General features: G+C 42.3%; 1 protein-coding gene across 1 annotated transcript; it reads right to left on the bottom strand.

Annotated features, from left to right (window-relative positions):
• Positions 1-12,535: 12,535 nt before the first annotated feature.
• Positions 12,536-46,384, bottom strand: EMILIN3 (elastin microfibril interfacer 3). The gene is made up of 4 exons (XM_042461448.1): positions 46,036-46,384; positions 32,204-32,326; positions 20,922-21,172; positions 12,536-17,379 (listed from the first exon to the last, which is right to left on the bottom strand). Exons 1-4 carry the CDS (start codon positions 46,236-46,238, stop codon positions 15,485-15,487), a joined length of 2,472 nt encoding a protein of 823 aa, XP_042317382.1. The 5' UTR covers positions 46,239-46,384; the 3' UTR covers positions 12,536-15,484.
• Between the last annotated feature and the right edge of the window lie 25,705 nt (positions 46,385-72,089).

Genomic DNA, 72,089 nt, shown 5'->3' with positions numbered 1-72,089 from the left:
TGAACTCAACACTCTTCTGGAGTGGCAAAGGTGACATAATCACTGGAATTTCAGAAATTCCTATAACTCAATTTACTTGGTGGTCTCACCTAGAGTTGTCCTACTGAATCAGTAGAACTTAGGTTGACTTACCAAATCCCTGCTGAGTCATTGGGTCACATCTAAGTGGCACTAATAATTAGCTGTGGATTCCTATACTGGAAAGGAGTTGGTCTAGCCTCATGGGGTCCCTTCCAACTCTCTGATTCTACTATCTGGATGTGGATTGGGACAGGAATCATGTGACCCTCCATATGTTGCATTGCAACCTCCAGCATTCTTCATCATTGACTATAAGTGCTAGGGCTGATTCCTCACTTTTGGTTATGACAGCAACAGCCAAAGGACAACCTGATTCTCACCCTTGGCTCAGACCTTACTTCTAGCTTGTTTTCTGCTGTTCCAGAGAACAGGACCTGGAACAATGGATGCCAGCTCCAGGAAAAGAGATTCCACCTCAACATTAGGAGGAACTTCCTGACAGTAAGGGCTATTAGACAGTGAAACACACTCCGTTGGAGTGTAGTGGAGTCTCCTTCCTTGGAGGTCTTTAAACAGAGGCTGGATGGCCATCTGTCAGGGATACTTTGATTGAGAGTTCCTGCATGGCATGGGGTTGGACTGGATGGCCCTTGTAGTCTCTTTCAACTCTATGATTCTATGGCCCGTTACAGACTGCCCAAAAGGGGCAGTCTCGGGCCGCTGCCGGTTGCAGCGCGGAGGAGTCGCAGCAGCCAAACCGCGCGACTCCTCCGCGCTGCAAAGAAGGAGTGTGAAAATCATGCTCCTTCTGGCAACCTGGAAGAGACGCCGCAAGTGCCAAAGCATGCACTCGCGGCGTCACTTCCGGGCCGTGACGTGCGGACGCAGAGCATTTGTTACAGACTCTGTCCGTAACAGGGTAAGGGCGTCTGGAAAAGATGCCCCTTTTTCAAAATGGGACGTGCTAAGGACGTCCCTTATGGCAGTGTGTAACCCGCCTACGATTCCCACATTGCTGTGCTAGCTTTTCTACATTTTTCTTCTGCAGGCTCAGCCTCCCTTGCTGCCAAAAATCAGGAGCCATCAGCTTTTAGAAAAGGCCAGCAAGAACCAGTGCTGGTTGTGAACACTACATTGATTGTTTGGTTCCCTCTTTTTCCAAGAGGAGATGTCAAGAGTTCAAAAAGCTTATCTGTAGAGGTGGCAGGAGATGCAGCCTGTTAATGGGCCTCCTTATTCCCTGAAGTGGAGTCTTAATTGAATGTTGGTGTCATGTAAAAAGCATGTGCTGATTTCCCTTCTCTCAAACTTAAAAGCCCAGCTCCTTAAATCATAATAAGCAGTCCCTCCTTATCCCGACTTCAAGAAGCACCTGAGCCTTTACTCACAGAATCTTAGCATCATTAGAATAAATGCACTAGGATGACAGTTCTTGCCTTCGTCCTAAGGATGGGACTGCATATTACGCATAGTTTCATGTGCCTTTTTCAGAATAAACAAAAACCAGGGAAGTCACTAACACTACCTTTTGAAGGAGGCTAATGAGGGAGTTGGAAGTTGGAGGTGCTTTCCTTGCAGAGTTTATACAGTGTAGCATTGTTGTTGCTGTGTGTCATCAACTTGACTCCAGTTTACATTGTACCTGCCTTAGGTTTTACATGGCAAGATTTATCTCTGAGCCTGAGAGCGTGACTTGCCCAAGGTCACCCAGTACATTTCAGTGGTTGAGTAAGGATATTAAATTTTGTGTAAGCATCATTTCCTAAGAGAGGTGTGGCATTACTTGATTTCAGCACATGCTTATTCTCTAATATATTTTCTCCTATACGTATTTGCTTCTTCTGTCACCTGGATAAATGAGAAATAAGTGTGTAGTTTGCTGAAGGCTAGTATACTGGTAAGTTTTGATTTGGGGTCCCTGGTGGTTCTCTTATAAAGTGGATAGTCACTCTGAGGTCTTTCAGTTGTATTGGGCCACAGCTCCCAGAACTCTCAAACAAGAAGGACAACAATTTGAAACATCTGTAGATTGTTTGCTTCGGTCATCACATTGTACATGATGGTGGAGATCAGGGATTGGTTTTCCCCAGATCATTTACTTTGCCTAAAATCTACAATAAAGGCCTCAATTTTGTATCAGGGCTATGGTGCTTATGGAGGGTTTTTCTTACTTTAACTCTTCTTTTTTCTACTGTCATAGCCCTGATTAGAATTATCCCACTCACCTCATGCCCCCCTCCCCAACACCTCTCACTTATATAGGGGGAAATAAAGGGGAAAACATGCAAGAGCCAAACATGTTACAAATTTGCCCCTATGCCTACCAGGGCTTATTAGGGGCATTAAATTCTATTGGGGGTGTTGGGAGGGGGTAGGGTTGCCATAAGTGAGGACCTCCAAACCGGGACAAATGAAGGACAAATACAGGATAACATTTTCAAATGTAGGACACATTTTTTAAAAATGGAGGACACGCAAAAAAAATTGAGGCTTTTTTAGAAATGTTAATATAAATGCATCTTTCTTAGGCATGATCAAAATGGAGGACATTTTGACATTATTCATAGACAGATCACGGAAATGTACTTCCCTTTCTGGCCACCTCCCTCTCCCCATTCCAAACAGCACATTTGAGCATTGAACATGGCTTTATTTTAACATTGCCTCTTGCATATTTCAGAGGCTTATTCCACAACCAAACCCTTTGGTCAAGGGACTTTGGTTTTTCTTCATTTTGACTTGTTTTGTCTGTATTCCTCCCCACTAAATAAAGGAGACATGAAATGGAGTTAATGGGTACAAGTTGTTAAACAAAAAAGTCTTGTGAGACTCTGTAGGCAAGAGGTGCACCATGTTAAGAACTGCATTAAGCACACTTAGGCTGCTGCCACACTTCTTTCACTCTCATCACTCCATCCTATGGAATCCTGGGATTTGTAGTTTGTTGTGGTGCCAAGGCTGGGCTTTGAAATCTCAGGCATAAGAGAGGCAAAAGGCTTGGGCTGCATCTACACTGGAGAAATAATCTGGTTTGAGACCACTTTAACTGTCTTGGCTGAATGCTATGGAATTCTGGGAATGGTGGTTTGTTCCAGCACCACAGCAGAATGGCAATTAACCCCTGGACAGCTCTCTGACCAAGGTGACCAATGCCCTCACCCCAAAATGTAGGGCACCCAAGCAAAAAAATGTAGGACATGGCCAAAAATAAAAGCTAAAAACACCCATGTAATTATAAATCCATGCTTCTTAGCCATGATCCAAATGGAGGACATTTTGAAATTTGACAGAAGAGGGCATGTCCTGGAAAAGGAGGAGGATGCCTGGTCACCTTGTCTCTGGTCCAAAATACACTGCAGAAATAAAACAATGCTGGACGGAAATGCCCAGAGTTCCTCACCAAAGCTGCATCCACACTGAGGAAATAATCCAGTTTGAGAGTGACTTAACTGTCCTGGGTTAGTGCTGGGGAATGCTGGGAATTGTAGTACATTGTGGCCCCAGAGATATCTCTGACAGGGAGTCCCATAACCCTCCAAACGTAGTTGAACTGCAATGCCCAGAATTCCTCCCCAGGTGCATCCACACTGAGGAAATGGTCCAGTTTGAGATTGCTCAGTGCTGGGGAATCCTGGGAATTGTAGTCTATTGTGGTCTCAGAGCCATCACTGGCAGAGAAGTCTCAATGTCTCCCAAACACTAGCATTCCCAGGATTCCCTAGCACTGAGTTAAAGCAGTCTCAAAGTGGGTTATTATTCCTGCAGTGTGTGTGAGAGATATAAAAGCTAGGGACTGGATTCATTTGGAGGATCTCTGTGTCCAAAACACATTGCTTGGACTGCCAGGGCTCAGTTCTATGGAATCCTGGGAATTGTAGTTTATTGTGGCACCAGAGCTCTCTGACAGAGAAGGCCAAATGCCTCACAGACACCAGAATTCCAGAGCATTGAGCTTTGGCAGTTAAAGGGGTCTCAAAGTGCGGGGGGGGGGAGAGAAAAGCCAGGGAGAGTGAATGAGAAGCTCATCTTGGCTGTGACTACTCTGGGAGGAGGAGGAGGAGGAGGAGGAGGAGGAGGAGGAGGAGGGAGGGAGCCAAGGGAAGTGGCCAGGACCATCAGCCTCCTCTCTTCCACCGAAGACTGCTGGCAAGAGGCTCTGCCCCAGGCAACGCCTCCTCTGTGGACCATTCAGCTTCCTTTTGTCAAAAGAGCTCTGGTGCCACAAGAAACTACAATTCCCAGAATCCCATAGCACTGAGCCATGGATGTTTAAGGGGGGGGGGTCAAACTATTTCTGCAGCCTTTTGCTACCCCAAAGCCTTCTATTATTTACCAGCCACTTGCAAGGCAAAATCTCTTCCTTCACCAAGCCATTGAAAACCAACCCAAATGGAGGGCTGATTGCTTCTTTCCCATTGGTCAGCTTCGGGAGAAATTTGCATATTACAAGTAAAGGTGTTTAGGGCCTCAAAAACGATCCTGTGATAAAGAATTACAACAATACTGAGTGGTATACATTTAAAAGATGAGGCATTTAGACTCCCAGTGAAACAGGAACCATTTATGGCCTTTTTTTCTTTTCTCACTGTAACCTAGAAAGTAAGGCCTCTTGCAGGGTATATATACCAAGTGGGCTGGCAATAGCTCTGAGTGGCAGATGTCTTGAAGACCTGCTCTCTAGGCTAAGCCAGGCAGGGAGGCGGGGAGGATGGCACACAGCCATGGGGAGGGGTGGAGCTGCCTCCAGGGCCTTGCTGGGGGGGGAGGTCCCGGGGGAGGGGCCAAACCGGGGTGGTACTGTGTGGCCCCGCCCCAAACTGGGGAAGTCCTGCCCCCAGGCGGGATATGGCAAGCCTAGGAGGGGGGCTACAAGATCTCTTGGAAGTGTAACCCTTGTATTTGTATTTAAATTATAGCAATCAATTTTAAATTTGCATGCATCAACACATGCTAGTTTTATACATAAGCAGCCTAAATACCCTAAAGGCACCATATCCCATTTGATCTTGGAAGCTAAGCAGGGTGATCCCTGCTTATGCTGTGTATTTCAGCGGAATGAACTGGCAAAACCACCTCTGAGTAATTTTTGCCTAAGAAGATCCTATGAAATCCAGGGAAATGCAGGGAGGCAATATGTTAATGGCCAATTTAAGCTAAATCTTTTTGTTACATAGTCCAAAACACAAGCTATCCTTTTATCAACATAGTCTCCTCCACCACTCCAACCCCTATCTTACAAGCTTTTACCTGCCAAGTGGAACTCTTCACTAAGTCTTCACTCTACAATATACTGTACTCTCTTTGTAAATTAGTCATTTCTCTGTTTCTCAGTAACTTAAGCCTTGCATTTTGTGTGAGATTTTGTGTTTTGTATGTTTAAAAGAAGATAAAGAAATACAATCTTGGAAACCTTGGCAAACATCTCTCTTTCTCCTCTATATAGCCTTTCAATTTTAACAACATGAAGAAATGTACACCATTTTTTTCTTTTTAAAAGAATATACCCTGGGCTGAATAGGATATGTTACTATCCTTGGCAAAAGTCCATCGGAATCAGCAAATGAACTTGTCTTCATTCTTTAAAAGTGACACAATGTCCTATTTGTTGAAAGTAACAAAGTGACTTAGCATTCAGATGTGACTATCCAAAAACAGATAACTTTTTTTTAAAAAATGGTCAATTTTTTTAAAGTTCCCGATTATGAAATATATGCAAATGTTAGCTTAGCTGTTGAGTGATGAGCATGTGACAGTAAGAGCTGTTCAACAGTGGAATAAGCTCCCTCAAAGTGTGCTGGAGTCTCCTCCTTTGGAGATCTTTAAACAGAAGCTGTATGGCCATCTGTTGGGGGGTGTTTTCAGAAATGACATGGCAGTGGATTGGACTTGATAGCCCTTGAGATCTCTTCCAACTCTATGATTCCCCAAACCTCCAACAAATTCTTGTTCTATTCTATTAGAAATTGACCATCACAGTTTCCATTTATTGTCACATAGTTCCAAAGAAGGGGATATAGTTTAACTATTTATGTGATTCAGTTGATCTTTATTGTCCCATTTCAAAGATTACAGAAGTGACCACAAGCAACTAGTCCAACACCTATAACACAGGAATAAACAACAAAAGCACTGCTGAAACATGCACATCCACCCTCTAGGCCTCCAAGTTTTAAACTGGTGTTGCATTTCAATGGTTTTCCCATTTGTACTGTCCCATATACCTATAGCAAGGATGATCTGATAGATGCGTGCAGAGATCCTGATTAAGGAGTAAAGACACCAATGGCCTGGAGAAAAAAAAAAGTAAAGACTTTATTATTGGTACTTCATTCTAAAATAGGAAAGTTGCTTTAATCTAATCTAGCTTAATTTTAGGGAAGTGCTGAGAGAGGACTGGAAGAGGAAAATAGTCACCCCTAAGAGTATTGGTTTCCACCACAGAGGGGTAAGGATAGATAGACAAGGAGGAAGGACATTTTAGGTCATCAAACTATGTAACCCTACTACTGCCTACTCTGAGGCATTCTTGACTCTTCAGTGGTAAGTTTTGCATTTCTAACACAATCAACGTGCAGCTTATGGGCCACATGCATGTACTTGTGGTACATGCAGCCTTTGCCATCTAATTTCAGTGGTGTAGCCAAAACTTAAACCACACTTCCATCCTAATACAAGATGTATTATGTAGACATATACCACTTAGATATCTAGAGGTTGCTGGAGGTTTTAAAAGAAGGGAAGAGAGCCATATTTTTGCAAAAATTTTAGTTATTCATTTATTTTAAGGCATTTCTGTACTGCCTCCCAGCCCGCAAGACTTGTCCATTGGTTTTACCCATGACAAGCGGGATAGCACCAAATATCCTTCAAGGTGCAAAATAAGATATAAATATTGGCCAATTCACTGTTACTGACTGAGGCTCTGTAACACAAGTGGAGCTCCAGTATCTGTATATTCCTGTCTGGACTATGCTCCATCTTACATAGAAACCCTTTTTAGGACTAGTAGTTATCACTTCTCTCTAAATCCTGATTTCTTGCTATCCAGCCTTTCATATCTTTCTTTTTGTTAGCTTTGTATGGTTTTTGAAGTTGTGTTGGTTTTGTGTATTTGCAAGCATCTTTGCTTAGGTCTAAATAAAACTCTTTTTTTACACCACTGAATCTCTCTGGTTACTACTGATATACAAAGCTGTAAAAGATCCCTTAAATTACCCAACATCTCACAGGCCTCCTGTTGAGCTAATAAAATTTCCCCAAATATCAAGGAAATGGAGTCACTGTTGTGGGGACTCCACGTCCCACCTTTTCGGTTAACATATTGACTCCTGATATCATGGCCTATGATCAGGGATGATGGTAGTTGTAATGCAGCAAGATCAAGAGATCCACAGCCCTCTTCTCATACAAGTCTGCATTACATAAAGGGAGCTAACTCAGGAATATAGTGAATTAGCAGCAAGACACTTCAGTGTGTGAATAGGATGAGTGCTTTTGTCAACAAGCTGAATGGAAAACAAGACCTAAACAGTCTCTCCAACACCTGAAGGGAGTAATTGGGGAACTGAGATGTGATATGCATTGCAGGGAGACCAGCAGTGATTTAGGACCAGTCTACACTTATGTGTGTTATGCGAATTGCTGTGGATTTCCACACATTTGCACTCTCCTGTGAAAATTTTCATATACTTACATCTATACACCCTCTGCCAAAAATATGCAGCCAATCAAATCCATGGGAAGCACATGGACAACCACACTAGCAATAATGCCCATTTCTATGGATTTCTGCCAACACTCTGATAAAAACCACAAAGCTTTTGATTGTAAAGTTTAAGGAATCTCCCCCTCTGCAAAAAGCCTAAACTCCTGCAGATCACATGTGGCTGGATCACTGGAATGCGGAGTATTTTAATTGTGTAGGCAACCCCATAGAGACTTTGCCCCCCAGGTCAATGTACGCCGCATGGCATGCCACATGGTGTGCAGCATCACAGCACTCCTCTGGTGCGGTGTCTACATGATGCAGCACCAAAGGAGCATGGAAAAGCTGTGTGCCAGTGGCTGTGGCATCCTTTCTGCAGCTTTTTTCACAGCAGAAAGGTGATGCCAAGGCCCCGATCTGACACAGAGAGGTGGCTGCAGGTTGCTCCTTAGGGGCAGTCTGTACAGCCCCTAAGACAACCAAGGAAGGGACTGTGCAAATAGATGCAGACTTGATTCTCGATGGCTGCACACCTCAGAAGCAGATTGAAGCTCTATTCATTGCTAAGGAGCATTCTGCTTTGAAGATAACATTGCAATTAGGGATACACAAATGTCTCATATTCACTGTAATGATTACGTTTTATAATTAGGAACAAGTTTATGCTGTCCTACTTTTAAAGTTTTTTTTTTTAAAGTCCACACATACAAAATAGGCATTTTCATGTCCATTTTCAAATGTGTGAAAATTTGCATATGCATATGTATCTTCTCTAATATACAATCTTTTGGAAGGTGGGCAAGCAATTTTCCTTGAAGTATCCTTTTTTTGTGCACAAATTCCTGTCCTGTGCATGTTTTTTGATTGGACAAGTGCAGGACAACATTCAGTGACAGAGGAAAGGTGAAGATAATGGCATTCAGGTTCATATGTCATCTCAAGAAGTGTGTATTAAATTCTTATAAAAATGTGAAGAAACAGATTTCTCCTCTTCCTTTAATTGCAATGCTGCATGTGTCTGTGCTACTAGGTGTCCTTACCTTTCATGGACAGTAATCCTACAGCACAAGTGTAGGTTGAAGGCTTCTGGAAGATGTAAACTAACACACTGGTCACAGGAATGAATCCTACAGGGCTTCTGTGCACAGCACCTGCAGATGTGTATAACTCATTTCTTCCATACTGAGGGGTTCTTTTAATACACACACTTACACTCTATCTTACATAATGGCAGGCACTTTGCTACTTCAGTAATAACACTATTAGCATTTATCTAGCTGGTTTTAAGTTTTCAGAACACTTTATGTACATTACCTCAGTCATCCTTACAGTAAACTGGTAGAATTATCATCTTGTTGCAGAATATTCCTGCCATACTCATCTCTTGAAAAAGGGGTGGGAAAATTGCCAGAACTGAGTGTATGCCTATACCTTTTCCGTATGCTCTGCATCATACTTTTTGTTGTTAACTGCTCTTGAGTTAACAGGGCAACCCTATGAGTGAGTCCCAGGGCAACCCTATGAGTGAGACACTTCCAAGTCCCTCTGTTCTCAACTGCTCTTTTCAGGTCCTGCAGGCTCAGGGCTGTGGTCTCCTCGATTGAACCTATCCATTTAATATGTGATCTTCCTCTCTCTCTCTGCTACCTTCCACCTTTCCTAGCATTATTGTCTTTTCCAGTGAGTCATGTTTTCTCATGATATGGCCAAAATAAAATAGCCTCAGTTTGATCATCTTAGCTTGCTCAGGCCTGATTTGCTCTAGTAATCATTTGGCGTACTTTCTGGCTTTCCATGGTATTTTCAGCACTCCTAGAATGGTTGCAAAACCAAATAAAACAGCTTTACTTTTGCATCCTTTTTTTAAAAAAATCACCTTGTATTATGCTATATGTCGTATCCTCCAACATTTCACAGAAGAGAACCAGGATGTGTGCGGCCAAGCAACATCACAGTGTAGTCAAGATGGAAACGGGTATTAATGAGGAAGAACATACAAGCTAGAAGAGATTACAGAAGTTTGGTTTTACCTGAGCCTATTGGGAAGGGCAAGATTCTGTCCACTCCTCTCTTTTTCTCCTGCTGAGTTAATGGAGTGCAAACTTTTGCACTTTGAAATCAGTTTGCAACAACTGGAGGAAGTTGAAGACAAAGGGAGAAAATTTGTGGGGGGGGGGGGATGAAGAGAAACTGAAAGCAGCTAAAAATTGCCTACTATTACATTAAAGATTAATCAGGACTATTCCTGCCAAATCAAACCAGTTGTTGAGTATAATATGTGGTGATAGGAGTGAGATTCAAGGCCAGAGGTACAGGTTTTCTAGTTGGCATTTGTGTGAACTGATGCCAAATATTATTTCTGCTCTGGGATAGTTCATATCATGACTTGATTCACTATGCGAGCAGTTGCTGCCCATTTTCACCACTGAATGCAGAAATATAAGTGTGACTGAGGTGCACATAGACTCATCCTTCAGTATTCACTTTGATGGTGGTTGCTGGAAACAGTGTTTTTGTGACTGTAAACCAGGAGTAGGGAAATTGTGTTCTTTGGGCTACATGTGATTCTCAACCCCTCTTTTGCATCCAGTAAACCCACTCCAGCATCTGCCACCAACTCCACAGACCACCCATGTATAAAACTGAAGGTTGATAAAAGCTCAAGAATGGCCCAAAACATGGCTGTAATACACCAAAATAGGATGGTGGTTGTTTTATACATCCCAATATTATTGCCTCCCCACCCCCCCCCCAAAAAAAAACCAACCAACCAACCAACCAACCAAACAAACAAAAAACCAGGCTGGAAATCAGCTGAAAATACAGAAAGTGCAATTGCAGTCACTTCCATGTTGAATTTTTGGCTGAAAAGTGTGATGCTGTGACCTGTGCTGCAGGGGCACAAGGGTGAAAACAGTCCCCTATATTGGTTCTTTGTCCCTAGTGTAAGCACTTGCTGGTGTATCTGTGCCAGCCCATTTCTGAACATTGTTTATTCATGAAATTCTCCAGAGTGTGGAAGAAAGTCTCTTTTGAGTATGGCAAAATATGACTCATAAACTGAGATCCTACATAGGGTTGCCAGATTGAAAACTGATGATTTCTCCTTTAATTTTAATGGTTGTGTGGAGTAAGAAATTTCAACAGGTGTTCTTTGATATCCTAGTTGTGTGACAAGCAACACATGCTGAAATTCCCTCTTCTACACAACATTTAGAGGTATTTATTTTTATTTTATTTTACTTTATTTAAATAGTGCATTTCCCCCAGAGTGGAACCCAAGGTAGCTCACACATAAAACTGGTTAAACACTTAATAATAATAATAATAATAATAATAATAATAATAATAATAATATAAAAACAAATAAAACCATCTCATTAAAACAGGATAAAATTACATTAAAATACAAAAGTTAAAAAAACATAAATAGAATACACACTCCATATAAAAGCCTCATCCAGAATGATTACATATTAAAAGCCTTCTTGAACAAAAAAATCTTTGCCTGCTGGGGAAAGGAAAGCAAGGAGGGGGCCAGACTACCTTCTCACAGAAATGAGTTCCAAAGAGTGGGAGCATCCATTGAGAAGGCTCTCTCTCGTGTCCTCACCAAGCAAGCTTGTGATGGTGGCAAGACCAACAGAAAGCCTTCCCCTGATGATATTAGAATTAATGCAGGTCTATATGGGAGATACAGTCTTTGAGATAGTCTGGATCAAAGCTGTATACGTATATCTCCACTTTTCAGTTTGGCAACCCTACATTGTGTAAGTCTCCTTCACCATACTTATAGGAGGTTATGGAAGAAGCTGAGACTGCTTCCTCTGGCTGCTCTTTTAGATGATGAGCAACCATAGTTGAGGGACTGCCAGACACAGCATGGTCTCCCCAACTTTGAGGGCCTAACAAGGTTTGCCCCAGCTGCTCTTGACCCTACAGAGGAGAACAAACAGCCTTCACCTCCAGAATAAGGCTGGATCTGCATGTGTTAGCCTTCCAGCTGTTGTTGCTCGTGAGAGTGAGAGTCTTGGGAAAGGAGGCACTGGATTCCTCATTCTGCAAGGTCCAACGAAGTATCTACATGGGTATGGGTATGAGCTCCAGTTCTGCTCATGTATGTTACCAACAGTATGCCAGCCCCTGAATCCCCCCTAGTGAGCATGGGAGTTGTAGTTGAAAAAGCAACCGTTTCCAAGGCTATGTGGATTGCTTCTATGTAAGAAAGATATTTTGTCTGTTCTATGTGAAAATGGACTCTTAAGACCTATGAAGGCCTAGTGATCAAGCCAGAGTAGAAATTTGAAGGTAGCTAGGTGTGGGTGGATCTGCTTTGCTTTCTTCCACATTTGGATTTTAAAAAAATAAATAAAAAAAATCTCACATTCTTTTCTATTCTGCTTATGAAGAAATGTACAAATTTTGATACTTGCTAACCAACAAAAAAACTGAATAAAATTCTCAGCCATCTGTGCACCAATGGCAGCTGCTAGTTCTCATGTTATTGGGCCAGTGGTTCTGCTCTGGGTTTTGGTTTGAATGTCACAGAATCCATCCAAAGTGCTGAACCCTATCCCCCAAATAGGTTCAACACTTTGGGTAGCGTTTTTGAAGTTTTGACTAAAACCTAGAGTGGAATCAGTGTCCCACTAACCTGGGGCCCTTCCACGCTACACAATAACAGTGCTGTATTCCACTTTCACTGCCATGGCAACATCCTATGCAATTCTGGGATTTGTAGTTTAGGGAGGGGCATTTTTAATTCTCAACCAGAGAATTCTAGTGTCTCACCAAACTACAAATCCCAGGATTCCACAGGTGATAGGCATGGCAGTTAAATTGCAAGATAGCTCTACAATTGTGTAGTGTAAATGAACCCCTAGAAGCCAGCCATGGTGACTTTGTACTGGTCAAATTCAAAAGGTACAGCTATTACTGCATCCAATTCCTGTTAAAGCTTGACAGTCTCTTGGGAAAAGAGAAGTGGGAACCTTAATTCAGACGCATGAACATGGATGAACACACATGGATTGCAACTTAGAATTTTAAGAGTTGAGCACTCAAAGCCATCTGCCCAGACTGAATAATCTGCCAGTTTCATTTTCTTTCATGTTCAATACTCCTCCCCCCCCCCCCTTTTAAATAATTTTGAGTTCTTGCCATCACATTTATAGTAGGGGGAAAAAGTGAATTTTGCAAAGCTCTTACCAAAAGAAAAAAGGAAATAATGGAGTTTTCGCATTCTCGTGTTGGTAGCTTCTACTAAATCCTGCTAAGGCTGTTCTATACCTCTTGGCTGCCAAATGGTGGCCAATTCATTTTGTTCAAAGAAATGGCTGTTAGTTAGCCATATAGGTCCTGTAGTTCACTATACAACTGGAGCATTTCTCCACACCTTGTGATAACAGCTTTCATACCCAAGAATTTAATATTGCTTTCACATGGTGAGTGTAATGTATTAGGAGAAACAGAGAAAAAATAGGAAGCAAGGAAGACACCAGTCATGGGACAAAAGAAGAAAGGAAACCTTTTCGTGCACATGAGAACATTTCAGTTGAACCCAATGTGTTTTGAGCTGAGTTTTTTCTTTCTTCGGGGCAATGGCAACTAGTGGCTTCCATGTCAGCAGAGTTGTGAATCCTCTCAGCCTAGTTCAGACTTTAAGAAAGTATCCATAGTGCTGCAATCTACTTCAAAATCAGATCAGAACCCTGGACAGCTCCTATAAACATTACAGAATGACTTTACTGGCCCACTCCCATGGGAACTGCTGGCTGCCATTGGCCTGGGGCACTCTTGAACAACCAGTGTTAGTCCTAGAGCACTTTCACACTACACAAATATGTTACTATGATTCCACTTTAGAAAATATGTCTCTATCCTATGGAATCCTGGGATTTGCTATTTAGAGAGAGGTATTTAGAATTTTTAGTCAGAGACCTCTTGTGCCTCAATAAACCCTAGGATTCACGGAATCATGGAGGGGACCTCTCCTCCACACGGGAACACACAACTACTACATTCCTCAAAGATGCCTATCCAACCTCTTTAAAAACCTTCAAACAATGTGAGTCCACCACCTTCCAAGGCAGTCTATTCCTAGGATACAGCTAGAACAGGTAAAATAATTGCTTAAGTGAAGGGGGCCTACTCTATTCACACAATAATTTGCACGCAGAGACAAATCTGGCAATTCTGATTTCTCTCAGTTTTACATATTCCAACTTCCAGTTTCACATTTTTCCAGTCACCAGTTAATTCAGTCTCATTTCTGCATAGGTTTGTACCTAATTTCTTAATCATTTTGTGTACATTTTCATACATACTGTACCTATAAGGACTTTTTGCAAGTATTTTCCCCTTATATATTGCTTCCTCTCCCCACAGCCTTGACACAATGCATTTAACAATATTACTAGTAATATGTTATTAATAGTAATAAAGGGGAGCAATAATAACACTATTTTTACTGAAGTAATATAATAATTTGTGATGTTCCTTTTAAAAGTATAATTTTTAATTTTCAAATTATAGATTTGGGATTATGGGGAGCTATTTTTCTGGTTTCTTTTTAAAAGAACATTTAGCCCTAGTAATACATTACTGAACTGCTACTCATAAAGTAAAGAGTATTGTGTTACTGTTAACAAAAGTAACAACTAGCACCCATAACACAACAAGCTCTAGGATATTGCTTGTTAGCTGTCTTGTGAATCATTCCAGTGCAGGGAAGGGTATATATCAAACTAAATACATTCCAAATAAATAGAACTGTCATTAGATGTTCAAGAGTGACCCTAAGAGCAATCCCATTTTGAAACATTTTGGGTTCAGTTGGAAAAAAAGACCTGGTAATCTCCTTCCATCCTCTTTTGTATAAGGACAGGAAGCAATAATGGAGTAGTGCTACAGCTAGCATGGAATTAGAAGTGCGTGCCTCCTCTTCCTCTGGTCCCTGGGGTTGCAGTAATCCATCTAAGATGCCAATGGATCCAAAACTACTCTCCTCACTTCATTCATGCAAACAACAGATGGCACACAGTGTTTGAGATTGCCAGGGGGTTGAAATTCAGCCTGAACTTTGCAACAAGAATTGCAGTCAGAAATATTATTGTGTGCTGTGCCATGTTCTCTTATTGAATGCAGACATACAATACCTGTTGAATCCTGCATAAATGTCCCATATCTTTGTACCAGTCAGTGCTGCCATGAAGAATTCCCCTCCCACTTTCGTACACTTGTACAAAAAGGAAGAGAAAATATGTCTTAGTTGAAAAATCAGAGTCTCCTCCTAGGTAACAGTATTGCTTTAAATGGTCCCTGGATCAGACCTTTACTTCCAGTACTTGGATATATTTGGCAGGAATTGGGTTTTTTTCTTCTGTCTTAGCTCTTAAATAGCAGATATTTAATTATTCCCAAAGCAAAGAATCCATTAGACACGTCTGTCTCCAATTTCTTCCTGAACTGTGCCATATATTGGAAATGTAACCCAAACATGACCCCATCTCTGGGAAGGCACTTTGCTACATAAGTACAGCTGCTAAATGTCCACAGAGATTACAGTAATGGCAAATGTACAGCTTAAGCTGTAGTAAAAAATGTCATTCATAGGAAAGAAATGAAAGAAGGGATTATAGCAGCTTTTAACGTTTAGTAGCCTCCCCATGCCCCTCCAAAAGAAAACTCAAACAAAATCCTGGTATCATCAGTTGGTGTCTGCATGGTATAAGTTATTTGCACTTTGGGTTTGTTATACTAGTGCTGGTTGCCTTGCAACTTGCTTTCTAAGAGGCTGACATCTTCAGCTAATTCTGTGACTTTAGCCTGGCAATCCAACAAGTTGTCCTTGAGTACAGTTAATTCCTGAGAGTGGGCAGATAAGGTTTCATTCATATGGTCCATGTAGCTCCACATACTTCCTGCATTATTCTCCAGCTCACTTTTGATGTGGTCCAGGCTTCCAGTCATAGTGCCTAGTCTGCCACACATGTCCTCCACCTGAGCCACTCGGTCATCAAACTGAAGCACTTCCTTCTGAAGGTTGAGAGCCGCACTTCTGCAGTTGCTCAAGTCACTGGTGATTCTGGACTTGAGCCTTTCAAGGTCTCCTTTTAGGTTGAGGACTCGCTTGTTACTGAACAAAAGCTGGGAGCCTTGGTCACTGATCTTGTCTTGGATGGAGTGTACCTCGTCTTCTATCTTGCGCTCACGCTCATCCAGAGATGAATTAACATGCAGCACTGTGTCAGAGTACTGGGAAACGGAATCCTTCAGCCCAGTTAGAGACTTACTCATGGTGTTCAGGTTGATTTTAAGCAAGGTGATCTCACCTTGCAAGGACGCTGTTGCTTCTTCCTCAATTCGCCTCTGAATCTCCAAGATAGTAGCATTGAGTTTCCGTAGTAGGTCAGAATTACTATCCATCCTGAGCTGTAAATCCTGGTTCTTGCTTTGGCAGTCTTCAATCTCTGTACGAAAGATCTCTACATCTTTGGAAGTGGATGTGCATCCCAGCAAGCATGTGCTCTCCAAGGTGGTCAGCCTGCTCTGTATTACTTCCATTTTCTCATCTGTTGCCTTTTTTATGGTAGCCAGCTCACCTTCTAAGAGGGGCAACACAGCTCCATCTATTCCCACTGTGGAACTGATGTTATTCACATCTCCTATTATGTTCATGAATCTCTCTTCCAAGATTCTCATTTTGTCCTCAAACAAGATCCTTGTGCCATCCAGCTCTGACCCCAGGAGACCTCTCATGCTATCCTCTACCATGGAACAACAACTTCCTGTTTCCCTTTCAGTGATATTCAGCCTGGCTTCAAAATCTTCAAAGCGTCCTTCAAAGAGGCTCCCCAAGGTTACAGTGGACAAGTCATTGTCCATCCTGGAGTGTAAGTTCTTCTGAGACTCAGAGATGCTGTGTAGGCCCTTCTCTAAAATATCCATCCGTTTGGTGAGGTAATTCAAATTGCTACAGCAGCTTTCTACAACTGTTAGCCCTTGGATCTGAGTTTCCAGCTGAGAGATCTCCTTTTTTATCTCGAGTTCTTTGCCATCTAATGTCTGCTGAAGACGGAGATTGGCTGCTTTTTCTTCCTCACACTGCAATTGCACTTCCTTGATTCGGAAATCACACGTGCTCTGGATGTTCAGTAGCTTCTTCTCAAAGCCATCCAGGAGCTCCACGCGCAGGTTGTTAAGCCTGCTGTCCACATATTCTTCTAGCAGATCAATGGAAGTAAGCGGTGAAGGTCGGGCTGACTCCAGCAGGTGTTTGATTTGCCCATCGTGATCCAGGACCATGCCATGCACCTCTTCTAGCAGGTCAGTCTTGATTTTCAATACATCACTCACCTCAGTCACTTTGCTTAAGATCTCACCCACAGGTGGATAGGGAGAGAGATCAGCTTTGTCTGCTGCATCCACAATCCCATCAGGAATAACTCCAAATCCCATGGTTGAATCAGGTACACTAGGGCTGTTCATCAGGGATCCAATCATCTTACTGGTGTCCTCCTGGATGGCAAGCCGCAAATGGTCCCCCAGGCCACTCACCATGTTATGCAAGCTGTCATAGGATTGTGAGAGACGCCTGACTTCCTCCTCTAGTCGGTCCAGTCTGTCACCAAACAAACTAGGTATTTTTCGACCTATGAACAGGGGGAAATAAACAAAAATCATAATCCATGTCACTGATTCCCTCTTGAGACAGAAGTTTCTTGAATATTTCACTTTATCATGAGTGAAGGTGATCTGTAAAATGTTTTTGCAGCCATTTAAACATCCTAGCCCCAAAATGTTACTATGGTTATTACAGAACAGACAAAGGGAACACACCTGAAATTATAGGATATATATATTACTTAATAGGTATATAAGAATCCACAATCACAGCGCTGTGTAAATCTACAGCACTATATAAATAAAGCATCATCATCATCATCATCATCATTGATGCTATCAGCTATAACTGACGTGCAGATGAAACAATCCTTATTGAAGTTAGTTGCTCAACTTGGGCTTTGTTGTGCCTTTGATGAACTTTCTTGTTCATAACTGATAAACACTAGCCAGATACACATAAACAAAAGATATAAGAGCATCTATAAAAAGCCATAAAAACCCAGCTTATGGTCATGGTAACCATCTAAAAGTAGAGTCACATGACTTGCTTGTCCTATTTGTTTATTCATTTATGTCTTAATTTATTCAATTTGTATCCCACATTTCTCCCACAAATGGTAAACAGGGTGGTTCATGGCAAGTATAATGATGAAAATAGAACTAAAATATAACACAGTCCAAATATTAAAACACACTTATATTAAAATGTAGTTTAGAAATGTATCAATAAAGAAAACAGAAAAACTGTCCAGAAAAATGCTCCTACATCAGCAAATGGCCAATTACAAAAACCTACTTGAATAAAAGGTTCATAGCCTATTGATAGAATGCCAACATGAAGTCTAGCCTGCTCCATTCCAGAGTCTCTCTGTGGCCACTGAGGAAGTCTTCTCTCACATCTTCACTAAATGTATGACGGAAGGAGGCATAATCAAGAGAAAGACCTGCCATCTCACATCCTAGGCAGACTGGTATGCATGCATAGGTTCATAGGCACACAGAAAGCCATGCAGGCATAATAGTGTGCACAGACTTAAAGTAAGCTTTTGTAATTGGATCTTAAGTGAACAGTCAGTCCTCCATATCCACAGATTTTTTTATCTACAGATTCAAGCATCCATGGCTTGAACACACACACACACACACACACACATTCCAAAAAGAAAACCTTGATTTTGCCATTTTAGATAAGGTACACCATTTTACTATCCACTGTATTTAATGAAACTTGAACATCTACAGATTTGTGTTTCCCAGGGGGTCTTGGAATCAAATGCCAGCAGATACCAAGGGCCCACTGTATAATTAAAGTCTTTCAGTGACTGAGGGGCATACAAAAAATTGGCAAGGGACTGTAATACGTGACATGCTGGTGAACCCTGCCCTATGGAGTATCAGAAGTATCCCTTTGTTAAGGAATAGATTCTTTATTTGAAGAAATAGCAGGGCAGGTCTTTCCCCATTTCATTCACTCCATCTAGGGCTGTAGAAGACCTCCCTACATTTCGGTCTGGGCTCTGAATCAGTTTTTGTCTTGATTCCATGTTGATAAATCTGGACCTCTTCCAACCTAGTTCAGACAAGTCCAAATTTTAATTTTGTTCATTGACTTACATTAGGAAGCCCAAATGATTATAAGGCATTTGCATTTTCACACATGCACATGAAATCTGGAGTGGCTATAGAGAGCGGCATTACCCTGCCAAAGTGCAAGGAAATTTTTGGTGAAACCATCTTAAACATGTGCCTTTAAAACAGCCATAATGTTTATGTACTTTTTTCATAAACGTTCATGAAATTTGAAAATAGTCCCTTCAGGGAGGGGATTAGCCCTAACAAATTGCACATAGGCAGTTCCAGGGTTTTTGTATTAACCACCATTAAAGTTTCCTTTGATATGTTTAAAATTTGCTAATGTGTAATTCTCTTCTGTACAATGGTAATGTCTGATGTAAGTGATGCTGCTTGTGTACTAAGAATGTCTCTCTCTCCCTATAACTGAGATTTCTCTAGATGAGAAAAGAGTGTCTGAAAGTCCCAGGTTTTGTTCCTGTGCAACCAGTTTTATTTTGGAGATCCACATGAGACTTTCTTCATCTCAAAGTTTTTCTTGGCATTAACAAGGACTTTGCATTCCTACTTCTCAGGCAAGTTTAAATTAAACCAGCATTTCCCAAAATTAAAGCAGAGACAGACACAAATTTTAAGTTGGAATATACACACTGAACACCACAGATAGAAACCAGGCTGAAAACTAACCTTTAAAAACAAGCCCAAAATTCGAGTGGGAGAGGTTCTACCAAAAATATTCTTTCTTCTAAAAGAAAACTAGCAGAACAGTAAAAGAAAGTCTTTATCCATCCTCCTTCCCTCCCTGTATCAGAATTGGAGAGTGTTGCTGAAACTTTCACCCCAAATTGGAAGCTAGTGCTGTTGATGAGCAAAGTCCAGCTCCCCTCCACCTCTTACACATCTTGACATTTTCCTTGTTGTGAAGTTATTTTGCAGCATTTTGGAGACACACCATCTAGTTTTCCTTTACTGTCTGGTACACCAAATTGATCTAAAGCTGGACTGGTTCAGGTTTGATTTGGGGTGATCTAATTTAATTCAACCCCAGTCTTCTTTTTCAGGAATCATCTTCACTGGTAATAAGTATTAACTTGCTAATACAGGCTGAGCCTCCCTTATGCAGAATTCCAAAATCTGAAATACTCCAAAAAAGCAAAACTTTTTTCATGGGTAGCTGAGACAATGAAACCTTTGCTTTTTGATAGTTCAATGCACACACACAAAAATGTCATGCATTGGTTGTTGTTGTTGTTGTTGTTGTTGTTGTTTGCCTTCAAGTCATTTCTGACTTATGGTAATCCTAAAGTGAACCTCTCATGTAAAATTTGTTCAGAGGAGATTTGCCACTGCCTTCCCCTGAGGCTAAGAGAGTGTGACTTGCTCAAGGTCACCCAGTGCATTCATGGCCAATCTGGGAAACATACCCTCCCTCCAGAGTCATACTCCAAAACTCAAACCACTACATCACAGTGTTTCACGCATAAAATTATTAGAAATATTAAAATAAACTGAATAATTATTTAAGTAAATAGAACAACATTGAGAAACGAATGTTAAGGCAGAACAAAATGGTACTGTAATCACTGACAAAACTGGAGGGGAAGTCAATATAAGCAACAATGTAAATGTATAAAAGAATAATTGTTTTATGTTATGTTGATATGCGTTATGTCAAATAGATATGTTAACAAAATATTGTACAAAATTACCTTCTGGCTATGTTTATAAGGTGTATGTGAAACATGAATGAGTTTTGGGCTTAGACTTGGATCTCCAAGACATCTCATTATGTACTTATATGAAAACACATGTCTTCAAAAAATTTTAAAAATCCAAAATCCAAAACACTTCTGATCCCAAGCATTTCAAATAAAGGAGAGTCAACCTGTACTGAAAAAGGCAATCCACTGTAGTTGGATGATGATGTCATTGGAAAAGTCATCGGATCTTTGAAATGAACTTTAATATTATTATAAATAAAGGTTTTGCCACTCACCATAGTGGTTCTTCTTTGGTCCTGGAAATGGGTCTGCATGGATACTGGGATGATGAGGAGGGACTCGAGCAGCTGGGAACATCTTCTGAGTGGGAGGTAATTTGGGACTGGGATGCTGTGGCAGTAGCCCTGGCTGATCAGTGGGACTGTCATGACATCCTTCTCCCATGAGTCCTGGACAGCACCTCCATGCTATCTCAGTCACAGTCTTGTAGCCAATCTTATACCTGGGTCTGAAGAATGTACGATACCTGGTTGCAAACAGGGAAAGAAGGTACAGCAAGATTAGGATGTTCAGGTCTTAGGCTCTAATGCCAAGATCCTTGGATGGTTGCCAAATAATAATAATAATAATAATAATAATAATAATAATAATAATAATAATAGTTTCTAACCTGCATCTCCCTAAGGCTCAAGGCAAGGTACAGCAGAGATTAAAACACACAAAATCATTTTAACACATTAAGTTAAAACACATAAACACAGGACACATTAAAATTATCCAACATAAAATTAAAATATACCAATTTAAATTTAAAATCCATAGTTATGTTATGCAAGAGGACTAGGGACCTCTGCCTCAATAGGAAGTTGTTCACTGTGCTTTCAATGCATTTTTTCCTTTTATCTCTGTGGAGCCTGAAGGCAGAAAATGCTAGTCATCCTGAAATTGCCATTTGCATGTCTCAAAGTGGGTCTGTTGCATCTGTGTATCAGAGGTGCATTTCACTACACTAAATGAGGAGATGGAGCATAACTTTATGCTGATGCAGCAGCTGCCTAACATTGAGAGTCAGCATAGTGCAGTGGCCCAAGCATTGAACTACACCTCTGGAGACCAGAGTTTGACTCAAAGGCTGGAAGACTACAGATTTCAGAATGTCCACATCCAGCATGACTATATATGAAGGACTGCAAGGGGAAAGGGAAGCAAATGCACCCCTAAACAATTGCCTTTCCTCCTCAGTGATTTTAGTTATCCATTGTGGTCATCATTTTTGTTGGCACTTTCTTCTCTGATTTAATTACTAGCAACTCATTATTTGTAGCTGGTTTCATCTATGCTTTGCTTCAAGACAGTGTAAAATCCTGTGACACTTTTGACCAAAGGTGAACGTTGGATGAGATTAGAGATATCATGAATAGCAATTCTTCAAACCATCTACAGCAACAGTGGGAATCATGTCATCCTCCAGATGTTGCTAGAGCACAAGCCCCAGAATTCCTCATCATTAACTGTTCTGGCTAAGGTTTCTGGGAGTTGCAGTCCAACAACATCTGGAGAGATGCATGATTCCTACCTTTGATCTGTATCTTTTTGTGGAAATGGAGTCTCTCTTGCCTAAACCAACTTCTTCTATTAACATTTAAGTTAAGTCATTGTTTTCAGCACTAGAGGGCAGCAACTGTCCGTGATAGCATGCTTTGTCTGAACTATCACTCCTGTGGCCAGACAATACGGGAAGGATCATGTTTTTGCACCCTAAAGAAATACAACTGGGGTAGTTCAGCAAATGTGTTACATATACCAGAGACTGGAGAATGCAATTTAAAGGGAAACTACAATCTCCAACTGAAAGAAAACAGTGTTTGTATCTGAAATGAAATTCCACAAACACTAGTTGCATAATAAATTGCTCATTCTTTAAGGTCCCACAGAGTCTTTTTTGCTGCAACAGACTAATATATCCACTCTTTTGAAACCCAGTGATGGCTCATGGGCCAAGTGGAAAGGACACCTCACCTCCCAAATGACCAGTGGCATTGATGTTCCAGATTTATTTTGGCCTTTCAGATGCACTGCAAATGCTATAGATAGAATATCTCATCTTGTAGATTTCTGTGTGATAACTCCAGTTGTTTAGCAATAGCAAATAGGGCTGAATGTTGTGTTTTAAAAAAATATCTGCTATGTCTATCCTTATGATATTTTGTTTTAAGGTCCTTCATCTGAATATATATATATATATATAAATATCAATGGGTTTCATTTGACTTTGTGCAACTCTGTCAGCTATTTTGTATTACAATCTTTGATTTACAGGACTTTGGGCAGTCTTGGAATATATGGCTCATAGGGTGTAGTACTGGACTCCACCACAGTGATGGGTAGTGGGTTTCATGTCAGTGGGATAACTGATGAGGTTTAGGTCCAAATTTTAAAGGAGCTATCTAAGGTGCCGAACTGTCTACAAAATAGATTCAGCACCCTGGATAAATCCTTTAAAATTTGGATTAAGACCCAGAGCCTATTCACTACCCCACTGACATGGAAGCCACTAGCTTCCATTTCACCACTTCCTTCCAATTTTACATTAGACTTTGATTAGTGGGCCTCAGAGTTCTAGTAAATGATAAAAACATATCATAAAGCCTGTCTACCCACCTCTTAGTGTGATATCACATTTTAAACACTGTTCTAATGATCTGGAAGCCCTGAACACTGCATCACCAGCACCACCACTATCAGCAAATGAAAACAAGTGATTGCCATGCCAAGTAATTGCCATGCCAAGCTCTTTTTAAAAAGAAATCCAGAGGTGTTGCATAATTGTGAAATGAAGTTCAGCATGAACACATTCACAAGTGACAAGTCAGAGCTCAGGTAAATTCCTTTGGGGGAATCAATGCTAGGGGACTCTGGGAGCTGTTGTTCAGAAAGGAATTTTCCCAAGCTATGTGATCTATGGCTTTGAGGCAGTACTCACCATTGGAATCCCACAGACAAGCATATTAGTATCACCTGATGTGACACTGAAGAACACCATGATTCCCTGAAATGGGAGCTTACACATGGAGCTGCCAGTCCTTGAATGGTATACCATCATGTGTTGCGCCATAATGCATATGTTTAAGATGGTGTTGAGTTTATTATTATTATCGTATACAGTTTCTAGCCTCAATGGTTCATGAAACTCACTGGTCAGTCTTGGTCCATTCACACTTTTTTAGCCTTTCCCACATTATAAGATAGTTGGGAGGCTAAAGTACAGAAGAGCCATGTATGCTGCTTTGAGCTGGTAAGAGGAAAGGTGAGATGCAAATATAAAAAATGAGAAATAAATATGCAGCTAAATAAATAAGCTCTTGGAGATGCATGTATCTTAACACTTATACATGGATTTATTTATGCCTGCCACACAAATATTGAATAATTCTCACAATAAAAGTGGTTGTTGAGCTCAGCTATGTAAAAGTATGGGTAAGGTCATGAGATAAAGCAATTATGTGGATGGCGGACAAGATGCCTGGAGCCAGATTTTCAGTGCAAAGTACCATACTACTTTGTCATCACACCAGCATATTTCATACTATTAAGTTCATTTTTAACATATCAACAAGGCTAATGGTAATCCTCTAGAAAATGTTGTGGATTATGCAGGACATAGTCTTGATTGGATTCTCAGCATTTCCTTCTTTTTTGGTAATTAAGTGTAGCTACATCATGACAGAATTAACTACTGAGATGCTTTACTGATCCCCAAAGGCAATATGGTTTGGCTTGACCTTCTTATGTCCCCATTGAAGTTTTTTTTTTTTAAAAAAAAAATATTAATGAGAATTGCCCTTTACAGCATCTTTTCTCAAGATGGTAGATTGCAACATCCATCATCCCCAATCAGCATAGCCATGTCTAGAGGGAACCTGCTGCCCTAAAACAAGATTTTGGACATATTCTTTAAAAATTAAAGTTCCCTGGACATCTGTTAGTCACATGTATACTTTTATATGTGCCTTGTTGTTGTTGTTGTTGTTGTTGTTGTTGTTGTTGTTGTTGTTGTGTGTTGTCAAATCATTTCCAACTTATGGCGACCCTAAGGTGAGCCTATCATGAAGTTTTCTTGGCAACTTTTGTTCAGAAGAGGTTTGCCATTGTGTTCCCCTGAAGCTGAGAGCATGTGAGTTGCCCAAGGTCACCCAAAGGGATTTGTGGCCAATCAGGGAATCAAACCATGGTCTCCAGAGTCATAGGCCAACACCTGAATCACTATGCCATGCTGGCTCTCAACAGATGTGCTTTATGCACATGTCTCTCTCTTTTTGAACAGGGCACAAGGGGCTATTCTCTATCCCTTTGTTCCCCATACAAAATTGCTTACCCAGTAAGTCCTGGGAGGGGCCACTGCTAGTGATGATGATTATTGGTGAGGAGGGGAGGAGGCAATTCAAATTATGAAGATACGAGTGGTCTGGGCTCTGAAGGGAAGGAAAAGAAGGGTTGTGTAGCATCTGTAAGTGCACCCTCACTCCTTCTCCACCCCAAGCTGACTGCTGCTTCATTGCCTGAATTACCCTCCTGACTGTAGTATGATGGTCTGCCTATGAAGTCATACTGGTAAGCTGCTTTGAGTCCCAATTTTGGGAGAAAAGCAGGCTACAAATTAATACGACAGCAACAAAAACAACCTGCCATTTCCAACTGCTGGTGCAGACAGAGGATAGAGAACATCATGGGCAAACCATTATGTTACATCTACCTGATGCAGGATCTCATCCCTGGAATCCCCCAGCCAGTGCTTATGCCACCTGGGCAATTCTAGGGATGGTATTCTCTAAAAATAACTTCCAAACTCTGGTTTCATGCATCAGACTCTGCCTGTTGAGAAAATTCATTCATGCTAAAAGTAACCTGCTGAGCAACCATCTTCAGCTTTATGCTGGATCTGTTTTGGGTTGGTTTTTTTGTTATTTTTCCAGCAAGTCACTGGATAATGCAACACATTCCGGTTCTGGCAGCCTCTCTTTTTGGACCTTTGCCTCAGTGCTCTGTGCTGTGCCCAAACCTGTCATAAACCTCTGTTTGTCTTTTTTCCCCTTGCATTGATATGAGTAGGAATGGAAGACACAGGCCTTTATAGATCATTCCTCCCTGAAGAAGCCTCCAAACTTCTGTGGAGGTTGTAAAATGAAAACAACTGCGATGCACACAAGCCTGCTTGAGAATAGTGCCAAGTCTGGAGAAAGCTTGCCCAGATGAGCCACCATCAGCAACAACACTGGTGCTGGAACCTTCTTCACCTTGGCTCTGTGCAGACATCTGGGCCTCTGCCCACCTCTCTCTCTTTCTCTTGGCTGAAGCTCAGGGTTGTAAAAAGAACAGGATTTATTTATTTATTTATTTATTTAGTAGGTCAAAGTGGGAGAGTCATTGGCATCAGGACACTTCTGCTGTGCCATGTTGCCCTGAAGTGTTGCTGCTTCCAGTTGAAAATGTCAGACTGCTTCTTTTTAAAGACGAGGGAGTGTTTTCGAAGTGCAAAAAACTCCACTCCACATGTCAGCAACAGGAAGTATTTATTGCAGCTGGATAAACAGTTACTAGTGGCCCCAGTGGCTGGAAAAAAGCTGCATCTATTTCTCAGTTTTCCAAGCCATGCAGAAAAGTTCATCTGGCAACATTGGCTTTGCTCGAAAAACATCCTTTTTTTTAATCCCTTGCACTTGTTATGAAAGGCTGGGGAGGCAAGACTGCTGTTTCTTTCTTCAATAACTAGATAGTTAACTGAGACAACAGTAGACAAGCTACTGCTCTCAGCTAAAGAGAAATAGGCTATTAGCATCGCCACAGGCAGCCAACCAAATTTTCTCAGGGCATGTCCACACCTAAGGTGGACATGTGTCCTACTTTATAGAGGTCTGCTCTCTCTCTGAAGGGCTATCTAAAGACACTTCTCTATATGAAGATGTCCTTTCTTTGAAGAACTTTCTAGTCCAGTGGTATTCAAACTTTTTATTCTTGTCCCCTTTTACATCTACATCAGATGCTGCAACCCCCCCCCCCCACAACTCAACACAGTATATGAATAAAAATATTTTATTTATTTAGTGTGCATGTTTTCATTTGCACATTCATGAATATTCATATTTTAACAGTTTATAAGGCAATTACATTGTTCAAATTACAATAGTTTTATTTAAGTTAGTCCAAAATTTAACTCAATGCATTTGTAAATTTTACACACATAAAAATTTGGGATGGAAAGGAGGAGAAGGGATTAGAGTAAGGGGAACAGGATACATACTGGTTTGGAAGCATTCCCTCTCACATGTCTTCACAATAGTGCAACCCAGGCCTTGTACTCTCTTCCATACTCCTCTCTAACCCCAATTCCTTGCCCTATGACTTACCCAGTGTGCCTTTCAGGGTTTTTAATTTTTTAAAAAATACCACAATTCTGGATGTATGCTAATATGATTTTTAAAATAAGTAAAAAGAAAATAAAAGAAAGCTTTTGAAAAAATGAAAAAGGCCTGCCTGCAAGAAAAAGAAAAAGGCCACAGAGAAGCTTGAATGGTTGAGCACCATCCCCCTTTTCTCCACTGCCTTGGCTCCCTTGGCTGTGAACCACAGCTATGGAGAAGCCTGAATGGGCAAGCACCACCCCCTTCTTCTCCACTCCATTGGTTCCTTTAGCCAAGAAAGCTACGGCCATGGAGAAACTCAAACTAGAAACCATATGAGCAGATGAGTAGGTGGAGGTGAGTGAGAGAGGCAGATCAGGGTAGGCCACCACCACCCAACAGCCCTCTCTGTGTCTGGAAAACTGACTGGCCAGGGGGAGGTGAGTGAGGTAGCAGGAGACAAGGCCAATTAGTCCTTTCCTCCCAGCAGAACTTTCTGGGCACCTGCGCTGGCTGACACTGACCTGAGTGATGCCATTGTGAGACAGTTATTGTCCAGTCAGAACTTTTAAGGCTCATTGACTTCAAATAAAGAAATAAGCATCTGCTTTAACACCCAGTGGAATCAGTAAGACTAAAACCTGCATTTGGTAGGGTTCTCAAGTCATTATGTCCCAAATAGTTCAAAACCATCTGGTTCATCTGAATTTTATATTTTGGCTCTGGTACCCAGAGCAGATGCATAACCTTTAAATGATATGAAATTAATAATACTTTCGCATTGTTGGAATGACAAATATAATAAGATCACTTGGGTTTCAGAATTGCATGTGAAACCGTCCAGCTAAGGAGGCTTACAGCTTCCAGAAAAACAAAACAGGAATGATACACAGGGACATGAAAAACAATGTTAACCAACAAGTAGACATGTTCAATTCCCATCCAAGCAAGAGACCTTCCAACAAATGAAAATTAATTTATATAATCTTTACTTGCATAGTGCAGAATTCTGAAGCTAAAATTCAAAATTCAAAATATCAAATAGCAAAGGTTTTTTCTCATCCTTCCTCCCAAAATGTAGCCTCAGCCCCAGTTTGTGCATATATTGTGTGCTATAATTTGCATTGCAGGCTGTTCCTCTCAATGACTGAGACGATCTGGCACAGGCAGCATGAGATTAGGGAGGCATGAGAAATTCATCGGCTTCACTTTCTAATGGGGGATTACCCTTTAGCACAATAGCCCTATAGATCCAAGTGCAATTTGTGGTCTGAAAAATGCATTTGGACAAATGTGCACATGTTTAAAATTCACACTGAAAAATGAATACCTTGGGGGAAAGGCATACAAATATGCTTTGATTGTTGGGAGAACAATTTTTTGCAAATGGTTAATTTCAAACATGTCCATAAAAGTATTTCCATCTTAAGAAAAGCACATGAAAATATACATGAAAATACATACAGGCAGAGGAATTAGCAGCAGAGCTCCAGCATGGTGTAGTTGTTTAAACCTAGGACTAGGACACTGGGAGACAGCCAGTGTGGCACAGTGGCCTGAGTGTTGGACTATGACTCTGGAGACCAGGATTCAGTTCCCAGCTTGGCCATGAAACCCACTGGGTGATCTTAGGTAAGTCATATGCTCTCAGCCTCAGGGGAAGGTAACGGCAAACCTCCTCTGAACACATCTTGCCAGGAAAAAACTTAGGTTGGTCATAAGTTGGAAATGACTTGAAGGTATACAATAACAAGAACAGGACACTGGGAGACCACAGTTCAAATCCCCAACCAACTAAGGTAACTCACTAGTTGACCATGGTGCACTATCCCAGGCACAGAGGAAGGCAATGGAAAACTTGCCCTGAATAAACCTAGCCAAGAAAATGCTATAAGAGGATCACCATATGTTTTCCCAAATGAAATGGTTTTTATATACCAATGCACAACCTCCCCATGAAGCTTTTCGTACAATCAGATGTTCTGGGTGACAACTCTCATCATCACCACTTCCTGTGCTGGCTAAGGATGAGTAAAATTACTGCTCAGCATGTCTGCTGGATGCCAGGTTGCAAAAGCCTGCTGTGTCATAACAAAACTTGAAGTATACATAGCTGAGCTAACCAGATATCCTTTTCTTTTTTCCTGTCTTATTTCTCTCTCCTTTCCCTGTCATCTTGTTTCTGCCTGTTTTTAGACTGTAAGTCCCTTGAATCTGAGACCTGTCCTGTTGTAAAATAACATGGACGTGGGTACAATTATATGAGTTTTTGTATCACCTATGAGAATTAACGTGGTGTAGTATTCTGAGTGTTGGACTAGGATTCTGGGAGCCCAAGGTTCAAAGCCTCACTTGGCTATGGAAACCCACTGGGTGACCTTGGGCAAGTCATCCTCTCTCAGCCTCACAGGAAGACAAAAACAAATTTTTCCAACAGAATTCTAAGATAGGTTCATGTTAGGATTGTCATAAATCAGAAATGACTTCAAGGGAACAAAAACAACCACCCTTGAAATATAAGATTGGACCCAGAACTTAGAAAATGTCTTTAAAAAAAAAAAAAGTAATGTCCAAAAGACTCTCTCGTGTCAGCTGGGTGATTCTGGAGGTCCACAACATTATTGCCCCCGCCCTCAACCCTGAGTAAAATGCAAGATTCTTTTCTGCATACAGAGAACATCTATTCAGTAAACTGTCTTCAAGTTGGTGCACTAAAAAAAGCAAGGCTAACTCTAGAGATGTCCTTCTGCCTGTCTTTCTTTCTTTCTTTCTTTATGCATGCCAGCAGAATCAAGGAACACACCACTGATGACACCACAGTAGAAACTTTTTTTGTGCTGCAAATAGCTACTCTGGCTCAGTTCATAACATGGGAAGGATTTATGCTATATTTGGGTCCACTTCCAAGAAATACATGATCATGCTGAGCTGCTTTGGGACTGTTGGCTAGCATGGGGCTTTGTTGGAAGGAGGCAGCAGCAACAGTCCTTCCAGTTTCTAAGTTGGCGATATATAAGAGCACTCCTGTCACTTAGAATTTTATATAGGGAAGCAAAGCTCCCTGGAAAGCTTCTGCCTAGATTGCCCTAAATTAAACATCACATACCATGGGCAACAAACGTTACCTGTCTATCTCTGTTTAATGGCTTCCATTACAAGGTTTCCAGTACCACCTTTTGTACCACCTTGTTTTATGAAGAGAATGAGAAATCTCAAAAACTTGCATTTTTTGTGTAACTTTGCAGTTGGCCTAATACAGATATTGCTGTAATGTGAATGTTAGAATTCTTTAAATGGCCAACATGCCAACTCTTTCTCTCTTTCTCTCTCTATTAATGTGGAATATTCAGCTGCTCAGCCACAGGATCCAAAAATGATGGAAGAGGATTTCCTATCACCTGAAACTGGGGGAGTTTATCAGACACGGGAAATTGGAAGTATAATCCAATGGCAATCTGAACGCAATCATGGGGTTTCACGTTATTGCATGATAGACTACCACACACAATTTCAGGCAATGACAAGCTATTTTCGGACAATGGGAACTCAGTTCGTATGCAATTCGAATTCATGTAAATTCGCTGAACTAGCGAATTCACGTGAATGCGTTCTGGCCCCACTTTCTTTTCATTCGAAATTAAGAGAAATTCCTCCCATGTGATAAACTCCTGGGACTTCACTCTCTGAATTTTCATTCCCTCTGATGACTGGGGTACTGGTAAATGTTGCCATGCAACCCTTCTTCACTAGGAATGAAAAGAGTGTTCAGAAAAGATATCTAGGAGAACCCTGAACTGAAGAGAATCCTTGCAGTTCTGTGAAAAAATTGCATTTTTTTTTTGGTGCAAAAAACCTGCATTCCTGTGGGGGGGGGGATGATGTTCAAATTTTGAGCAGAATAAATACTCAACTACAACATTGGCAGAAAACAGCATTTATCTGCACAGAAAATAATATTTATGCAAAGAAAATGCTCTTTTGTATGCAAAAATACCATGCACTAATTTTGTGCAGAACTTTGACTAGCAATAGAAAATGGTGCTGTTTTCAAAGACTATCTTGCAGTGGCAAGAAAATTACTAAAATTTCTCATTGCTTCCTTCAAGAATGAAATTAGTGAAGAACTATATCCTTTGTCATCCCAAAAGTCCTCAAAGCAAGCTCACTGCTCCCAAAAGGGGTGAAAAACTGACGTTGATGCATTGATCCATCTCTCTGCCTGCTTGCTGATCTATCAAATAATTTCTAGACATGTTCATATGCATCAGGAGCAGGGCTTTGGGAGCCCTTTCTGGTAAAAATTGACCAAAAAAAAAAAAAAAAAAAAAAAAAAGAGAGAATTGCTGCTCCTGGAAAACTATAGAAGAGGCGTGATGATAGTCCTCCTCTAAAGCAAGTTGTAGAGCATTGCTATAATATGTGAATTGCATTTCCAGTGTTTTTAAAAATAGAAATGAAAAGTCACTTCTACTTTTTTGGGTGTGTGGGTGGGGGGAAGTGAAATAATTGCATTGAATAGTATACTCCTGACATGGGCAAAATTGACTCCAGAGCCTTCTTCGGAGTCTAGTTATAAAATCTGTGACAGGTTTGTCCAACAAGGCCCACTGAATTAGCAAAGAAGACAATGACATGAAGAAAAGCAAAGCAGAAAACCCAGAGGGAAAAAATCACTATGAAAATTCCCAGGACAAAATTCCCAGGAGAAAGAAAAATTTCCAGGAGAAAGAGGTTATCAGCCTAATCGGATGCTGGCTACTACTTATCAGGATGATTGATGCACAAAAGTCACTTTAGATCAGGGTGACTGTCATGGGGTCACCACTGGAGAGCTCCCACAAGTCTTTTACGTCTGGGTCCTTTCCTATTTTCTTTTTTACTTCTTTACTGTTTGCCTTCTTTCCTGCTGCTCCTGGACCTAAAATAGGGAAATGTGACACACTCCCAGAGAGCATTTGGTAAATAAAAAAAAAATTGGGGAAAAAAAAAACAATTTGGGGGAACCTGGGCATGTCAAAAGCCCCTGAAGGATAACTGCTGCCCAATGATCTTCCTAACTCCTGCTCTCATGGGTCCTGTTTCTTTCAGCCAATACAAAGGATTCTAAAAGCCTTCTACAGTCCACACCATGCTACAGCTCCATCCCAGTATATACTTACAGGACTTTGCCAGGACACTTGGGTCCCCAGCTGCACTTGTGATATTCAGCTTTCACATAGCTCTCTACTCCGTCCTGAATGGTACACGTCACATTCCTTTGTACCACATATGCACAGTAGCTCCTGCATTGGGAACAAAACAAGATTTGGTCAGACATCTGGTAGCCAGATCTGGTGCCCCAACTCCTTCTGAAAATGCTAGGCCAGACTTTGGGTGGAATTCATGATCATAGTTACGAATGTGTAACTTAGAGTTATGCATTCGTAACTGACTCACATTCCTGATCTCTGTGTGATAGGTTTGTCTTAGGGTTGCCATAAGTAAGACAACAGGCTGTTCATTGGCTGTCTCACTAACATAAAGGCAGTCTTCAGCTCCAATTATAGCAGTACAGAAAAGGGTAACAGGGCTTCAGCTTGAGGTCATCTAAGCTCAGTGTTCATCAGACCAAATATATAAAACACCTAAAATCTAAGGATGTACAACACAGAAAAACTAACTGGAGGACCTGACAATTAAAAAAAAAACTATTCTGAAATTCATTGCAGTCCTAGTTAGAAAACCTGGAACAACTGTTGCAATCATTTGCCATGAAATGCCATATGTTTGCAATTGGATAATAATGCAACTCAGTTTTTTTAAAAAAGGAGGGAGGGGGAGCGGGAAACTGAAGAACAGAGCAAAGCATGCCAAACGTTTTGAACATCTTTTTTAACATTAAAGGGTGATGAAAACTTTAAGTAGATTTCTTAGAAGTACTGGGTGGAAAAACCTGACTTTATTTTTTTTTTAAACGCCCAACTATTGCCAGACTAGATGAAGCATTTACGTGGTCCATTGGGGCTGACCCAGTAGCTGCATCCACTGAGCAGAATATATTCCAGAATCAAAAGTGAAGTACTAGACCTGAAGCTGAAATATTGTTCTTTTTGTCGTTATTTTGCATTCTATAATGCTCAGTTTCAAATACTGAATCTAAAAATCTGAGTCTGAGATTATCAGTGAAGCCCAGCTATAGTCCATATAAAATTGGTTATTACAGAAACGTATGTGTTCAGGCGAAGGCATTTGTTGCTTTGTGCCTTCAAGCTGACTCTGACATATGGCAATCCAACCATAGGGTTTTCTGGGCGAGATATGTTTAGAGGGGGGTTGCCATTGCCTCCCTCTTAGGCTTAGAAAGTGCCACTGGTCACCCAGTGAGGTTTCATGGCTGAACTCTCTCTCCCAGAGTCTTAAGCTCCATCTGCACTGCAGAAATAATCCATTTTAACACTACTTCAACTGCCATGGCTCAGTGCTATGGAATTCTAGGAACTGTAATTTGTTGTGGCACCAAAGCTATCTTACAAAGAAGGCTAAATGTCTCACAAAACTACAAATCCCAGAATCCCAGAGCATTGAGCCATGGCAGTTAAAGGGGCATCAAAATGGATTATTTCTGCAGTGCATATGTAGACCTAGTCCCACACTCAACCATTACATTATACTGATGCTAAGACAAATTTAGGCAGTTGTTAATTAAGACATAATTGCAAAATAACAAATAAATAGGGGGATCTTTTAGCTAATAGTATAGCAGGAAAAGAAGGAAACTACTTGAAAATAAGAGGGCAACAAAAAAATTGCAAAAGAAATATTGCAATGACTATTCCCTTCATTGTGCAAATAAGATCGGGCAAAGTCTACCTTGTCTAATTCTGGTTTCTGTTGCACATCTACATGATGCAGGTTCACTAATATAGGGTGCACACATGGAACATGATAACATAGGCATTGGCCTTATGCCAGGATAGATCATCCAGCCCAGTCTTATCTGCATCAGTGACCAAGCTAGCTGGAGATGATGGAAAGTGGGATCCAGGTTAGGGATGGTGCATCTGCTTGGGTTTGGACCAGCAGCAGGTCTCCTTGAGTTTCAGACAGGGGGTTTTCACAGCACTATGCCATGGTGGAACCTGAGACTTCCTTTTGGAGCACTACATACCTGAGGCTTCCTTTTGGAGCCTAAATACCCTAAAGGAACTAGATCCCATCTGGTCTTGGAAGTTAAGCAAGGTCAGCCCCAGTTAGTACTAAGATGGGAGAGCTCCCACAAGTACCCAATGCTGTAGGCTCTGATGCAGAGGAAGGAACTGGCAAAACCAACTCTGAGTATTCCTTGTCTAAGAAAAGACATGAAATGCATGAGGTCACCATAGGTTGACAGGTTACTTGAGGAAACATGCATACACACACATACGTGACCACTCTGAATGGATTTACTTTAATTTTTATGCACTAATGGATAGGATGTGCCTTAGAAAACTCATAATGAGGTTTTATCTGGCATTCCATTGTAGAATACAGATATATAGAGAAGTGGGTTTGGGTTTGCTTGGATTTTATCAAAGAAAGAAAGAAAGAAAGAAGAAGAAGAAGAAGATGATGATCTCCTATTTTAAAAATACATGATGGATTCTACATTTATTTATGACCAGATTTTATAGTTTAATGACAGCTCTCTTTGTGATTTTGGACAAATCACACTCACTCAACCCCAGAGGAAGGCACAGACAGCCCCCCCTCTCAACAAATCTTGCCAAGAAAACTTCATGATAGGTTTGTCTTAGGGTTGTTATAAGTCAGAAATGAGTTGAAGGCACACAACAACAACAACAACAACAACAACAACAACATAGCACAATAAAACATCATTTTACAATAATATTAATGTATGAGCATAAGAACTGACTCTTAATCCTGGCAATGGGATGAGATGTTAACAGTGACTGCATCTTTACATGCAAGGACTGCAAGGAACATCTGGGGATGATGGGATTTCTACTTCATCCCACCTGGAGAGTGCCAAGTAGGGCAAGGTTGTGTGGTAGTATAAAAAACCTACACTACTATTTTCAGGCCTTTTAGCTGCTTGAAAATAATAGTGTAAAGAAAACTCAGCTGAGAGATTAGTATTCAAGCAGATGGTTGCTGGCAGAACTTGGAAAATAAATGTATGCATTTGTACATTTACTGTATTTTCTGGCATATAAGACTACTTTTTAACCCAGGAAAATCTTCTCAAAAGTCGGGGGTCATCTTATACGCCAGGTGTCATCTTATAGGGCAGGTGCTGAAACTTCTGAGCCAGACTGGAGAATCTGCGGTCGCTGCATATGGTGGAGGGGGCTCAAAAATGGCCGCAGCCGCATCCCTACCGTATGCGACAATCATATGAAAGCAGCTACCACTCTGATAGTCTTGGAGACAGGGAGGGCTGGGCAGGCAGGGAGAGCTGACCAATCCAAGCAGGCTTTGTATACAACAAGGTTTCCTGCTAAGTACCTGCATGTCATTTGAATTAAAATTACCATATTGAAATCAAATCTGATTTTTAAAATTTTTTATTTGGTGTGCATTGGAAGAGGGGTAGTCTTATACAGTGAATATATCCCAAACTCTATATTTTAACTGGAAAAGTTGGGGTCGTCTTATATGCCCAGTTAACTTATATGCCGGAAAATACGGTATTTATAAACAAATGTGATATATATATATATATATATATATATATATATATATATATACACATATATATATTGTGTGTGTGTGTGTGTGTGTGTGTGTGTGTGTGTGTGTGTGTGTGTGTGTGTGTGTGTGTATAGAGAGAGAGAGAGAGAGCCAGCATGGTGTAATGATTTGAGTGTTGGACTACAACTCCCAGGGTTCAAATTCTCTCTCAGCCATGGAACCTATCATGGTTTATTTTTCTTTTAATTTTTATTGTAAATTTTTAAAAACATAAAAACATAAAAAAGAGAATAACATTACTGATAATCATTATCTTGTCTCCAGCATATACTACAGAATAAAGAATAAATCCAATACATCACTTTTTTTCCTCCCCTCAATTTTCTGAAGTCTCAGCTATAGTATATACATATGTACATTACACTAATAATATTCCAACATATATTTCCCCTCATCAGTAAATAAAGCTGCTAAATGCCTATGATATCTGGCTTTGATCTTTCATCATCGCTCATTTATACTCCTTAGTTTTAAAGTATTCATACATGTCCACATTAAATTGCTTTTGTTACCTCTACTTTCTTCTTTACTTTCCATTGTATGTTTATAATCTCAATCCTCTGTATCTCCCATATTTGTTTATCTGTACTCTAAAAAATATTTCAGACTCCCTCTCTCTCTTCTCACCTTTTCTCTTTTAAATGTTTCATTTTTCTTACTTATTCCATACTTTTGTATTTTTCCATTAAATTTCAGTCTTTTTCTAGATCACCTATCATATTTCCTTGGATGCTTCTTGATAATGAATGAATGAATGAATGAATGAGATTTTATTTATATACCACCATTCCTTCGATCATGGCGGTTTACAAGATAATAATGAAATACAATACAGCACAAAACAAAATTACAGATAAAAATTAAACCACGAAAATCCCCCATATTAAACCGTATAATAAAGTACATCATTAAAAATCCATCACTCATACCTAATAATTAAAACCAGTTAAAATCAATAAACAATCTAAAAAAACAACAACATGCAATACACAGGAGAAGATGACAGTCAGGACATGTGGGGGAAGGCTTGGTGGAATAAGTGAGTCTTGAGGTTTTTCTTAAATGACTCCAGGGAGGGGGCCAAGCGGAGCTCATCAGGGAGAGAGTTCCAAGACTGCGGGGCCACCGCAGAGAAAGCCCTTTGCGCAGTCCCTACGTATCTCATCTTTGGAACTCTCAAAAGTTTTTTCCCACCTAATCTGAGAGTGCGGGGCGGAATGTATGGGGAGAGGCGGTCCTCTAAGTACTCTGGGCCCAAGCCATTTAGGGCTTTATAGGTAACAACCAACACCTTGTATTGAGCCCAGAAGCGGATTGGCAGCCAATGCAGATTTTTCAATATAGGTGTTATGTGGCTGGCCCTGGAACTACCAGTGACCAGCCTTGTGGCCATATTTTGAACCAACTGCAGCTTCCGAATTTGGTACAAGGGTTGCCCCATGTAGAGTGCATTACAGAAATCAAGTCTAGAGGTTACCAGTGCGTGTACTACTGTTTCAAGGTTTCTCCGGTCCAGGTAGGGGCGCAGCTGGCGTATCAGCCGAAGCTGATAGCAGGTACTTCTAACCATCGCATCCACCTGAGGAGTCAGGTGAAGCGATGAGTCCAGAAGCACCCCCAAACTGCGAACAGTGTAGTTCACGGGGAGCGTGACCCCGTTCAGGACAGGTGGACAAATTTCCTTCCCAGGACCGGGAGAGTCTATCGCAAGTACTTCCATTTTCTCTGGATTCAGGATGAATCTGTTTTCCCTCATCCAGCCCATTACCGACTCCAGACAGGCATTGAGTGGAGAGATGCCATCCCTAGTCACTGCATCAGTCGGAGACACAGAGAAGACTATTTGGTAATTTTGATAACCTGTCCATCTCTTTCATCTCCCCCTATCATGGGGTTTCCTTGGCAAGATTTTTTTCAGAGGGGTTTTGCCTTTGCCTTCTGAGGCTGAGAGACTTAGGTGACTTGCCCAAGGTTACCCAGTGGATTTCCATGACCGAGCAGGGATTCAAACCCTGGACTCCAGACCTAGTTCAATGCTCAGACTACAGTACTACATTATGCTGGCTTTCATTGTTTCTTGGCAAGTAGCATTTCTTTATACCAGAAGTGGGCGAAGTGGGGTCCTGGGATTGCATGTGGCCCTCCAGATATTTCTGTGGTCCTCAGCACCTCCATAATCCCCAGACGGACTGTTTCTGGCTGAAAAAGGGGTGAATTGTTGCTCCTGGGAGTCTCCAGGTGCACATTTCAGTTTCTGCATAGGTTGCATGGCCTCCATGTGTTGAAATATCAATTTTTGAGAGCCAGAAATGGACTTCTGGATACTTTGGGCTTTTTGTTTGTTTGTTTTATTTTTTGGTACTCAACATAGCCCCCAGGATATAAAACTGCCCCCTCTACCTGCCACAGTTGCCTATCCCAGTTTATACATTGCTTCTGAACATGGATATCATTACCCAGTGGAGCCATTTTGAATTGGGCTTTTGCACCCCCTTTTCAGCCACCTAACCTTCCACGCATCTCATGGACACAAACTTCATGCATTAATTGTGCATTGTGTCTGACATACTTTCTTTTGTCTCTCCTGACTCTACCACCCACTGGGAGTCCACAAGTTCTAGTACTATTATGGGAGAAGGAGGGGAGGGCAAATTCTTTCTATAATCCATTTGCTCTGTCCCATTCACACTTCTTTATCCTTCAGTGGGTTTATTGTGCAGCCCCCTTAGGCCAATCCCTGTCTCTCTGGCCTCAGCCCCAGGGGGCCATTTCAGGATGGCAGGGGATGGGCTGCCCCCCTGCCCCAACTCCATCATAGACCATGTGCTACTATGTCTCAGGAGCATCAGCCTTTCCGTAAAGGTCCTTTATGCTACATGCTGAGAGATAATTGTTATAAACAATTAAACAGCCAATGTGGTAGTCAATCCAGCCCAAACATATGCACAAAGCCCTTTGCTTTGCCTTGTTTTTCTTTTTAATGTACGTGAGAAAGAAAAATTGCTTGTTCTACACAGATAATGCTGCTCAAGTGAATGAGTGGGATCCAGGGTCAGGCATGGGCAACTAGGTTAATGGAAGCAGATGCTTGCCCCATCCTTCTCACCATTATATTGGCTATTTAGTTGTTTATGGTATCTGTATCTCATTCAAGAAGTGCAAGGGAGCCATTCCCACATTATATTCCCACAACAGTCCTGTAAGGAAGGCTCACCTAAGAGAGAGTAACTAGCCCAAGGTCACCCAGTCACTTTATTTATTCATACCCCACCTTCTGTGGCTCATGTCTTCATGGCTGAGTGGAATCTTCCCAATCTTAGTCCAACACTCTAACTACTACGCCCTTTTGGCTGTTTTAGCCCCTTTTGTTCCATCTCCCAAGCTACACAAGGGGTTAGAGATGCTAATGAATGGAATAAGTTGTGGTGTTGCCCTAACAAATTAAGTCAACTGAAGTCATTTTACTGCCTGAGAAACAGCAGCAAATGATACCCTCCACCCCCATAATCACCCCAGTCAAGATGAACAGTACCTAAGGCTAGCAAAATTATTCTGACATTTAAAAAGCCCACAAACACCTCATACCCTCCAGCAGTCCCAATTTGGCAGTGACACTCCTGCTTAATTCCCTGCCATCCCATCTTTTCAGCTGCTGTTAAAATGTCCCAGTTTTTCTCTCTTCCTCCCACATTCCCCCTCTCTCCTTAACTTGCTTAAGTTGCTGCAAACTGAGTTAAAAGTACAAAACTAGTTTGCAATCAATCAACCCAGCAGGGTGAGAGGGGAGAGGGGGTATAACATGGCTTTCTCCTATAGATTCAGGCAAAAGCAGACTCTGCAGCCTCTCCTAGTTCATGTGTTCTTCCTCATTAATCAGTTTTACCACCTTTTGATGTTGCTTAGCCACATGTGCCCTTAGAATCATAGAATCATAAAATCGTAGAGTTGGAAGAGGCCACTAGGGCCATCCAGTCCAACCCCCTGCCATGCAGGAAATTCAAATCAAAGCATCCCTGACAGATGGCCATCCAGCCTCTGCGTAAAGCCCTCCAAGGAAGGAGACTCCACTACACTCCGAGGGAGGAGTGTGTTCCACTGGCAAAGAGCCCTTACTGTCAGGAAGTTCCTCCTAATGTTCAGGTGGAATCTCTTTTCCTGTAGGTTACATCCATTGTTTCGGGTCCTGTTCTCTGGAGCAGCAGAAAACAAGCTTGCTCCCTCTTCAACATGACATCCTTTCAAATATTTAAACAGGGCTATCATATCACCTCTTAATCTTCTCTTCTCCAGGCTAAACATCCCCAGCTCCCTAAGTCGTTCCTCATAGGGCATGGTTTCCAGACCCTTCACCATTTTTGTCGCCCTCCTTTGGACACGCTCCAGTTTCTCAATGTCCTTTTTGAATTGTGGTGCCCAGAACTGGACACAATATTCCAGGTGGGGCCTGACCAGAGCAGAATACAGTGGCACTATTACTTTTCTTGATCTAGACACTATACTTTTATTGATGCAGCCTAAAATTGCATTGGCCTTTTTAGCTGCCGCATCACACTGTTCACTCATGTTCAACTTGTGGTCTACTTGGACTCCTAGATCCCTTTCACACATAGTTTCATTCAGTCAGGTGTCACCCATCCTATATCTGTGCATTTTATTTTTCCGCCCTAAGTGCAATACCTTACATTTCTCTGTGCTGAATTTCATTTTGTTAGCTTTGGTCCAGCTTTCTAGTCTATTCAGGTCATATTGAATCTTGATCCTGTCCTCTGGGGTATTAGCTATTCCTCCTAATTTGGTGTCATCTGCAAATTTGATAAGTATGCTCCTTGTTTTCATTAATGTAATGTTGGGGGCATGGCACATGTTCTCATCTGTGGCAATCTACTATCAGGAAAATTGGCTACCTGAGGCAGCTGCCTCACTTTGTCTCATGGTAGGACCTGGCCTGAGTAGTGAGAAGTGAAGTTTCCCCCCAATTGGGCAGGGACAGCTTCCACTCACAGAAGATACCTCTGTTTATTTTCTCCTCTGCTCAGGCCCACACCACCATGGCTACCCCCTTCAATATGATCCTCCCTACAACCCTCTTGAAGCATTTGCAGAGCGTAGAGGCTCTGTTGTGAGGAAGAAGAAACAGGTTGCTGCAACACTGCAGAATTAATTCCACTTAATACCACTTTAAATGTCATGACTCCTTCCTATGGAATCCTGGGATTCATCGTTTGATAGTGCACCAGAGGTCTCTGACAGAGACGGCTAAATATCTCACAAAATTACAAATCCCAGAATTCCATAGCATTAAGCCATGGTGGTTAAACCAGTGTCAAACTGCATTAATTCTGCACTGTAGATGCAGCCATAGAGAAGTCTGCTTCACTCTGCCTAGTTGCACTCATCTAAATTGGGATCCAACCCATTTGGTGGTATAAAAAGCAACAACAGCAAACGGTCCTGAAATAAACTCCTGTTTACAATTTAATCTGGAATATATTTATCATTAGGACTTTAAACTTTGTGGAGAATCTCAGCCATGCCACCCCCTGGCCTACATACTGTACACACACTCATTGTGAAATCATGGTAGCTGCTACAATCTGAAACTGTGCTGGAGAAGAGAAGGTTAAGAGGTGATATGATAGCTCTGTTTAAATATTTGAAGGGATGTCATATTGAGGAGGGAGCAAGCTTGTTTCCTGATGCTCCAGAGAACAGGACCCGGAACAATGGATGCAAGCTCCAGGAAAAGAGATTCCACCTCAACATTAGGAGGAACTTCCTGACAGTAAGGGCTGTTCAACAGTGGAACAAACTCCCTCGGAGTGTAAGTGGAGTCCCCTTCCTTGGAGGTCTTTAAGCAGAGGCTGGATGGTCATCTGTCGGGGATGCTTTGATTGAGAGTTCCTGCATGGCAGGGAGTTGGACTGGATGGCCCTTGCGGTCTCTTCCAACTCTATGATTCTATGATTCTATGTTCCCCCTTTGTATAGGCCTGACCCACATGGGTTGTTGAGAGAGGCAGCATAAAGGTTCTGCAGCACTTTACAAATTAATAATGAAATTCTAGACATGCCTACTCAGAAGTAAGTCTCACTGAGTTCAATGGGGTGTAGTCCCAGCTAAGTGTGTGGAGTAGGAATCGAGAACCCCCAATAGAGAGAACACAGGACCATTAAGAAGAGCCCAGGATGGATCAGACAATAGCCATATCTCGTCCAACACTGGCCATTTAGTTGCCTATGAGGGGCCTGCCAGCAGAAAATGAGTGCATCATACTCTGCTTATGTGCTGAGCAAATCACAACAACAACAATTGTTATATGTCACATTACAGTATCTGAGGGTAGTTCACTGCTTCCTAGATTGTTGGATAGAATTCTGAATCATTGAAGATCCAAAATTCCAATCAGTAACATTTAGTTGACTGTGAAACCTAGAATCACCATCATCTGGTGCCATCAATGTACATCTCACTGTACAAAAATAAAGCAATAAAATGGACAACTCTAACAAGGACATACAATGTAATTAGATACACAGATGCCAGACACCAGAAGTGGCAGCTATTTTGACAACTAGCTATTCTGCCTAGTAGGACAGTCCTAATGTTTGGAAGAGCCAGCATGGTATAAGTGATCTGAGTGCTGGACCAGGCCTCCGAGAGACCAGAGTTCAAATCCCTACCCAGAAACAGCAACCCAATGGGGTGATCTTGAACAAAGCACATTCTTTCAGCCTCAGAGCATGGCAATGGCAAATTTCCTTTGAAGAAATCTTACCAAGAAAACACCATGATAGGGTTGCTTTAAGTAAAAGTTGATGGGAAAGCACTTAACATCATCATCAGCTACTACTGCTACTACTACTGTTTGGGCCCATGTGTCACCCATCCATGCCACAATTCCTCCCCGTTGCAAGAGAGGAGGCTGGATAATTACTAAATAACCATCAATGGACCCTTTGCTCCCCCCAGGTCCTTCCATCTCCCCAAGGCCCAATGTACATCAGTCTGAATCTTTTCCCTTCAGTTTCCAGCATTGTGTTCATTAACTGTGTTGGTTGGGGCTGATGGATGCTGGAGTGCAGAGATGGGAGGGGCAGAAGAATTTGCAATCTGAAAGTACTACAGAAACCGTGAATACAATAATTTGGACAGAAGTGGCTGTCCATTTAGACAGCTGTGTTCAAACCAAGATATTGCTTGATTACAAGTCTTTGGTGCATGGCCAGTAGTCACAGATTCTGGGAGTTGTAGTCAACAACATCTGGAGCCCTAAGTTTGGAAGCCACTGATTCTAAGATCTCTCTCACACACTTTTATATCTGTAAAAATTTACAACAGGCCTCCCCCAGCTGGGGACCAGAATTCCCACCATCCTCAGTCAATACAGGAGCTGGAACAGTTGGAGGGGGGTTACGGAAGTTGAAGCTACGAAGTACTTGCTTTCAGATCATACCTCTATGGCATCATGAGATTCTGTGCAGTCACACTTAGGATGCCTGGAAAAATTACTTTTGGAGATGGGAAGTCCCAGAATCATCCAGTGGCATGGCCAATAGCCAGGGTGACTGAAGGTTTCTGGGAGTTTTAGCATGGCTGCTATTCTGGGACTTGCCATCCTCAAATGTACCTACTTTAGGCTCTGGTTGGATTATACCTCTGGAGACCAGGGTTCAATTCTCAGCTCAGCCATGAAACTCAAGTCATGTGCTCTCAGCCTCTCAGGGGAAGGCAATGGCAAACCTCTCCTGAACAAATCTTGCCAAGAAAATCCCATCATAGATTTAAAGGCACACCATCACAACAACAACCAGAAGTTAGAGTCTACTAAAAAGAGTGGGGAGGAGGAGGAAGTAAATAAATTCTCTCTTGGGAACTGCCTGAGGGAAGATGCATCTACACCAATGGTTTTCAAACTTTGGTCCTCCAGATGTTCTGGACTACAGCTCCCAGAATTCCTGAGTATTGGCTAAGCTGGCTGGGGTTTCTGGGAGCTGAGGTCCAAAACACCTGGAGAAACAAAATTTGGGAACCACTGATCTGCACTGTGGAAATAATGCTGTTTGCTGCTGTAGCTCCATCCTCTAGCATCTTGGAGTTTGCAGTTTTACAAGGTCTCCGGCCTTCTCTGCCAAAGAGTGCTGGAATCCAACTACAAATCCCAGAATTGTGTAGGATGGTGGCATGGCAGTTAAAGTGGTGTCAAATGGCATTATTCCTGTAGATGCATCCTAGTTGATATCTGTACAAAACAGAGATGCACATCAATGTAGTGTACTAGTTTGGAGCATTGGACTGGGAGAGACAAGGGCTGTGTCCACAGTGCAGAAATAACCTGTTTTGACAATGCTTTAACTGCCATGGTTCAATGCTATGAAATTCTGGGAATTGTAGTTTATTCTGGCACCAGAGCGAAGCAAACTACCATTCCAAGAATTTCATAGCATTGAACCATAGCAGTTAAAGTGGTGTCAAACCAGGTTATTTCTGCACTGTGGATGCATCCAAGTGCTAGTTTCCGCTGAAACTTCCTAGGTGAGTTTCAGCCAGTCCCTTCCTCTCAGCCTCAACCTACTCCATGGAGCAGTTGTGAAGTTTTACAACCAGGTAGGAGAAATCAATGGGGATTCCCTCCTCCGACTTGGCAAGAGGTACTGTATGTTGGGATGGAGGAATTCCTGGTGAGAGAAAAATCTCTAACCAGCCGCCAGGGGAAAAGTTGCTCAAGTAACGGTCCTCTCCTCTTTAGCCCAACCAACATAAAGGTTTTCAACAGATTTTGGACAGAGAGAGAGAGAGAGAGAGAGAGAAAAGAAGTTCATTTTTTGGGTCTTGCTTTGCACATTTTGGGTGCAAAGAGAGAGAGGGAGAACGTGTGTGTGTGTCTGTCGGTCTGTCTGTCTGTCTTCTTTTCCCTGTCCATCAGCCCCTCCATCCATCCATCCATCCATCCATCCATCCATCCATCCTTCCTTCCTCCCTTCCTTCCTTCCTTTCTTTTTGGAGAACTGCTTTGCCAAGGCTGGGTTTTCCATGGCTGAACAGCACGGAAGGCGCCGAAATTGAAAAAAGCCAGCCAAGGCTTCCAACCCCAGCCCCAGCTCCCTTTCCAAGGAGCATTCCGGAATGTTTAAAATCCATATGAATTCTGCAGATCCCTTTGGATGGAATGAAGAAGGGGAGGGGGGGAAAGGGTGGAAGAGAGAGAACGAGAAAGAAAGAGAGAAGGCAAGCAGGCAGGCATAGGACTCTGGTTGCATCCACACACTGGAGAAATACTCCAGTTTGACATTACTTTTGACTGCCCTGGCTGGCATAATGCTCTGCGATCCTGGGATCTCTTGGGCAGAGGAGGCGAAACGTCTCCGAAAGAAACTGCAGTTCCTGAGCCCAGGCAAGTGAAAAGCGGGATCCAAGTGGAAGATTTCTGCAGTGCGGATGCCTAGTCACTTTCCCTCTTATCCCGGCCCCTTTCCCTCTTGTGCCCTGTCACTTTCCCTCTTCGGCAGCCCCTGGGACACCTTCGCAGCCCCTTTCCCTCCTAAGGAAGAGAGCTCTCTCTCGCAGCCCCTCGGAGACTCCATGAAAGAGCTTTCCCAGAGACTTCAGCCTCCTTCCTCAGAGGCATCTCCATCTTCCTCCAAGGAAGCTGAGGAAATCGAGCGAGGTCTAGGAAAGCTCAGGCTGCCCGCTCCTCTCTTTCGGGGAGTCTCCATCTACCTCTGCAGACTGACAGGGCTAGCTATAGCTGTGAAGGCTTTCCCTGGTGGGCATTTCTTTCTTCTTAGATCGCCCGTCGTGCCACTCTTTAACTCCGATTCCCCTCTTGGGCATGGACTAGTCCTTTTCCTTCCACTCTTCGCCATTTACTACGAGTCCCTTTCCTTTCTAAGCCGCCGCTCTTCTTGGCCTTTCCCCTCTTAGGCACTGGATAGTCATTTTCCTGTCGAATTGTAGCCAGTTGCCTCTTGGACATTCAGTAGCCCCTTGCCCTCCTCGCTCGCCCATTCCCCTCTTGGACTACATTGACTACCTCCTTATCCCCGGATTTTTCTATCCCTGCATCCAAGCATCCACGGCTCGAAAATACCCCCCCCCCCCAAAGTATAAATCCCAAATGGCAAGCCATACACCTCTTTATCTAAGGGACACCTCCACCTGGCTCTGCCCTCCTCCTTCCAGGGGAGTGGGGCATCCGCGGGTGGAGTCCCTTTCCCTGCTGAGTCTCCTGCCCTCCTTTCCCTCTTTGGGGAGGCCTTACTTGTGTTTGCCCAGGGGCTTCCCGCCGGGGACCTGGGGGCTGGATCCGGAGGTGTAGAGGCTGTAGCGGCTGCCGTAGGCCAGGGGGGGCCCCGGCGGGGCCCGGTAGAAGCTGCCCTTGGCCTCGGCCAGGCGAGCCAGGAGGGCCCCGGCCAGGCAGAGCAGCGGAGCCCAGCAGGCGCGCAGGGAGCCGGCCAGGCTCATGGTGGGGCCCCGGGACCGGAGCCGGAGAGCGAGAGAGAGAGCAGCCGGCAGGAGGCGATGCCTTCCTTCTTCAGCGGAGGCCCAGGGCCCCAGGCAGCCAGCCAGCCAGCCAGGCAGGGAGGGAGGGAGCCAGGAGGAGCTGCCGATCCCAGCCCCACCAGCCGGGCTCTGGGCTCCCCTCAAGAGCAGGCAGAGAGAGCAGAGAGGCGGTCCCCCTCCACCCCCCCTCCCTCCCTCCCTCCCTCACACACACACACACCCCCCCAGCATCACACAGATCCCCCTTTGAAAAAGAGAGAAAGAAGGAAGGAAGGAAGGAAGGAAGGAAGGAAAGAAACAAAGTGCTGCATCCACACTGGAGAAATAAGCCGGTTGGGCCCCGCTTCTAGGCCCCACAACAAACTCTAACTCCCAGAATTCCATAGCCTTGAGCCAGAAAAAGAATTAAAGCGTTCCCAAACCGGGTTATTTACTGTCAAACAGCTCTTGCATGAAGGAATTATTCCTAATGTTGAGGTGGAATCTCTTTTCCTGCAGCTTGCATCCATTGTTCTGGGTCCTGTTCTCTGGAGCAGCAGAAGACAAGCTTGCTCCCTCCTCAATATGACATACCTTCAAATACTTAAAGAGGGCTATCATATCACCTCATAACTTACTCTTCTCCAGGCTAAACATACCTTTCACCATTTTTGGTCACCCTCCTTTGGAAACATTCCAGCTTCTCAAGGTCTGTTTTGAACAGTGGCGCCCAGAACTGGACCAGTGAGGTCTGACCAAAACAGATTAGAGTGATACTATATTTTGCTTGATCTAGGCACTATACAGTGGTGCCTTGGTATCCACAGGGGATCTGTTCTGGACCCACCTCCCGTGGATATCCAAAACTGCAGGACCACAAATCTCACTGTCCCCAATGGCAGCATATGCCCACAGCCGTGTCACCATTAGAGTTAACAGGATGGGGCCTTACTTGAAGTCCCATTGTTAGTGATGGTGGTTCAACCACATGAACGTTATGCACCATCAGTGGGGACAATGGTGGTTGGCCATAAAGAGGCTCCACTGTACTCCTATTGATGCAGCCTAGAATTGCATAGGTTTTTTTTTTAAAGTCTTTACATCAGTTTTCTGCAATTTCTTAAAAAGCACTCACCCAAGGCTATGGAGCACTCTTTGTGGACAGGTTTTTACTCTGCCATAGCTGCAGAGTAGCTACAAAGTTATTGGTGTGGAATGGTGGTTTGGTAGGACACCTTAGAGCACCAAAGTGGCTGTGTAAATTTACAGCGCTTTATAAATAAAGGTTAATAATAAAATAATAATAAAACACTGGTCAGGGTGACCACCTGTAAGATTCAGTCCCCAGACAGCAACCTCAAACCCTCCTGTTGTGTGTGAGGCACGTTAGGGACACAATGACTTGTCCTTGGGGTCTGTTACCGTGTGTCTAGTCACAAGGTTGGCATGTAAGAATGGTGGGCATATTTAGCATGTCCCTTGAGAATAACTGAGCACAACCAATCTTTGCACTTGTGCATTTGTGGAAAAAAGCATCCAGGTCAGTGGGTGGAATAGCCAGGCAGGTTGTTACCCCAGTAGCTCCTTATTTAAATGTTAAACTCTAGAAAGCCCATCTGCTAATCGGTCTTCAGCATATAGTCTGTGTAGATCAGGGCTGGATAAGGTGCTCTTATGTGGGCCCTGAAGATGTTTTTGTCACTCCCAGCACCTCCATAATCTCTAGACAGACCTTTTTCTGGCCAAAGAAAGGTGAAGTGCTGCTCCTGGAAGCCTCCAAATGCAACAATCTACTTTTTGAATAAGACTCAAGGCCTCCCTATTCAAATGACTGGTCACCATTGACAATCAAAAGTACATTTCTGTTTTAAATGGACATGTTAATAGTGTAATGGTACCAATGCCTATAATCTGGATATGCACTGGAGGATCTCTACATTTCTTTATATATGCTAGAAGCCACTAACACATTGCAGACGATATAATAGATATTGCCATGCAACAACCAAAATCAAACAAAACTATGTGAATTGTCCCAAAGTCTAAGGTCATCGTCCAACACAAAAGATACATGCACTTAATATTCCTGTGACATAAACAGGCAGCAACAGTTGAAACAGATATTATCCCCTTGTCAAATTTATCATCAAGAAGCTCCAACATCCTTGGTATTGCATGGTCCTCCTTATCCATGCTTGTATCTCTGTGTGCCAAGAATGGAGGTATGCAAATTGACATCCAACAAAAGAATGTATTTGACAGTAAAGTCTTTTGTGTCTCATTCCCCTTTGCATGCTCTGTTACTCTGACTAGCTTTATGGAAATGCAGGAAGGTTTCTGTCATGGACACTGTAGGCCCCAAGTCGAGCTTTCCTGGATCATCTCAAAAGACCCATCCTCCAGGACCCCAGAAATTTCCATCCAATCAGGCTTTTCAGTGGATCTATGGAAACTCTGCAAGGAGTTTACAGAGACTGATTCATATGTCAGAACCTCACCCCCACCCCATGAAAAGCAACGCGTACTGACTTTTCCTGTTTGACATTTTAAGCACGGAAATGATTTGTGGAAGCATTCCTTGATAGCAGGAACACACAGCTGGAAATGTCCCAGCATCCTACATCATGCTGCCAATCATTATGGTTTGGAATGGAAAGGAGTACATTGATATTTAAATGCTTATAGCATCTTGTAACTAGCTTACGTAGCTATCATGCATCCTCCAAAAAGATTCCTTAAAAAAGAAATATAGGAAGCTGCCTTACACCTGATCAGACTATCCATCTAGCCCAGTACTACTCCAATTGATAATCATACTTTGAGGTATCAAGCAGAGTACCTTTTCCAACAGACCTTGGGAGGAAAAAACCACCACTATTTGTACTATAGGTGTAAGATTCCTTAGCCAGTATGACCACTGCTTTTTTGTAGTTCTCTTGGTAATTTTTCTATGGTCTGGGCAGTAATCTTTTATGATGTACAATCATTTTAACTGGTGATGCCAAAAAATGAACTCACAACCTTTTACATGTTTTGATGTGCTGTGTCACTGTCATAAGATTCCCCCTAGGAAGCCGGTTAAAAGAATCCAGGCTCTTCTCCTTCCTTGAGTTCATTTTTTCTGGTGCCCAGAAGAACAAAAAGATTTTCCTTGTATCTTCCGATCAGCTTTTTGCAGCCTTTCAAGCTCTATGAAGCTTCCCATGTGTCCCCCAAACTCTCCTGGATCTTCTCAACATTATGTTAATGCAACTGGGAATGCTGTTGTCTTCATAGTGATCAAATGACTGGATCTCTTTCTGCATTACTGTGGAGTTACTTTCACATCATCCTTTCAGCAACAGCATCTTATGTCTAGTGGTCTATCCCTCTATAGGGGAAAATATTTGAAAATACTCCAAAAGTATGTTTCTTGAGTATTGAGAAACCAGACAAAAAGAATTCTGGATTGGTGAGAATCTCAGTAGCTTGGGACCTTTTCTACACCAAATTTGCTTGAGGTTGTTTTGTACAGAAAACAGCATTTTCTGCACAGGATGCTGCAGCAACTCTGCAGGACAATTATTTTCTGTACAGAAAATGCTGCTTCCTGCACAGAAAGTGCTGCAGTTGGAGGCTTATTCTGCACAAAATAATATTTCTGTGAAGAAATATCTTTGGTACAGAAAAAGTTGCTTTCTGTGCACAACAACCATGCATGAATTTTGTGCAAAATAAGTCCAAAGTATTAATAGTCTTTTTGAGACTTTCTTGCTGTGAAAAGAATATTATTAAAATTACTTGTTGCTTCCTTCAAGGGAAAAAATAGTGAAGAATTACCCCCATGCACACACCTTTCCATGACCTTTTGGAATACCAGCAGCCATCTGCAGACAGTTTTATACTGATTTAATTTTATTGGACTACCTTAAAAAATTCTAGTAGTTGAAAATACCGAGAATTCTATGTTCATGATCAACTAGTCCTCCTCCCAGAACTAGAGTTCTCAGTACCCAGTGAGGAGGGATTGTGTATTATATTACATTAGTTTATATTTGTACTAAATAAGTCATATGTTGTTGTATTGGTGGTGGTGGTGTGCCTTCAAGTTGTTTCTGATTTATGGTAACCCTGAAGTGAACCAATCATGGGTTTTCTGGAACTGAGTGTGTGAGTCATCCAAGGTCACTTAATGGTTTTCCATGGCTGAGCGGGGAACTGAACCCTAGTTTCCGGAGTCATAGTCTGATGCTCAAACCATTACACTACATCACATTACATTAGTTTAAATTCGTACTAAAGATACTCGACATGTTGCAACACTGTATATCAACTAGTGTATAAAGTTACAAATTCACTATTGGTTACATCCACTGTACCCTTCTACAATTATGTACTTCTCATGCCCAGATTTTCTATATCAAACTTGCAGTCATAAATACAGTTCTGTTTGTATCCAGTTTAGGGCTTCAAAGTGGAAGTATATAGGTCATTTTCAATCTCACTTTATAGATGAGACTCTGAGGTCATGAGACAGAAATAGAACCAAAGTCTCCCCCACAAAGTGATATTTGAAACCCTTCCCAAAACAAATAAGGCATAATTGAACTTCCAATTTAATGTGCATTTATATAACAGAGGGACAGCAGTTCAGTACAAAAATGAATGCTTTGCATTCAAAAGGTCCCATGTACAATCCTCAGCCTCTCTTACCTCAAACCATGGACAACTGCTGACTTTGTATAAGGCAGGGACATCCACCAAAGTTTTGGTCTAAAGCAATCAAAAGAGAAGATCAATTGGTGTCCTTGGGAATGTGCATCCCAAATAAGAATGATTCTCTGGGGAGAAGTGAAATTTGTAGATAGAACTTGTAAGGCCACCCAACATACAGTTTTCCAGATACAGGGAAGATACAAGCATGTAGACCATTGCCACAATTTTATGGTGGGCAAAAGTCAAGTGTGTTTGTGTCTTTCACAAGAGTATGGGATGATTATCTGAGAACAAATCATGGCTGGACAACATCACCTCCTTTGTCCAGCAGAGGTCACTCCATATCACCAGAAAGGTGAGTATTTTTTAAAAAGCAGAGTTATGATAAAACTGACAACATTCTTCAGCTTCAGCATTAGGCAGGTAGGTGAGTGGGAGGAATACTAGTGAATGACTGCCACAAAAGTTTTGGCAGAAAAGGAAGGAAGGAACGAAGGAAGGAAGGAAGTGAAACAAGACAGAAATACAAGCACAAGTCCTCTCCACTGGACTGAAACATAGAGGGAGATCACTGAGAAGTGCTTCTTGTTTGAAAAAGCCATAGAATTTCTCATAGGAATCAGAATAAAACCCACATGTAAGCAGCCATATGTCTACACTCTTACATGGGTATTCACTGTGTTTGTCATTAGTGCATATCTCCCAATAACCCCTGGTCAACCACATCTTCTCAATACATAAAGGTCAGCCTGCTTCCATAGAGACCAACCTGGTAGCAAAGATCATCTTTGGAGGTTAACCTTTGGGTGCTCTTGGATGCAGAGATTAGGCTGAAAGCCATAGGACTTGGAAAAGTGTTTTTTTTTAAAATTCCAGAATTCTTTAATCAGAATTGTCAATGGGTAGCCATTTCTGTAGTTCATCCTGAAAATGAAATGTGTTTAATGTTTTTAACTTTATCAGTTATTTGGTTTTAAATTACTTTTTGCATTTATACCATTATTGAAACCTTTGTATTGTTTTAATCTGTATCATTTTAAAATATTTTATTACCCACCTTGAGTCTTACAACTGAGAGAAAGGCAGGATACAAATGAACAACAACAACAACAACAACAAGGACCCTCCACCCTTTCTTGTTACTAACCTAGAGGTGCCATGCCTTTCCAGCCATTAATCTGACCTTTTTATTCTAGCAATAGCAATAGCAATTACATTTCTATACCGCTTCATACTGAACTCAGTAGTCTCTAAACAGTTTACAACATGTATGCTAATTGCCCCCAACAAGCTGGGTACTCATTTTAGCAACCTATGGAAGGATGTAAGGCTGAGTCAACCCTGGAGCCCTGGGATTGAACTCACAACCTTGTGGCTACATGGGGGCAATTAGCTTACAGTTGTAAACAGTTTAGACGCTGCTAGTTCGGTATGAAGCGGTATATAAATGAAGCTGAAAAAAAAATACTGGCTGCAGTACTGGCATTTAACCACTGCACCATCAGGGCTTCTAGTGATTTATTTTAATATTTATACTTGTTTGGTTAGGTTTGTTTTGGCTGCTTGCTTTTATGATGCTCTTCTGCTCAGTTTTCAACTGCAGATGATTTTCTGGATGCAAATTAGCAAACCACTGATTTATTTTATCAATTATTTCCATATAATTGTCCCTTTTATTCTGTTTTTATTTTCCTTTGATGATTAAATTTTAAGGGATTTTCTTAAGCCACTTTCAGTGCCATTTGGTGGGAAGGCAGCACAGATACAAATCTTTTAAACAACTGATCAGTCAACTAATGAACTGCATACAGTGAGATTCTGTGTGTAAAAATATCATGAGCTCTGTGTTTCCAGCTAAATCCTGCTTCATGGAAGTCTCTGATGAAGGAATTTTGTATTATGTGAAGCCATCAGTGTTGATGAAAGGAGATTAAGAGTTGGGGGAAATGTTTCATTTGCATGCAAATAGAATTAAAATGGGAAAACATTGTACTAGGGAAGTAAAATAAAAAAGTGCTCCACTGAGGGTAGCATACTAAAATAAATTGTAGCATTTAAATCACCATTTGAACAATACAAGTTATACAGATTTCTGAGGCTTTGCTTTGGATTAAGGCATTCATTGAAACAGACTGAAACAGATCAAATAATTGGCTACCTGTCAAGTTGAGCTGTTGAGATTCACCAGAACTATGAAATGAGCTGCTGTGGTTTTCCAGAGCTGTATTACAGATGCATTGCTGAATGCTCCTTATCCTTGGCATACAAGGAGGTATATTTCAAGAGGCTTCTTTTGGTTTATTTGAATTTTATTCAGTGGCTCGTGCACTCCGGTTTTACAGTTATTTGCTGCAAGGCTGAGGTTGTTTTGTATCCTCTGATTTTATTGCTTTGTACTGTATCCACGCTTGTTTTGCCACTTGATGCTTTACTTGGAATTCACATTTCTGAAGCCTGCTTCCTCTGGCTCTGTCTTAGGTGAAACCATCTTAGACATAATGTCTAACATGGTTTTAGCATAGATAAAACCACAGGAAATAATCTTAAGAAACCTGAAGCCCAGAAGTGAGCCAGTGAAACCTCAGTGTGAGCCAATAAAGAAAATAGCCTTCAGATATCTGAAACACAAAAGTCAGCCAATTAACCTTAAAAATAAGTCAAAGCCAAAAGTGGAGCCAATAAAGTTACTGTACAGATAAAGATAGCATGTTTCAGACAACAGCTGAGATCCTACCTCACAGATGTTGGTTAGAAATACTGAACTACATATCACCTCCTGACCCGACTCCCCAGACCTAGCTTAACAGCCAACAGCCACATGGAGTGATGGAGGTGTATTCAGCTGGTGACTGGGTAAGTCCTCTCTCACCTGTGATCTGTGGTGGGACAAGAAGTTGTGACAGTAGTACTGCTTCTGACTGTTGCACAACAGATCACTGGCTGGAATTGTCATCTTTCTGCACCCTGATCATCAGTAGGACAAACTTTCACTGCTCAGTGTAGTTGCTGGCTGTTAAGGTATATGGGAAGGGGATAGTTGTGATCATGGCAATAGTGCTACAGTTATAAACATGAAGACAGAGCAGTTAAAATGTGTAAGTCTAGTTTAAACTTTTGTGCAGGATGCCAGCCATCTAGTCATCATTTGAGCTCCTCTTTATCCTTATGAGCAAAGCCTTCAGCTTGCCTTAATAATTATGGAGTTGGAAAAGGCAGAACTGTCTACTCAGTAATTGGCCACATATGTACTTACACAATTCATCCCATCCCATACACTACAGTATTTATTAATGCAGTCCATAGATTCATCAATACAAACGTCAGACATAAATCGTATAGTGTCAGAATACAAACCAACATTATATAAACAGAATAAAATTGGAATACTCAATTAAAAGATTTTTAGATACTCTGGTCAGTTTTAGGAGTTTCCTTCTCTCTAATCTTAATTACCAAAGACAGGAACTTGACAACCAACAGCGTGACATTAGAGCATCTATCCTCTAGTGGAAGTGTAGTATAAAAGTATAAAGCTTATCTGATCAACCAGGCAGATGGCTTAATAGAGAGGAGATCAACTGTTCACAAACTTGATTATAAAAAATGCAAGATAATAAAATGTGCGACATAGTTTCAACCTCCTGCAAAGCACAAGGGCAAAATCTCAAAGAGAGGGGTAGTCCATCATACCTACCATAAAAGAATTCTGAAGGGAAATCATCACATATTTCTTACATCAAATAGCCTAAAGGATTTTCTCTCAAACCACACACTTGAAAATGCATTTTAAGATCCTTTTGAGTCAAGAACTAAAATAACAAAGACTGGTCTTCACAAGCATCTCTAACTACTAGGTGAGATGGGCTGTCTGATCCAGTATAAGGCAGTTTCCAATATAATTCCTAAGGGAGTATGTTAATAAACAGTTTTTTCCTAAAGGAAAAGGCCATTAAAATCTATAGGCTTAGGTGTCACCAAAGTGTGGAAGATTCTGGTTTAACTATGGATTGGCAATGAGTTACAGCTGGTGATAAAAGTAAGTGCAGAGTTTTAACAAGAAGCTGTTGCTTTTCTCTGAAAAAAGGCACAGCATAAGCCACCTAGAGCCTTATTTCACAAGTGACTGACACCAAACAGTGACCTCCCCTCCCTTGCCTGCTTTTTTAATTAGCACCTGTACAAAGTAATCACCTGAATAATTGCCTCTTTTCATGGGTCAACAAGTCAGCAAGCTTTGACCCTCTCAATTCCCACATGGGTAAAAGATTTCCTTGCACATATATGCTGAAAACCAGGATATTGATGCAATTATTTTTCTTTCTTTTTGCCCTTGCATCAGTGGTAGAATAGATGAATTCCATTCTAGTTCCTACCATGTCCTTAATTGCCAGTAGGGATATATGAAACACTTATATGTTATCCATATTTTCAACTGTATTTTTGTCTCAGCCAATTGCCACCTAATGCCATAGGTTTTTTTTTAAAATAAATAAATAAATAAAATGCATAAACATTTGTACAACTTTTGATGCAAAAACTACGACACTTATTCTTGTCACAACACTCCCTTTCATATATCTATATTGTTGTTGTTGTTGTTTGCTTTCAAGTCATTTCCAACCTATGGCGACCCTAAACTGAACCTATCATGGGGTTTTCTTGGAAAATTTCTTAGAGGGAGTTTGCCATTGCCATTCTCTGAGGCTGAGAGAGTTTGACTTGCCCAAGGTCACCCAGTGGGTTTAGATGGCTGAGCTGGGATTCAAAGCTTGATCCCCAGAGTTACAGCCCAATGCTCAAACCACAACGGCATGCTGGCTCCATAAACATACTAAAAATTAAAAAAAATGTATGCAACATTCCTTAATTTGGATTTTGGATAAAAAAAGCCCTGGTGGCGCAGTGGGTAAATGCCTGTACTGCAGCCATTCACTCGAAACCACAAGGTTGCGAGTTCAAGACCAGCAAAAGGGCCCAAGCTCGACTCAGGCTTGCATCCTTCCGAGGTCGCTAAAATGAGTACCCAGACTGTTGGGGGCAAATTAGCTTACTTGCTAATTAGCTTACTTGCGGTTCACCGCTATGATCTTTGGAATAGCGGTATATAAATAAAACAAATTATTATTAATTATTATAGTTCCTGAGTTGAGAACAGCACTGCTAAATGCGGAGATGTGCAGAACCCAAAGGATGCCTACATGCTTATCTGCATATCCATCCAGGAACTGTGTGCTGGTGTTGTTCATCTACAAATTCAGACCAAACAGGATTTTCTCCCCTTCAGCCCTATTTGACATGAAGTAATTTTAAACCTAAGTATTTCCATCTTAATTTGAAGCATACTTTCTAATTCCAGAATCCTGAATTTACAATAATGTCTAGGGCCTGGGTTATACTGAACAACAGAAAAAATGGTCAGCTATGACAGAACACATGGCACTAGGCAAAGTTTGTTTTAGCCAAAGGATTTTTCATGACAGTCTATTTCTCAGGCTATGAAAAATTAATAAGAATATTCTTCTCAAGGGAACATGGAAACCTATGAACATCCAAAGACATAGCTGTGTTTGTCTGGAAAATCCATTTGCAAAGGGATCTTGTAGCACCTTCGAAAATAACTGAAAGAAAGAAGGTGGTAGCATGAGCTTTCATAGACTTGAGTCTACTTCCTCAGACACACATCTAATTTTTCAAACTGTGAGCAGGACTGTGGTGTGCAGGAAGCTTTCTTTCTACAGTGTGGTCCAGATTAATCCTTTCCTCACAGATTGATATTTACCTCAGGAGTGAAGCTCCCATTGGTGCTGTTATTCCCAGCATGATGCAAATGCTTATATTCACAGTGCCATCATATGCACAGTACCATTTATTATGCCCCCAATAACCCCTTGTTGTGCCAGCATAAGTATTTACACATTAAGTCCCTTGGCCTGGGTGTGCAACAGCATCCTGAAGCTGGGGGATGTGCCAGGTCCCATCTACTGCCCTTGTACATGCAGGGAAAGAAGCCTTTGCTTTTGCCTGGGATGTGAGGGCTACTTCTTCTCTCCCATGTATACAAGTGAAGCAACATAGCACCAGGGAACATCCCCCCAGTCAATGAGTGTCAGGGAGCAGAGCTTCATTCTGCATGCCCTTGTACACCCAGAGAAGAAGAAGCTGTCATCATGGGATTTCCAAGTGTCCTGTTTTGTATGGGTTGTTCTCTATTTGTGGGTTGTAATGGAGGCTATATGGAACATTCCAAATTGCCTATGTTTTGAGTATGTCTGAGAAGAGTTTGTGTCAGCCACTCTCAGAAGACTGACACTCATGTATTTTGTATGCAGCAAAATGGCCTCAAATTACACATGAAATGCTGTGGGACTGGCCTGCTCTTCCTGCTGTCACCTCACCAGGCTGAAGTGACTAAGGTTAGTGACACATGAATCAAGTCCCTTGAGAGGCTTTCCAGTTGCAAGACTTGAGACAGACCTCATACAGACCTGCCTTGTGTATTCTGGCACATCTTGAGCTGGCCTGGTGACTGGGAGGATAGTTCTGGGTTTAAAACCTGGCAAGCCTACGCCATCAATCTCTGAGCAAGTCTTGCAACTGAAGAGCCTCTCAAAGGACTTGATTTCTATATACTTGCCTCATGTGTCACTAACTTTGTGGAGACTGACATTTGGTCAGTGGGCAAACATGATCTTGCCCATGAGTGAAAAGTTAGTTGGGTACATTGCAATGAAACCAGTGGCTCCCAAGTGCTTCATTAAATAATTAAGGTTTATGCATTCAAACTTTTTCTACATTATGCTTCATGAATTTTGATTTGAAGACTACCATGAGAAATAATATCTCCCAATTGTCCCTATTTAGTAGGGTCAGTCTGATTAATCCTCTGTTGTCCTACTTTGTCTACTGCTTTTTAAATGCTCCCCTTTCTCTGGAGTTTATCATACAGGAGGAATTTCTCTTAATTTTGAATGAAAAGAAAGTGGGGCCAGAACGCATTCATGTTAATTCGCTATTTCAGCGAATTTATGTGAATTCAAATTGTGTTCAAACTGACTTCCCATTGCCCGAAAATAGCTTGTCATTGCTCGAAATTGATTGTGATCACCTCTCATACAATAACGTGAAATCCCATGAATGTGTTTGGACTGACTTTCCATTGCCCGAAATTGCATGTGGTAGTCTATCATGCAATAATGTTAAACCCCATGATTGTGTTCGGATTGCCATTGGATTATAATAATAATAAATAATAAAAAATTTATTTATATACCACCCTTCTATAAAACCAGGGCGGTGTACAACAGTCAAAAGATACATCAATCATAACATACATAAAATACAATATACAAACAAAACATGATCCAATAAAAACACTCAAGCCAGCTTGCCACTGCTGACGTGGAGGAGAGGGAGAGGTTAGTCGAGGCTTACTTCAGGGAATGCTTGTTTAAATAAAAAGGTCTTCAGCCCCTTTTTGAACTGGGCCAGGGAGGTGGCCGAGCGGAGCTCAATGGGCAGGGAATTCCAGAGGGTAGGGGCCGAGATGGAAAAAGTCCTCTTAGAAGTAGAGACTAATCTAGCCCCTGGAACCCTCAACAGCTGCTGCCCAGATGTTCTGAGAGTGCAGGGAGGATTGTATGGGGAGAGGCGGTCCTCAAGGTATCCTGGGCCCAAGCCATTTAGCGCTTTATAGGTAATGACCAACACGTTGTATTGTTCCCGGAAGCGAATAGGCAGCCAGTGCAAGTCTTTAAGCACTGGTGTTATATGACTGGCTCTGGGTATGCCAGTAACCAGTCGGGCTGCCATATTCTGCACTAATTGTAGCTTCTGGGTATGGTACAAGGGTTGCCCCATGTAGAGCGCATTGCAGAAATCCAAGCGAGAAGTTACCAGAGCATGTACTACCGTTTCAAGGTCCCTCTGGCCCAGGTAGGGACGCAGCTGGCGTATCAGCCGAAGCTGATAACAGGTGCTCCTGACTGTCGCATCCACCTGAGACGTAAGGTGGAGCGACGAATCAAGGAGCACCCCCAGACTGTGTACTGAGTCCTTCACAGGAAGCGTGATCCCGTTCAGGACAGGTGGAACCACTGCCATCCCCGGGTCAGGAGAACCTATCACAAGCACCTCCGTTTTCTCTGGATTCAGACTGAGTCGGTTTTCCCTCATCCAGCCCATTACCGACTCCAGACAGGTCACGAGAGGAGAGATGCCATCCTCAGTCACTGCATCAGTCGGAGACATAGAGAAGACTATTTGGGTGTCATCAGCGTACTGATAACCCCACGCCCCATGTCTCTGGATGATCTCTCCCAGCGGTTTCATGTAAATGTTGAAGAGCATGGGAGACAGAATGGCTCCTTGAGGGACTCCAGATGTAAGGGCCCTCTTATCGGAGCACACGTCTCCCAGCTGCACCATCTGGAACCTGCCAGAGAGGTAGGATCAGAACCACTGGAGTGCAGTGCCCCCGATTCCCACCTCTGCCAGGCGTTCCAGAAGGATACCATGGTCTATGGTATCGAAAGCCGCTGAGATGTCCAAGAGCACCAACAGGGACACGCTTTCCCTGTCGATGCCCAGACGGAGATCATCGACCAAGGTGACCATGGCCGTCTCAACCCCGTAGCCCGCCCGAAAGCCGGTTTGAAATGGGTCCAGATAATCCGTTTCATCCAAGATCGATTGAAGCTGGATTGCAACCGCCCTCTTGATCACCTTCCCCAAAAAGGCAATAGCGAAACTGGCCGATAATTGTTATGCATCAGGGGGTCGAGGGAGGGCTTTTTAAGCAACGGTTTTACTATGGCCAATTTTAAGCTTGATGGAAATTGCCCATCCCTCAAAGATGTATTAATGATCCGGTGTAACAATGAAGTTACCACCGGTCCCCCCTGAGCCGCTAGCCATGAGGGACAGGGATCGAGAGAGCAGGTTGTCTTCCTAACACTTCTAAGGATCTTGTCCACATCATCGGTACTAACGGGCTCAAACTGATCCAGTTTAATAGAGTCCACGGAGGCTCTGGATACCTCTGCTCTAGGTTCTGCCCTAATGCCGGCGTTAAGACCTTCGTTATCCGAGAGATTTTATCCGCGAAGAAGTTGTTAAATTGGTCACAGCAGGCCTTAGAAGGTTTAAGGATCTGGTTCGGGGCAGGAGGGAGCTGAGTTAGCTCCCTGACCACCCTGAACAACTCTGCTGGACGCGACTCCGCGGACGCAACACGAGCACCATAGAACGAATTCTTAGCTGCTCGTATCGCCTCTCCGTAGTCCTCCAAAAGGCGGTCTTGGAGAGCCTTGTCGGCTAAGCGTAGGTGTTTCCGCCAGCGATGCTCTAGCCGTCGCAGGACCCGCTTCCTCGCCCGGAGATCTTCCGTGTACCAGGGCTTTAGTTTGGAAGCAGGCCTGAGAGGGCGCTTGGGAGCGATACTGTGTATAGCCCTAGAAAGACCGGTATCCCAGATACCAGTCAGGGCATCAACAGAGTCGCCGTCATTTCCAACCATGTGCCCCTCTAAGGCTTCCTGGAACCTTTTGGGTTCCATCAGCCTTCGAGGGTGGATCATTCTAATAGGCCCGCCACCCCCGGGGGGGATCTGGGTAGAAGCCTTGATTTTCGCCTCCACCAGGAAGTGATCCGTCCATGACAGGGCGGAAATATTAGTTATTTCCGCCCATGGATTTTCCACATCCGTACAAAAGACCAGATCGAGTGTATTACCCGCAAAGTGCGTCGGACCCGAGACCAATTGGGACAGGCCCATGGCAGCCATGGTATCCATGAATTCCCGAGCCGCACCGGATGGAATATAGTTGGCCACGAAGGGGATGTTGAAGTCACCCAGGACAAGTAGCCTGGGTGTTTCCAGCATCAGCTCTGAGACCAACTGTGTCAGCTCGTTAAGGGAGTCTGTTAGTGCACGGAGTGGCCGATACACCAACAAAATCCCTAGACTGTCCCTGGCCTTCAGGGTCAAGTAAATACACTCAATGAAGGAAGTTTGACGGATATGGTTCCTGGTAAGAGACAAGGTGTTCTTCTGTACCAAGGCAACACCCCCCCCCCCGCCGCCCACCTAACCTGCACTGGTCCTTCACTGAAAACCCAGCCGGGAGGGCCTGAGCCCACACAGCATCCCCCTCAGGCCCAAGCCAGGTTTCAGTAATGCAAGCCAGGTCACAATTGCTATCTGCAAGCAAATCATGGACGATGTGGGTCTTGTTGTTAATAGACCTGGCATTGCACAGGAGCAGAGACAGGGTTTGTGGCACGGTTGGAATGACCCTCAGGTCCTTTTGGTTAGGAGGGGGACAGGAAGGAGAGATAGATATTAAGCATCGATCTCGCCTTCCTCTGTAACACAAGTCCACACTCCTACCGCCATACCTCCCCCTGCCCCACACCACCTCAATAGGAGCTCCGCTCATGCAAGAATTACCCTCTGCCTCCCCAGCCGAAGCATTCCCCACATCCATATCCTCCCTCTCCCCCTACCGAACAGCAATAAGAACAGAGATATGGCACTACAGTCATTCTCTGTTTGAGTGCTGGCATGGACACGATCCTCGGCCTCCCCGGGCCGGTGCGCAGATGCGCACCTCCGACAACCCGGGAAGAACCACCTGGCAGCAACGCAGCTCTCAGCAAGAGTCCAGTGGCAAGGGGAGGCGTGACGGAGGAGGAGACCAGGCAGGCTGGCTTTGTACGTGCCGCTGCCCCGACACACCCCTCTCTCCGCCTTCCCCCCAGGTGTCCCGAATTCAGCTCACCAGGGCCGCCGTCGAGATGCTGAGGAGGTAGAGAGTCCAAAATTCAGTCCGTGGGCAGCCTCCCCAGGCCGGTGCACAGATGCGCACCTCCGACAACCCGGAAAGAACCGCCCGGCAGCAACGCAGCTCTCAGCAAGAGTCTGGTGGCAAGGGGAGGTGTGACGGAGGAGGGGACCAGGCAGGCTGGCTTTGTACGTGCCGCTGCCCCGACACGCCCCTCTCTCCGCCTTCCCCCCCATTCCCTTGTCTGATAATGTCCACAGTCCTTCTTCCACTTTCCCCTGTTGTCTCATCTTATTTCAACTGCTGCAAGCTGTATTCAAAGTGCAAAAGAGGTTTCCATTCAGTTAACTGATTGGGAAGAAAAGAGCAGAAGAGGAGGAATCTTACACTTCCCAATAGGTTCAGGCAAAAATAAACAGCTGCAGCCTCTCCTAGCTAGGGTCTTATTCCTAACACATTTTGCCATTTTTACCACACTCTGATGTCACTTGACTATATTTGTCTTGGTTTGCATCTGTGAAAGGTTTGAGGATATGAGATTGATTGATTTTTATACTTAGTGTCTGAAACAGAAGTACCCAAGCTGGCTACACACCACTGAGATTAAAACAAGTGAAGCAGTCACACCACTAAAATAATTATAATGATCAATAAACATCAAAAACATTTTTCAAAGGACATTCTGAAGAGCTATGTCTTCTTCACATCCTCTCTAAAAGAAATGAGAGTGGAAAATGAATGCAACTCCCTCTGTTGGGAGTTGAGACTGCCTTTCATAGTCGGGGAGCAATACATGAGGAAGCCCTATTCCACATGCTCATATGCCTGTGGAAGCACTTGTCAAGAAAGACTCACTTAAAAATCTCAGAAACCAGATAGGCACATAATGAGACAGGCAATCCTTTTGACAGTCCCATCTTAGGCTACAAGCCATTCATCTGTCCTTAATGAGATTCACTTTCTCCAACAACTTTAGTAATGGAAGTCTTGCAGAGAGGAAGGATTAAAAAAAAAAACCTCACACCTGGAAGGTGGGGGGAGGAATTCCCTGTAAACCATATCAAGCTGCCCACTCCCAATAGGACTGTGTTGTCTTCATGTTGCCAAGAAAGCAGCTGGTAAAGATAATTAGATATGAGCTTCTTGCTGGACAGCTGGGGCACTAAGAAGGGCAGGCAGTGGACACAGTGCAAGTTAATATTAAAGCTGATGCCCAGAATATGTATGCGATGACACAGACAGCACATGTTTTATGTTCTTCATAGCAGTTTTGTTTCTCTATGAATATGTGTATACTTGTGTGGGTGGCAAGAAGGTGAGAAACCACTCTCAAGCCAATATGCTTCTCTCTGGCTTGGAAGATTTAGGGGGAGCATCCACAAGTTCCAGGCAATGACAGAATTTGAGTCACTGAGGGTGGAAGGATTTATGATACACTTAGATGGTCAGCCTTGCTTTTTTTAGGAATGCAAACACAGCTATCCACAATGACTTTCCCACAATTTGATGTACAAATGCATAAAAAAAATGGCACAATGCAGACAGTGGAGTACAAGGAGTGTCTGTCTTGCCTCAAAAGGACATTTCTCTAGAGTGATTTGTAACCACACGATCCCTACTCTTCTGAGGATTTCATGGGACTCTTTTGAGGAGTCTCAGGATAGGGAGATTATAACTAGGTCCTCAGGAAAGAGAGCAGCTGACCTCCCCTTTTCTTCGTGGGAAAATTGTGCCTGATGAAAGTGGTCACACAGCCTTATCTCTGGCTTGGCAAACTCTCCTCCTGTGATCATTTGTCAAGATTAGCTGCACGCCCTAGCAGGGATGGAACTTTTCCAAAGCCACATTAAAATAAATTTGCGGTTCTCATGGTCATTCAAAAATTGCTGGGGCAGCAGCAAGCAGCAGCACAATTGATGAAATGGACACAGTAGAAAGGAGGGGGGGAGAGAAAAGAATACAAAGGCAATCCAGCCATAGACTGGAATTGAGGAGACTGGAAAGCATTAAATTCAGAAGTGGAAGGGATGTGTGTGTGTGTGTGTGTGTGTGTGTGTGTGTGTGTGTGTGTGTAAGAATGAAAGAGATGGGAAGCAATAATCTCCATAATCTGGAGTAACATCAAAGAAAAAACTGAGATTGCCAGAGAGAAAGTGATCCTTTGCTGTTAGGAAAGTTTGAACATGGTATATTGTGAAGGAGCACATTTTAACCAAGTAAAGGCATTTGAACTGGTTCAGTGGCTGGACTGGGGTGCCAGTCCTCAGCTTCTGCTCCTCCTGCTACTTATGTCAATCAAGGATGCTCCAGTCCTGGCTGCAACATCCCTTATGCTATTGTACATGTACTGTGTCAAAAATGGCACTGAATGCAAACAAAACTGGCAAAAGAATGGTAAACATGAAAACTAAGGGGCAGGATGATGATGATGATGATGATGATGATGATGATGATGATGGAAAGTTTTATATAGCAATCATGAAACAAATAAAAGTAAGGCTTCTGAGAAAGTAAAATAAAATTGATTTTTATACTGGAGGCAATTAGTAAGTGGACAGGAAAAATGCAGAAGTCTTCAGTTTGCACTTGAAATATGAAAAGCATAAAGTTGGTGGGAATGCCAAATCTCTCTTATCAAAAACCCTTAATATTTGGCTGTACAGGAATACAACTGATGTAGGGTAAGGAGGGATGAAGCTTGAGGATGATTATGCAAAGAAGTCTTGTAGGCCAAGCATGAAGGAAATAATGTGCTAAGCCCTCCAGCGGCAGTGAAGAAATGGCAACAACCTGATTTCACCCCCACACATTCTGGCTCAGGACTTTCTGGCTTAACTGCCCATGGCAAGAATATGGGGGACAGCCAGTGTTTATGAAGCTTCCATGAAACATTCTTGGAGAGGGCAAAACTACATAATGTACAAGTCTTGCATGTCCTAGAAACAGCATGAAACCACAGTGCTTCTACAAAACCCACAAGAATCTTTTCTGTTTGAACAGTGCTGGCAAACTCCTGCTATCTTCTTCTAGTGGATGCTTGCAGTGCCAGCCCAATGGGATTCTTCTGTCCCTGCAGAGAGTGAGACAAAGCACAAAGAAGCAGACTCTGGTCTGTGTCTTGTCTATGGTTTTGCTAAGGGCCAGTGTTCTGTCTGTCTTCATGAGCACATGTTGTACATCCAGTCTCTGTTGTTTGGACTGAAGAGGAGGGGAGAGGTCTGAGCTCAGAGGTAAACCACATGCTATGCATGCAAGTAGTCCCAGGTTCAGTTCTTTACTTTTCCAGATTAGGATGGAAAAACCCTGCAAAGCCAGGCAGCACAGACAATACTGAGTTAAAATAAAATACAGTAATAACAAAAATAGCCCAGTTTGGCTTCCAGTATTTCTATGCTTTCTCGAAGCTAATTTCCTCATGATTTTTAACAGCATATATTAGACCTCTGCACAGTCTACTCCCTGCTTTCCCCTTGAACTCCCAAGGCTTCCAGGAAATGGTTCTGACATTTCAGGGACAGAGACCATAAAATACTAATGGCCAGTGATTGCAACTTACTGGTTAAAGCAAATGTCAGCCTTTCCTGGCCTAGCTGCATAATGGCTGCACTACAAAGGAATATAATAATAATAATAGAAATAGGATTTATTTATATGCCGCCCAATCACTGGGAATCTGGGCGGCTTACAACAGAGGGGATAATAGAGGGTTCCCTGCCCTCAGGCTTACAATCTAAAAAGACACGACACAAAAGGAGAAGGGAATGGTGGGGGGATTTGGCAAAGACATTCTAGATCCGTGGTTCCCAAACTGCTTTTTAAGGAATTTTGAACTTCAGCTCCCAGACTATTGGCCAACATGGCTGAAGCTAAAAGGGCACATTTTGGGGACCACTGGTCTAGGTTACTCCTCTGCCATCCCATTCTCCAATGTTGTTTGGCCACATGTCTCAGTTTTCATCTGTGAAATGTTGGAGGGCATGGAGGAAGGCCATCTGGTGACCCTTCTCAATGTGACCAGAGAAAGGGCCACACTCTTTCTAAACTCCATCCACTGGGGATCCACCTTCTCAACTGAGAAAACAATTGGGAGTGGGATTTTTTTTTTAATTGTCACGGGGCTTTTCTTCCAAATTTCAGTGAAATTTTTCAAGAATATACATGGCTTTTTCCTCCAGTGAAAAAATACACTTCTGGGAATAAAACTGAGGTCAATGATGGCTTATGACTGCATGTTTTTACAGTGTACATGAGATGAAAGAAGACATTTCTCAAAGTGTGCTCTTCCCGTGTCTGCCAAGCCTACCACTGCTTTTGTTCTCTGCATTAACTTTGGAATAGTTTTCCTGTTCAAAAAGCTCTTAGCCCCAAGTAATCATTTTAAAAATGACAGCAAAATCCCACTTTTCTGAGCCTTTATGGCCCTTTTATGACATTTAAATCACTCTTCATCTGTTACATGGTGTCCAACATTTTTGGCAGATGAAGAGTTATCTTTTAAACTGTCAAAGTTAAAGATGCTAGCATGATCCTTGCACCATTGACAAAATAGTCAAATGAGAAGGGCTGCTAAACCCCTACTTTGTAATAAGGCTTGTGATGATGATAAATTGAAAGAGATCATGTATCCAGCTACCCACTGAACTGAGGAGATTAACAGATGGGACAGTACCTTGACTTTTCTATGTTTTCTTGTTTTACAACTTGGAATTAAAAGTGGATTTAATTGCCAATGTTACCACTTTATGTATGCAAAATAGTCAACACTGTCGGGGAGATAAATATTTTTATTGTGGGACAAAAGTTAAGCAAACAGAAACAAATTGAAACCTGTTGGTTGTATAAGTATTCACCCCCTTTGCTATGAGACACTTAAGTAAACTTTAGTGCAACGCACTGCCTCCAGAATTTGCATAAGTATTAGGACTGAGTCCACTTGGCTACAATTCTAGTGCCACACCTGCTCTAGAAAAACCCAGGTTTTTTTTTTGGAGAGCATATCTAAATAAACAGCACCATAGGAGCTATTAAAGTAAGACCCAGGAGCTAATAAAACAAGTCTGGGATAAAGTTATACTGACACACCAATCGGGCTAGGCTACTTAACCCGCTCTCAAACTATGAACACCCCCAAGCATCTTTATATCCATTCTCACGAAATGGAACAAATACAGCTGAATCACAACTTTGTCTAGAGAAAGCCACTCACCAAATTTCAGTTGTAAGGAAGGCATGATTAAGTGTGCATCTACACTTTAAAAACAATGCAGTGACACTACAACTACAGAATTCTGGGATCTTTGCCAGAGAAGGTTAAAGACCTTGTAAAACAACAAATTCCAGAATCCCAAGGGATGGAGCTACAGCACTTAGCATCAAACTGCTAACTAAAGTGGTGTCAAGCTGCATTATTTTTACAATACAGATGCACTCTAAGAGACAACAAAGTGGTCAGTGATAACTCTGAAGGAGCTAGAGAGATCTACAGCTGAGTGGAGAGAAACTATCCATGGGACAACTATGACCCAGGCACAAAACCACAGTCTGTTTGAGCACAGCCTCAGTGAATTTTCATCTGGATTAAGATAGGAACATTTACAACGTGGGCCATGAATAGCGTGTGTGTGTGTGTTTGTGCAGCATGCGTGCATTCATGCACAGTCACATGGGCATGGGTTTTTGGTATCATTTCTTCTGGTAATTATGAAGCGGAGCTCCAATAGGTCCAGGAAATTGAATTGGAGCGTTAAGGATACAAACCATAAAAGAACTGTTCCACATCTCCACAATTACCTGGTTAAAGCAAACATCAGCCAGGTGCAATGTGAGGAGTTTTTCTCCCAAATGCATACAAACCTACTCTCTGTTCTGTGTCGCCAGCCAAAGGTTTCCTGTAAGATGTTAGAACCAAGAAGTGGCTGCCTTCCAGCAGGAAAATATGATGTCATATGCTGCAGAAATCATTCACTCATTTCCACACCATTTAAATAGTTCAATACCATCTCAGCACCTTGTAGTTCAAACACATCATTTCATTTCTCTGGTGCCAAAGGTTTCTGTTTACAGATTGTGTCAACAGGAACAGGAAATGAAGTTTCAATAGTAATCATCTCTTGATTTTCAGAAGATTGGGAACAGGGTGGAATGAGAGATTTCCTGCAGCCTCCCTTGAAATTTCACCCAGTTCTCACCAAAAGCTGACCAAACCAGTTGCAACATGGAAGATTATATAATGTCTGACTAATATTTGTGTGTTTGAGGGGTTTGCAAAGCAGATAAAACAACAAAGCTCCAGCTTGATGAATCCATTTCTGCTGTCATAAAGGTCTTTCCCAAAATCTCTTACCAAAAATGTTGTTGACTGGACAGCCAGCAAATTGAACCCATCAAGGAGGACCTAGTGAAAGCAAGGAATACACTGTATTATAAAGCTATGACCTTTGCCTTTAGCATATAAAACTTCCTTACACATAACAAGGAGCAATACTGTATAGAAGACAGTTCCAAAATGTCTGAGCCTATTTGTTCAGACTATTATGTGAGCATCACAGGATAAGGTACAGGTTGAGTATCCCCTCTCTGGAAATCCAAAATCTGAAATACAATCGGCCCTTCTAATACACGGATTTTTTATACATGGATTCAAGCATCCATGGTTTGAAAATGTTTCAAAAAAGTATAAACTTACCTTGATTTTCCATTTTTTATAAGGGACACCATTTTGCTATGTCATTATATTTAATGGGACTTGAGCATACACGGATTTTGTTATCCACGGGGGATCTTGGAACCAAACCCCAGCGTATAACAAGGCTCCACTGTACTCCAAAATCGATAACTGCAAGAGACTGTCCACATGGGTGGCTGAAATAGTGACACCTTTGCTTTCTGATAGTTCAGTGTACACAAACTTTGTTATGTATCTTATGTATAAAATCATATGTATAGCATTACCTTCAGGCTATGTATATAAGGTGCATAGGCAACATAAATGAATTTCATGTTTAGACTTGGATCCAACCTCTAAGATATCTCACTATGTATATGCAAATATTCCAAAATCTGAAAAAAATCCAAAATCTAAAACATTTCTGGTCCCAAGCATTTCAGATAGGGGTGGCTCAACCTATATCAGTTGCCTGAGAATGGTGTTCAGCGCAGTCAGATGTGCAAATCTATTTGTTTCAATTCCATTGCACTGCTAATAATCCACCATCATTCTTATGCTTTTTCAGTTCCAGATTAGGCTGTGAGATTTCTCCCTTCCTGACACAGCAATTTTTGCTCACTTTTGTACCTATTTTTGGTGTGTGTGTAATAGCTGAAACAAGCAATTAACAGCATTATTTTCAGGTAGAACTTGGATCCCAGAATAGAAGTATAAAACTGATGTTGCTTCAATAAAAAAAGTTTAATATTATTGAAAATAAGTGTTTCTTAAAAAAAAACACCCACAAATGTTTCATCTTCCTCTTTCTTTTGGTGATTTCTGTTGGAATAGAAGAGATACAGAGCATCCAATGGGCAGAATTCCCAGGGTCTAAGAATGGAATTCAGTGGCTAGTGCTGGAAGCAAGAGTGGAATTTTCTTCTAAATGAGCACTGCTCAAAGTGGTGCTCCCTGGAACAGTGCCTGTCCCTGAGCCATTGGCTGCTGGTCCCTGGAGAGTTTCCAGGAAAGAACAAAGCCAATGTAGCCAATGGCCTCAATTACAGTGGCCAGCCCTGGCTCATGGCAAAAGTGCCCCTGCTCATGTCCCGTATCAAATGCCTCAAAAAGCACTGCTCTAAATAAAGGATCTTTGTTTACAAACCAGGTTGGTGGGCATGTGATTTCTCCTGGCTTTCCTGTTAGGTTATTAATCTCAAAATCTTAGGGGATCATAGAATCATAGAATTCTAGAGTTGGAAGAGACCACAAGGGCCATCCAGGATGACATAGTTTTCTCTAAACATTTAAGATGGTGGTGGTGGTGGTGATTGTGATGATGATTTCTACCCTGCCTTTTCCCCAGTTGGGACTGCAAACAGTTTACAACAGTTGCAATAGTCAGATTTTATTATTTTTAGAATGCTGGCAGTTGATATTCATAACAGATCACTTGAGAGAACAGTTGGAACCAAAGAGCATACAAACTGCTTTATAATATTAATAATTTTTGAAAAAAGAAGTGACCAACAAGCACAGTTTTCAGATAAAATCTGATTGCCAGAGGGATAATATAAAACTGAGTCAACTAAATAAAATTTAACAAAATTATTGCAAACAAATAAAATAATAAAATATAAAACAAATTAACCCCCCCCCCCCCATAAAAAACAACAACACCCAAACTGGGTATCTCCATATTCCCATCCATCGATTTATAATTTTTTTTTTACGATTGACTAAAGTGTGTTTTAGGAAAATATGAACCCCAAAGTATTTATTTTCCAACCAACATAAGAGAATATGAGGAAAAGGCTGCAATCCCACATGCACTTTCTTAGGAAAAACTCCATGTACACTGTTAAATTTTTCTTCTGAGTAATGTGCATTAAGATCAAGAGGCACATGAGTTTTTCTTCTGGATGAAGAGTTACAGCAAAGGTGTTCTAGCCTGTGGCTGTCCAGATATTTTGGACTAGAAGTCCCATTACCTCTGCAATTGGCGCTGCTCTTTGGGGTTGATGGGAGTCCACAACTTTTGGAGGAGCACACATCCTGCCCAAACCCATATTAGAACTACTGGCTTGATGCTAAACAAAGAAACTAATATCTACATTGATATTCCTTAGTTAAGAGGTTTGATAACATAGAAATTGGTAGAAACTATTTGGTATGAAAGCAGAATGGATAGTGGAGACAATGTAGTATGAGATTTATTTATGTAAGGAAATGTATGAATGTGTATGAAAGGCACTACTGGAGCAAATGAAATGGAGAATGTGCAATGCATGATGGGGAAAGCTGCCTGGCAAGCAAGGCGAGGATTTTTTGAAGCCTGCTGATGTGGTGATAGATGGCGTGTCCAAAACCTTAGTTGTAGCTGCTTATCCGTAAAGAAGAAGATATCCAGGACTGTACGAACAGCCTGGATAGAAACAAAGACTGATAAGGAAGAGACTGCAAAGAACTGTTCGATCTGAAGTGTTAGTCAGCGTCAAAGGAAGAGGTCCTCACGTAAAGACAGCAGGACGGAGGACGTGGTAAAGCCTTAAAAGAGAGACTTTTCCAAATCAAAGGTGTGCTCTGGACCCGCGGCAACAGAGCTCCCACACCTTCATGAAGATGACTGATCAACGGCTTCAGTGAAGTGCCTTCTGTGTGTGTGAGTATTGTGTGAATGGTGGGTGTGAGAGCTCTCTTGGTACTTGTATCTGTCTATGTCTGTGTATTTCAATAAATGTTACATACATAGTGTCTATAACCAAATTTGGTGTCTCTTTGTCTGTGTCAGCCCTGCTGTGGATAAATTTACTTGGAGGGAGATTTCCACTACACTCTCTCAGGTTGAACAGGTTGCCCTTAAAATCTGGGCATAACATTTAGTTGACAGAAAAGGTAAATGATGCTCCTAGAGCTTGTTCCCACTAGGGGAAACCCCGCGTTCTGAATCGAATTCATTAGGCAGCGTTCCCATTAGGATTCGGTTTAAATCTAGAACAGTTCTAGACCAACCTGGAATCGTTCCCACTAGAAATCGAATCCAGAAGTGGGTTAAAATTTAAATCCATGTTTTCCTCATTTAACGCGTGTTAAAAAAACACTAGGGTCCTACCTAGTGTTTTTCCCTTGATTCGAGTTAGGAACCGGAGTATTTAGATGAGAACGATAGCATTTGAATCGGGCTAGAAGGATGGGAGGAGCTGATTGCGATGGGGGCTGTCCTTGGGGGAGTTGCCCTTTCTGTCCCCATCCGTCGTGGCTGTCGCCATTTTTGCTTCCCTCACCCCTTTGTTCGCTGTGGTCTTTCAATAAGAGATAAGGATTATTTTTATTTTTTATTTTAATGGTTTACAGGCGCTTAATCTCTTCAGCGCTTTAAGCGCCTGAAGTCCCGGCTGCTCCAGCGCCTGCATCTGCAAAGGACTACAAGGCTTCTCCCGGTGGATTGCAACCTCCCCTCTGTGTGGGGAGAGCCCATTTCTAACGGAGGAGAGGCAGGAAGGGAAGGCTCCTCTCAAAGAGGCATTCCCTGCCCGCTTGGGCTCTGATCTCGCCCAGGCAGGGAAGGGAAGCCTCCTCGCGAGGAGGCATCTGATCTCGCCCAGGCAGGGAAGGGATGGCTCCTCGCGAGGAGGCATCTGATCTCGCCCAGGCAGGGAAGGGCTCTGATCAATGGGGGGGGGGGATAGAGCCTTTCTCCCTCTCTTTCTC

Source organism: Sceloporus undulatus, chromosome 4, assembly GCF_019175285.1.
Source record: "Sceloporus undulatus isolate JIND9_A2432 ecotype Alabama chromosome 4, SceUnd_v1.1, whole genome shotgun sequence".
Lineage (NCBI taxonomy): Eukaryota > Metazoa > Chordata > Lepidosauria > Squamata > Phrynosomatidae > Sceloporus > Sceloporus undulatus.
Note: the sequence above shows the minus strand (reverse complement) of the source record. Positions and strands in the feature narration are given on the sequence as shown.

What these genes read in the sequence shown, in the direction of transcription:
- EMILIN3 (XM_042461448.1), bottom strand. Translation starts at nt 46,238, where the DNA reads ATGAGCCTGGCCGGCTCCCTGCGCGCCTGCTGGGCTCCGCTGCTCTGC. An exon ending in AAGCCCCTGGGCAAACACAA is followed by an intron (nt 32,327 to 46,035) that starts GTAAGGCCTCCC and finishes TTCCCAATGCAG; the next exon opens with GAGCTACTGTGCATATGTGG. An exon ending in AAGTGTCCTGGCAAAGTCCT is followed by an intron (nt 21,173 to 32,203) that starts GTAAGTATATAC and finishes GTTTGCAACCAG; the next exon opens with GTATCGTACATTCTTCAGAC.